We start from the raw sequence: 58423 nt of genomic DNA on the forward strand, positions 1-58423 counted from the left end.
AACCCCCAGCACTTACAAACCCCCAGCACTTACAAACCCCCAGCACTTACAAACCCCCAGCACTTACAAACCCCCAGCACTTACAAACCCCCAGCACTTACAAACCCCCAGCACTTACAAACCCCCAGCACTTACAAACCCCCAGCACTTACAAACCCCCAGCACTTACAAACCCCCAGCACTTACAAACCCCCAGCACTTACAAACCCCCAGCACTTACAAACCCCCAGCACTTACAAACCCCCAGCACTTACAAACCCCCAGCACTTACAAACCCCAGCACTTACAAAACCCCCAGCACTTACAAACCCCCAGCACTTACAAACCCCCAGCACTTACAAACCCCCAGCACTTACAAACCCCCAGCACTTACAAACCCCCAGCACTTACAACCCCCAGCACTTACAAACCCCCAGCACTTACAAACCCCCAGCACTTACAAACCCCCAGCACTTACAAACCCCCCAGCACTTACAAACCCCCAGCACTTACAAACCCCCAGCACTTTACAAACCCCCAGCACTTACAAACCCCCAGCACTTACAAACCCCAGCACTTACAAACCCCCAGCACTTACAAACCCCCAGCACTTACAAACCCCCAGCACTTACAAACCCCCAGCACTTACAAAACCCCCAGCACTTACAAACCCCCAGCACTTACAAACCCCCAGCACTTACAAACCCCAGCACTTACAAACCCCCAGCACTTACAAACCCCCAGCACTTACAAACCCCCAGCACTTACAAACCCCCAGCACTTACAAACCCCCAGCACTTACAAACCCCCAGCACTTACAAACCCCCAGCACTTACAAACCCCCAGCACTTACAAACCCCCAGCACTTACAAACCCCCCAGCACTTACAAACCCCCAGCACTTACAAACCCCCAGCACTTACAAACCCCCAGCACTTACAAACCCCCAGCACTTACAAACCCCCAGCACTTACAAACCCCCAGCACTTACAAACCCCCAGCACTTACAAACCCCCAGCACTTACAAACCCCCAGCACTTACAAACCCCCAGCACTTACAAACCCCCAGCACTTACAAACCCCAGCACTTACAAACCCCCAGCACTTACAAACCCCCAGCACTTACAAACCCCAGCACTTACAAACCCCCAGCACTTACAAACCCCCAGCACTTACAAACCCCCAGCACTTACAAACCCCCCAGCACTTACAAACCCCCAGCACTTACAAACCCCCAGCAACTTACAAACCCCCAGCACTTACAAACCCCCAGCACTTACAAACCCCCCAGCACTTACAAACCCCCAGCACTTACAAACCCCCAGCACTTACAAACCCCCAGCACTTACAAACCCCCAGCACTTACAAACCCCCAGCACTTACAAACCCCCAGCACTTACAAACCCCCAGCACTTACAAACCCCCAGCACTTACAAACCCCCAGCACTTACAAACCCCCAGCACTTACAAACCCCCAGCACTTACAAACCCCCAGCACTTACAAACCCCCAGCACTTACAAACCCCCAGCACTTACAAACCCCCAGCACTTACAAACCCCCAGCACTTACAAACCCCCAGCACTTACAAACCCCCAGCACTTACAAACCCCCAGCACTTACAAACCCCCAGCACTTACAAACCCCCAGCACTTACAAACCCCCAGCACTTACAAACCCCCAGCACTTACAAACCCCCAGCACTTACAAACCCCCAGCACTTACAAACCCCCAGCACTTACAAACCCCCAGCACTTACAAACCCCCAGCACTTACAAACCCCCAGCACTTACAAACCCCCAGCACTTACAAACCCCAGCACTTACAAACCCCCAGCACTTACAAACCCCCAGCACTTACAAACCCCCAGCACTTACAAACCCCCAGCACTTACAAACCCCCAGCACTTTACAAACCCCCAGCACTTACAAACCCCCAGCACTTACAAAACCCCCAGCACTTACAACCCCCCAGCACTTACAAACCCCCCAGCACTTACAAACCCCCAGCACTTACAAACCCCCAGCACTTACAAACCCCCAGCACTTACAAACCCCCAGCACTTACAAACCCCCAGCACTTACAAACCCCCAGCACTTACAAACCCCCAGCACTTACAAACCCCCAGCACTTACAAACCCCCAGCACTTACAAACCCCCAGCACTTACAAACCCCCAGCACTTACAAACCCCAGCACTTACAAACCCCCCAGCAACTTACAAACCCCCAGCACTTACAAACCCCCAGCACTTACAAACCCCCAGCACTTACAAACCCCCAGCACTTAACAAACCCCCAGCACTTACAAACCCCCAGCACTTACAAACCCCCAGCACTTACAAACCCCCAGCACTTACCAAACCCCCAGCAACTTACAAACCCCCAGCACTTACAAACCCCCAGCACTTACAAACCCCCAGCACTTACAAACCCCCAGCACTTACAAACCCCCAGCACTTACAAACCCCCAGCACTTACAAACCCCCAGCACTTACAAACCCCCAGCACTTACAAACCCCCAGCACTTACAAACCCCCAGCACTTACAAACCCCCAGCACTTACAAACCCCCAGCACTTACAAACCCCAGCACTTACAAACCCCCAGCACTTACAAACCCCCCAGCACTTACAAACCCCCAGCACTTACAAACCCCCAGCACTTACAAACCCCCAGCACTTACAAACCCCCAGCACTTACAAACCCCCAGCACTTACAAACCCCCAGCACTTTACAAACCCCCAGCACTTACAAACCCCCAGCACTTACAAACCCCCAGCACTTACAAACCCCCCAGCACTTACAAACCCCCCAGCACTTACAAACCCCCAGCACTTACAAACCCCCAGCACTTACAAACCCCCAGCACTTTACAAACCCCCAGCACTTACAAACCCCCAGCACTTACAAACCCCCCAGCACTTACAAACCCCCAGCACTTACAAACCCCCAGCACTTACAAACCCCCCAGCACTTACAAACCCCCAGCACTTACAAACCCCCAGCACTTACAAACCCCCAGCACTTACAAACCCCCAGCACTTACAAACCCCCAGCACTTACAAACCCCCAGCACTTACAAACCCCCAGCACTTACAAACCCCCAGCACTTACAAACCCCCAGCACTTACAAACCCCCAGCACTTACAAACCCCCAGCACTTACAAACCCCCAGCACTTACAAACCCCCAGCACTTACAAACCCCCAGCACTTACAAACCCCCAGCACTTACAAACCCCCAGCACTTACAAACCCCCAGCACTTACAAACCCCCAGCCCTTACAAACCCCCAGCACTTACAAACCCCCAGCACTTACAAACCCCCAGCACTTACAAACCCCCAGCACTTACAAACCCCCAGCACTTACAAACCCCCAGCACTTACAAACCCCCAGCACTTACAAACCCCCAGCACTTACAAACCCCCAGCACTTACAACCCCCAGCACTTACAAACCCCCAGCACTTACAAACCCCCAGCACTTACAAACCCCCAGCACTTACAAACCCCCAGCACTTACAAACCCCCAGCACTTACAAACCCCCAGCACTTACAAACCCCCAGCACTTACAAACCCCCAGCACTTACAAACCCCCAGCACTTACAAACCCCCAGCACTTACAAACCCCCAGCACTTACAAACCCCCAGCACTTACAAACCCCCAGCACTACAAACCCCCAGCACTTACAAACCCCAGCACTTACAAACCCCCAGCACTTACAAACCCCCCAGCACTTACAAACCCCCAGCACTTACAAACCCCCAGCACTTACAAACCCCCAGCACTTACAAACCCCCAGCACTTACAAACCCCCAGCACTTACAAACCCCCAGCACTTACAAACCCCCAGCACTTACAAACCCCCAGCACTTACAAACCCCCAGCACTTACAAACCCCAGCACTTACAAACCCCAGCACTTACAAACCCCCAGCACTTACAAACCCCCAGCACTTAGAAACCCCCAGCACTTAGAAACCCCCAGCACTTAGAAACCCCCAGCACTTAGAAACCCCCAGCACTTAGAAACCCCCAGCACTTAGAAACCCCCAGCACTTAGAAACCCCCAGCACTTAGAAACCCCCAGCACTTAGAAACCCCCAAGCACTTAGAAAACCCCCAGCACTTAGAAACCCCCAGCACTTAGAAACCCCAGCACTTAGAAACCCCCAGCACTTAGAAACCCCCAGCACTTAGAAACCCCCAGCACTTAGAAACCCCCAGCACTTAGAAACCCCCAGCACTTAGAAACCCCCAGCACTTAGAAACCCCCAGCACTTAGAAACCCCCAGCACTTAGAAACCCCCAGCACTTAGAAACCCCCAGCACTTAGAAACCCCCAGCACTTAGAAACCCCCAGCACTTAGAAACCCCCAGCACTTAGAAACCCCCAGCACTTAGAAACCCCCAGCACTTAGAAACCCCCAGCACTTAGAAACCCCCAGCACTTAGAAACCCCCAGCACTTAGAAACCCCCAGCACTTAGAAACCCCCAGCACTTAGAAACCCCCAGCACTTAGAAACCCCCAGCACTTAGAAACCCCCAGCACTTAGAAACCCCCAGCACTTAGAAACCCCCAGCACTTAGAAACCCCCAGCACTTAGAAACCCCCAGCACTTAGAAACCCCCAGCACTTAGAAACCCCCAGCACTTAGAAACCCCCAGCACTTAGAAACCCCCAGCACTTAGAAACCCCCAGCACTTAGAAACCCCCAGCACTTAGAAACCCCCAGCACTTAGAAACCCCCAGCACTTAGAAACCCCCAGCACTTAGAAACCCCCAGCACTTAGAAACCCCCAGCACTTAGAAACCCCCAGCACTTAGAAACCCCCAGCACTTAGAAACCCCCAGCACTTAGAAACCCCCAGCACTTAGAAACCCCCAGCACTTAGAAACCCCCAGCACTTAGAAACCCCCAGCACTTAGAAACCCCCAGCACTTAGAAACCCCCAGCACTTAGAAACCCCCAGCACTTAGAAACCCCCAGCACTTAGAAACCCCCAGCACTTAGAAACCCCCAGCACTTAGAAACCCCCAGCACTTAGAAACCCCCAGCACTTAGAAACCCCCAGCACTTAGAAACCCCCAGCACTTAGAAACCCCCAGCACTTAGAAACCCCCAGCACTTAGAAACCCCCAGCACTTAGAAACCCCCAGCACTTAGAAACCCCCAGCACTTAGAAACCCCCAGCACTTAGAAACCCCCAGCACTTAGAAACCCCCAGCACTTAGAAACCCCCAGCACTTAGAAACCCCCAGCACTTAGAAACCCCCAGCACTTAGAAACCCCCAGCACTTAGAAACCCCCAGCACTTAGAAACCCCCAGCACTTAGAAACCCCCAGCACTTAGAAACCCCCAGCACTTAGAAACCCCCAGCACTTAGAAACCCCCAGCACTTAGAAACCCCCAGCACTTAGAAACCCCCAGCACTTAGAAACCCCCAGCACTTAGAAACCCCCAGCACTTAGAAACCCCCAGCACTTAGAAACCCCCAGCACTTAGAAGCCCCCAGCACTTAGAAGCCCTCAGCACTTAGAAACCCTCAGCACTTAGAAACCCTCAGCACTTAGAAACCCTCAGCACTTAGAAACCCTCAGCACTTAGAAACCCTCAGCACTTAGAAACCCTCAGCACTTAGAAGCCCCCCCCAAGCCCAACACTTAGAAGCCCCCCCCCAAGCCCAACACTTAGAAGCCCCCCCCCAAGCCCAACACTTAGAAGCCCCCCCCAAGCCCAACACTTAGAAGCCCCCCCCCAAGCCCAACACTTAGAAGCCCCCCCCAAGCCCAACACTTAGAAGCCCCCCCCCAAGCCCAACACTTAGAAACCCCCAACCATAAACCTAACACTTAGAAACCCCCAACCATAAACCTAACACTTAGAAACCCCAAACCCCAAGCCTAACACTTACCCCAACCATAAACCTCAACACCTAACCCCCCTAAAGCACCCTAACCCCCCTAAAGCACCCTAACCCCCCTAAAGCACCCTAACCCCCTTACTTACCGTTTTTTACTTACCTTTTTGGGATCCCCCTTGGTAAATGTACCTGAAACCCCCCTCCCAAAGGCAATAATTAACAACAACCACCAGGGGGCATGATATTTTATTCAGTTGAACCATTATCACCAAGGTGACCTGCAAGAAAAAATTCTGAAACAAAAAACAGGAGATATGAACTTACCTTTAAAACCCATTGCCTGCCATATGCTTACTTCCCAGGGCTTACCACTACGGGGAACAGTCATTTATACTAGATGTATAGTTTCCTATTGTAATACTATAAAGTAATCTAATATTTTCAAACAGCACTACAGTAAAAAAAGCACTGCAGGTTTCTACCGATTAAATTAAATATTGTTATCAATCATTGTATGAGTTTAATCACTCACACACCATTACACACAAAAACCCAATATTACAATGCAGCAGAGGGCCATAAAAACATTATTCTTATGTAAAGATATAATCATTAAACCGGCAGATAACGATCCCTGAGGCTTTATCTTGGATACACAGCAGTACAAATTAGAAGCACTAAGGCAATTGGAAGAAACTAATTATTACATCCCACTGACAAAATCAAAGCCAAAACATTAAGGGACATCTATATACCAACCCAGTCTATAACAGAGCAATGTACAATAATTATATTTATCACTACCTACTCCTCGAAAGCTGTAACATTAAATAAGCTTAAAAATTACTTTCAGAGGACACAACAGTTGCAAAAATTCTGGTTCATCTCCGCCTATCGGTAAAACAAAAATCTTAAGGATATTTTAGTGCATTCCAAATTCAATACTTTTAAAGACAATACCTTAGCACAGGTATGCCCTTATTTTAAACCAATTAACAGCATAAGGCATTGGGATCTCACATTTGTTATTCAGGAAAACATCTCCCTCACTACCTGTAATGTGATCTTTCTGATCCAATGTAACCATTGTCAGGAAAAGTATGTGGGAGAGACGGGCAACAAATTAGTAAACCATTAGTCTTAAACAACACTTGTACACATTTTCCCAGAATACCAAGCTCATTATGGTAGCACAACACTTCCAATAACATGGCCTAAACAATGTAGTAATTTCAGGCTTACTAGCAAATAGTACATGGTCACGCACAAAGGGTCAGAATGGAATACAGGTGGATCCAGCGACTACAGACCTGGACACCTCAAGGGTTTAATATGAGGTACGTGGGGCACACTTGGCGGGGGGTGGCCTCAGGAACCCGCTGGCAACATCAGAAATGGATTCAGTTTGTAGGGGGGATAACTTGTGTAGCATTTATGTATGCAAAGCACGGGGACACTTACTATTATATTGAGGAACACACACTAATATGTGTGCTGATATTAACATTTCTATCATACCACTAACATCATTTGAGCACTCACCCCTTTGGACCAAGGAAGGCATCCCTGCACCAGGATACAAATTATTATTATTTTTTTTAAATGCAGATACATGAATTGGCACTGCAAGGTTTTTTAGTTTAATGGGGGGATAATACAGCAGATAATCCTGTTAACATATTAGCATCAAAACCGGAAGTGGGCGTAACAGCCTAGGAATGTCGTCGACACTAGGAACAAAGTTCCTCAGATCCGGCTTGATGAGTAGAATCAAGTGAAGAAATTAGTGTCAAAATAGGCAATGTACAAAAAACTACAATCATGCTAGCATATTAGCATCAAAACCGGAAGTCTGGGCGTAACTCAGCCTAGGATTGTCGTAGACACTAGAAACAAAACGTTCCTCAGATCAGAGTTGAGTAGAGTAAAGACCACTTCCGGTTATCTCACTGCTGATTTCCTGGAGCTGCTAGATTCCCTCAACCTACAACATGTTGATGTCCCCACACATTCCAGGGGTCACACACTTGACTTGGTGTCAAGTGAGGCCAAGCACAGAGCCCTGTGGGACACCACAGGTGACGTTGTGGATGCGAGATTTTGCGCTGCCAAGGGTGACATGTTCGGTTCTGCCAGTTAGGTATGATAGGTGAGATAACCGGAAGTGGGCGTAACACAGCCTAGGAATGTCGTCGACACTAGAAACAAAGTTCCTCAGATCAGAGCTGATGAGTAGAGTAAAGACATTAAACTAGCATCAAAACAGGCAAAGTACAGAAAAAACTACAATCATGTTAACATATTAGCATCAAAACAGGAAGTGGGCGTAACTCACCCTAGGAATGTCGTCGACACTAGAAACAAAGTTCCTCAGATCAGAGTTGATGAGTAGAGTGAAGACATAAAACTAGCATCAAAACAGGCAATGTACAAAAAACTACAATCATGTTAGCATATTAGCATCAAAACCAGAAGTCGGCATCTCACAGCCTAGGAATACCCTAGAGATTAGAAACAAAGATCCTCAGATCCATCTTAAGTAGAGGCAAGTGAAGAAATTAGCATCAAAACAGGCTATGTACAGAAAAAACTACAATCATGTTAGCATCAAAACAGGAAGTGGGCGTAACACAGCCTAGGAATGTCGTCGACACTAGAAACAAAGTTCCTCAGATCAGAGCTGATGAGTAGAGTAAAGACATTAAACTAGCATCAAAACAGGCAAAGTACAGAAAAAACTACAAATCATGTTAGCATATTAGCATCAAAACCAGAAGTCGGCATCTCACCAGCCTAGGAATGCCCTAGAGATTAGAAACAAAGATCCTCAGATCCATCATAATAAGTAGAGTAAAGAAATAAAACTAGCATCAAAACAGGCTATGTACAGAAAAAACTACAATCATGTTAGCATCAAAACAGGAAGTGGGCGTAACACAGCCTAGGAATGTCGTCGACACTAGAAACAAAGTTCCTCAGATCAGAGTTGATGAGTAAAGACATTAAACTAGCATCAAAACAGGCAATGCACAAAAAAACTACAATCATGCTAGCATATTAGCATCAAAACCAGAAGTCGGCATCTCACAGCCTAGGAATACCCTAGAGATTAGAAACAAAGTTACTCAGATCCGGCTTGATGAGTAGAATCAAGTTAAGAAATTAGCGTCAAAATAGGCAATGTACAGAAAAAAACTACAATCATGTTAGCATATTAGCATCAAAACCGGAAGTGGGCGTAACTCACCCTAGGAATGTCGTCGACACTAGAAATAAAGTTCCTCAGATGAGAGCTGATGAGTAGAGTAAAGACATTAAACTAGCATCAAAACAGGCAAAGTAAAAAAACTACAATCATGTTAGCATCAAAACAGGAAGTGGGCGTAACACAGCCTAGGAATGTCGTCGACACTAGAAACAAAGTTACTCAGATCAGAGTTGATGAGTAGAGTGAAGACCACTTCCGGTTATCTCACTGCTGATTTCCTGGAGCTGCTAGATTCCCTCAACCTACAACAACATGTTGATGTCCCCACACATTCCAGGGGTCACACACTTGACTTGGTGTCAAGTGAGGCCAAGCACAGAGCCCTGTGGGACACCACAGGTGACGTTGTGGATGCGAGATTTTGCGCTGCCAAGGGTGACATGTTCGGTTCTGCCAGTTAGGTATGACGTGAACCAGTTATGAACAGTTCCTGAGAGTCCAAGGGTGCATTGCAGGCGGTGAAAGAGGATGTTATGGTCTATTGTGTCAAAAGCAGCTGTCAGGTCAAGGAGGATGAGTATAGAAGGGGAACCAGTATCTGCCGTCATCAGAAGATCATTGGTGACCCTGACCAGGGCTGTTTCTGTGCTATGGCCAGGGCGGAAACCGGACTGAAATTTTTCAAACAGGTTACTCAGTTTGAGGTGATCATGAAGTTGTGCTGCAACTGTTTTTTTCCAGAACTTTAGAGAGGCATGGAAGATTGGAGATGGGCCCATAGTTAGAGAGAACTTCAGAGTCCATGGTGGGTTTTTTCAATAGAGGTCTGATGACAGCAGTTTTTAAAGTAGAAGGAATATGGCCAGTCAGGAGGGATTGGTTTATGATCCGGGTGATGAGTGGAGAGACGGCAGAGATGTTGACCTTTAGCAGGGCTGAAGGGAAAGGGTCCAGGGAACTGGTAGATGGTTTCATTTTCCTGATGACGTTCTCCACCTCTTCCCGTGTGGTAGCAGAGAAGGAGCAAAGTGGCTGGACCTTCTCAGGTAGTAGGTCGACAGTTGGAGGAGGCAAGATATTCGTGATGGAGAGGTATGAACGGATATTATCAACTTTTTGTCTGAAGAAAATTGATGTGCATGTTGCACCTCTGCTGTTGCACTGCTGACAGGTTCAGAGGAGAGAAATTTAAGGTCCAGGGCATCTGCATTGATGGTCTTCAGATTTCTGAAATGGATCTGACATTTTGGTTTGATATGGGGGGAGAGAAAGGGCAGCTCCATTGACACTACTTTATGGTCCGAGATACCAAGATCATATACCTGTAGATTACTGATGGGGGCGAAGTTTGAAATGACCAAGTCAAGTGTGTGACCCCTGGAATGTGTGGGGACATCAACATGTTGTTGTAGGTTGAGGGAATCTAGCAGCTCCAGGAAATCACCAGTGAGATAACCGGAAGTGGGCGTATCTCCGCCTAGGAATGTCGTCGACACTAGAAACAAAGTTCCTCAGATCAGAGTAGATGAGTAGAATCAAGTGAAGAAATTAGCATCAAAATAGGCAATGTACAAAAAAAGCTACAAGCATTTTAGACCATTCAAACCATTCAAAATACTGTACAATACAGCCAAAAAAGGCCCAAGACCAGGCCTGAAAGCTGACGTGTCATTCCAACATCCGATAAAACACGCGACACGAAAAGCAAAGCATATAATAGATAAACAAGAATGGGCATCACTTGGGTGAATGCGACGATAGACATGTATTTGCATATGTGATCTACATTTTGAGGCATCTCCCGGAAAAACGATCTCTATGGACACAGACTGACAGACCATACTGTCTGAAGCCTAAACTGTGGAGCTGGTGCAGACTGACAGATGTGCCTAATTTGGCTCAATCAGATGGGCTTATCTGTCACACTGAAGTACTGTTTAGCCCGACCGGGGACAAAGGCTAAATGAGGAGCAAATCCTACTCGCGCTTTACAATGTTTCTCCATTTACATGCCCCGTGCATTTTCAGACCTTGGCCTCAGAACCAGGAGGCTAAAAAGACGAATTGAGCAGGTGACAGAGAGCTGTCTACTCAAAATACCCTAATGTGATGCAATTCAACTCAAAGAAAATGTACCGAGTTCTTTTTCGGCAACCTTTTAATCATCTCAAAAGAACCCTGTGGAGAGTAGACAATTTTTTTATTTGTTTGATATTTGTTAAGTTTGTTTCACCCTAAAACAAGCAGAGATTTGGGATTCTGGAAAGCAATTTAATGGCACAATAGTTAAAGCAGTGCCCACACAGAGGTTTCTTGGCTGTTTGCACTTATTTGCACTTTTCCTGGTTATAAATATCATGAGTAAAGTTCTGTGAATCAGAGCCTATGTGAGTCATATACTAGAAGAAAATATTAAAAACATCCAACACTATAATAACATAATTGTTTCAAATATGTTCTACTTGAAGTACTTATAAGCAATGAAAAATATTCTGAATAATGAGTGAAAATATTCTGAAAAATTAAAAATAAAGCTAATACTGTAGTTATTATTTATTTTATAAGTGAACAAAACAAAATGCATAAGGACAAATGAGTTCAGAAAAAATAGATCTTCATTCTTTAGTTTCATTTTACAGATTAATAACATTTGGCAGATTTAATTTCTTGATGCTTATAACAAGGAATGACCTCTCCGTACTCCTTGAGTAGCAGGATGGCTTGATCAGTAAGACAGTCAAAATTCGGCATATCATACGAATGATCAGCAGGTGGTCCAGTAAACAGGACGTTAAGCATGCGTCTCGAGGAAAACCCCATACTTTCTACATTCATATCAATAAAATCCGATATCATGGGCTTCAAGATGATATCCTGAAAGAGGCCCAGAAAGTTTCACAATTATAACAATAAAGCAATACAGCCTACAATAGTAAAATACATGATCCTAAATAAAGCCTGACAAATATTAACAGATAATGTGGAGATAATATGTGCCCTTGAGAGGTAAAGTGGGCTATTCCACATGTCAGTCAAAAATGAGTTTAGTGTGCAGTATTTATTGAGGGCCTATCTTTTAAATATACCGAGATCTGTGCTACCTATGATATATATCAATTGTAGGGTATAGGCACACTGATTTTTTGAAAAAATTTCAACTTTGGAGCTCATTTTCTCAAGACTTTGTTTTTGTGGGATAGCCCACTTTACCTCACAAGGGCACATATATGAGGATATGCGTGCAAACTGTACAACAAATTATCCATCCGTCTGTGTCCATTTCTCATCCATCCTTCCATCAACCACTTATTCTGGGTCAGACGGTCACCAGGAGCCTATTCCAGGCAGCATAAAACACAAAGCAAGAGTAGAACCAGGATGGGATGCCAGTACCTCAAGTTACATAAAAGGTATGAGCGACCCAAAGTGCAACCTGTATAGAAATACTCACCCCGTTGTTCCCATTCAACCTATGAGCCACCTGACAGCCGACAGTCAATCATTAAACACAGACACATCACTGGTCAGGTCATCCATACAAACCACACACGTACAGAGCAAAGGGGTAAGAGAATGTGATAAATAGCCGCACCCGGACCATGTTCATGTGCATGCTGTTCTGAAAGAAGGCCCAGAGCTGGCCCAGAGTTATTACACAATAGCTGTACTAACACAATATTACTACAGGCTCCACCTCCAGAACTTTCTCTTGCATCTTCTACTTGATCAACTACTTGATCGCTTTTTTTTTTTTTTTGAAGAAACCACAATGGGACTAGGGTGACATTTCACCACTCTAATTCAGAAAGGTCAAGCTAAAATCCTTTTGGCAATAGTTAAAAGGGACATAGATAAAAAGACATTTCCTGATCTTTCCACTTCTATCCTGTGCAAAAATTCATAGTTCATCCATACATTTTCTGATGATTTCTCCTAATCAAAATATAGTAACTAGAAGTCAATCCTGCAAAGCACAAAGCAGAAGGCAAAGCAATGTTCAAGAGGGAAAATACAATTAATGTAAATACAATTAATGTAAATACAATTAATGTAAATACAATTAAACAGAAACAGTTAGATGTGCTTTACTTTTAACTATTATTAAACTGCAATTATGATGACTTGTTCAATTAGTAACATTTTCTATGAATGCAATGTCTAAAAGACTCTACAAACATTAGTACACTTTATATACCTCCCTTCTTGGCATAGTTGGCCCAAATAACTTAAAAATTCAGAAAAGATGTAAGACACTGTAGATTAGATGATTATCATAGACAGACTTAATAGCAGTTGGTAATAAACAATTTGAACATCTAGGTAAGGAAAGCCAGGATTATTCATTCATTCATTTTCTATACCATTTATCCTGGTATAGAAAACGTATTGGGTCATGGAGGTCCAGAACCTATCCTGAGACAATGGGCACAAGGCAAGGAATAACCGAGCATGGTCCACCAACCTATTGCAAGGCACATGATTATATATCATAAGTATTATAAGTAAATAATGGATGGGTTCAAGGACAACTGTTGGTCAGTTCCTCCTCGTCCCATATATATGTGAGAAATAAGTATGTAGGTTTTATTAGACCTGCCGTTAAGAAGGATATGCAGTGCTTCCATGCAGCACTCACGGTAGACTGTGCAGCAGTAGATGAGCCCATAAGACAGAAATGGACCACAGTATCAAAAAATACCTACGACAGGACAGCACAATAGACATTTTAGCGTCTCTCTTGATACCTTTTAAATTGTGTGAAAGCGGACTGCATTTCAAGCATTTTTAAAGGGATTAACATAATAGAATTTCAGTCAAAGATCAATTTTGGTAGAAAATTTGTGAAAAGATACCTGATAATCGCTTCTTTCAATCCGGAATGCACTCACAGTATTACAATTGGGTCAACGACAATGGGGTCACCTACTTCCCCTTTTCATCTGTAAGCTCACGACAGCTTACCCTGGACGATGTCACATTCAATACCTTCTACCTGAACTGAACAGCCACAAGCAAAAGTTCAACAATTAAACAGGGCTGATGTTGAGTGCTACTCATATGTGTAACTCAACACCCTGACGTTATCCACTATCTAGCACTCTAATATCAAGGTGTTGAAGCTTTTTTGAAGAGTAACATTACCTGGTGCAACTTCTTGGAGGTGCCCAAGAGCACTTTGCCCCACAATCGCAGATCGGGGCCAGCAGTGTGGCGGTCAAGCACCCTGGGAAGCTGAGTAGGGAAAGAGTTTATGGGTAAGTAAACACATTAACTGCAGGATAAGCCTGAATAAGCCAAATGTCTATTGTTTTAATGCAATCATACAATATGTAACACTTACAGGTAGGTGTACACTACTGGGAGAAATACTATATTGTGGCAATTCCTGTTTGCTTTAAATATTGGAGGCAGGTGTGGAGAGGTGGGGGGGGGCTCCTTAGCCTTTGATACCCATGCATAGGCAGCTCATGGCATCTTTAGACCATGACATGCTGCATTTATACTGCATAGTCTCACCACCTCACTGGGATTTACATGCTATATTTAATACATAGTATAATAACTGTCTTATTTAAAAGAGAAATGAATTAATATGTGGCCTTGGGGCGCTTGCTTAATTATGTAACAATTTCGCAAACATATAGTTTCATGACAAAAGTCTATTGACAAGCAAATTTTACATTTACAGCATTTGGCAGACGCCCTTAGCCAGAGCGACTTACATGCTTTAAGACTCTACAATGAATTTGTTCGGATACTAGCTCAATAAAGACCCAGGCTATGAATACTATCTGAATACTCTGTTGGGAAAATTTTTAACCCTAACCCTAATTTTTTTAATAAGGAAAAGAGCTCAGAGTAAGATGCCAGAAGTAATACATCTCCACACATACATTTCCTTTTTAGTATGCGTTATATTTTTTCTGACGGACTCAGTTCTGTTCTTGCCATTTTCCTTTTAATTGTAATTGTAATCACTGGCTCCCAAAGTGATACTAAACAAAAATGTCTGGTGTTTGTTACTGTATTGTAAAGGTGTTACTAATTAAAAGTCACCCAATGAGACTGCTTGTAAATTAACTTTTTAACTCAGAAAACTGTGATACCATCTCCTAAGGCTTTCTGTGCACTGTATACTTCATTAGACTTAAGATGCATTTTAGATTTTAAATAGCTGGAAATCACAGCATCTTCCTTAATAAAAAAAAACCTGCATTTATTCCAAATAATAGCTAGTCTTCCACCAGAGAAAAACAAACAAAAATATATACTATTTAAAAAAAATAAATAAATCAGGAAACATTCTGCGATAAAGAGAACTCCAAAAATCCACATCCTTCCACTTACATTCGCCCTCCCTTATCACTTCAGATCAAGAGGTAGCAGTACTGAAAACGCAAATTCCCATGCATGGGCTGTGATTGAAACTGTCCCCCACAGCTGTTTACAACAGGAAAGACCCATGCAGAAAAACATGGGCCTTGACTATGGGGGTGGAGTAAAACTGCTTATCTGTATGGGGCGGAAAAGGCAGAGCTGGCAATCTCTCCAGCCTGATTGGACGTTGACTTATTTTGCTGTTCAGCAGGTCAGCTAATCACACCACTACCCTCCCCACCGCCTCAACAGAAATGACCGTAACGACCACTCTTGTTAGCAGCGAATTTCAATTAAACCAAAATTAAACATGTGCGCTCCACACACAAGCACAACGTGGTACTGTCCATTTAGTATCAGGGAATGCAAACATATTCTCTTTCCTGTTAGCTTTGCATAGGATAAACCACCATTTGCCTATGAACTTATTCCTTGATTTTATTTTTAATATTACAATTTTTCATGACACTGACAGAACTTCAAACCTCATGACTTCACCCACAAAACAGGGAGAACAAATCCATTTTTAGATGACAATATGTCCTTACATGAAAAAAATATCCGAGTAAACCACATTTTATTATCGACCGTGCCTGCTCTACAGATCGGTAGCTTTGGTTACTGAAACCTTGCATCACTTCCCTGCCCGTCCTCAATATAAAAAACATGGGTGAAAGACCCCAAATCACCCAATGTCCCACTAAAGCATCCATGTTTATTCTGTTAAAATGTAAGCCCTGTAGCTAAGAACTGCTCTTACCGTCATGGTTGTGAGGGCTAGGATTCAAAAGCATCCCCACTGCTCACATTTAGTCAAACATCCTCTTCTATAAGCCAGAGTTAGGAAACTGGCTTCGCAGTCAGCATGAAAGTAATAGCTGCTAAGTGTTAAAGACTAAGTTCTCACTCCATCCTGCAGAACTGATGACTGTTTTAGCCCCCTTCTGATGCTAAATCAGACATGGGGCCTGATGAGAGCAAGAAGAATCATCACCCTTAAGAATTAAGCTTGAGAGGACTGACCAAGTGGAAGAGCTTGAAGAAGTCAATGTTGTCGTACATGCTGTCCTCAATGGCATGCAGCTTCTGCTGGCTCAGGGTGCACACGGCTTCACGCACTCCGCACAGACCCTCAGGACTGGGGATGTAACGTTCCAGGAGGACTTGACAGCAGGCTAAATCCTTCAACCTTAGGTCTGGCACTCCACTCGCAAACTAGGTAGCAAGGAGCACACAGGAAATGACATCAATCAGACCTACCAACTCTGCACAACAATCACATCATTTTGCCCCAATACATATGAGGTAAACAGGCATGCTTAGTTAAAAACACAGCCCTACAGACAAATTTCACCGGCAGTGACAATGGATTTCCAACCTTCAGATACCATATGTCCTGCACCCCGGCCTCCTCAAACAGAACAGGCATTTCAGGGTTTGGAATGGAAAATATTTCATAAAGGATCCAGCTTTCAGAAAATGTCAGAAAATGATTTATCAGAGCAGTTAACTTTAAAACATTTACTAAATGACACTAATCGACACCAAACACAATACATTCAAAATTATTCAAAAAGAACAACAAATATACAAGAACCCTCAGTCCCTCAGGTACCGGTGGCCCTCAAAACACGCGTCAACTCTGCACCCTGTGCTCCCTGACACAAAGAAGTGAGCCTCTGAAACAAACTGGCATTAGTCCCTAAGATTACTGGAGTCTGATCTGGGGTAATTGGGCCCGGGCAAATCAGTGCCAGAACAGACAATGTCTCAGGAGCACCTGTAAACTCTTTTGGGAACTGAACCTCCACCACCACATAGCCTTTGTATGGATAACTGGCTTCACTAAGGCCCCATATGGCTAAACCAGATACAGGGTGGATGGGGACATTAGACAAGTACTGTGCATACCACTTCTCAAAGATAATAGTTACCTGTGACCCACTATCCAACAGTGCTGTACACGGGTGACCATTGATCCTAAGCTGCACTGTAGATATGGGCCCTACTAAACCTTTCGGCACAGAATTTACTGACTTGAACTGTATGGCTTGTTTTTTTACAGAACAATGCAATGCCTCGTTCCCAGATTCTCAGTCACTATTACTATGTTTCTCCCTGGCTCTACGCAGTGAAGCTATCAGTTTAATCACTTCCTTATTTTCTGGATACGTGCACTTCCTAGCTATATGCCCGTTTCCTCCACAACGGTAACAGAAACGGTCAGCCTCTCTCATGCCATATGTCTTGTAAGAAGATGGTGAACTGCCTTCGTTTGAAATCGGTTTGACAGCACTAGCCAAAACCGATCGTCCCCTGACCTCTTCTAATGTCCTTACCTTCTGTTTAAGCCTACTAACTCTCTTCTGCAGTGCAACAACATCTGACCTGTCCTTATCCACAGATAATGGTTCCAAAGGTAAAATTTGTGTCTCCATAGCATCCCTAGTAGCATTAGGATTGCTGCTCATTGCTATTACTTTAGCCTTCAAGGCCTTTAGATCAGCCTTTAACTCCTGCATCTCAAATCCTGACAACAGAATCCTCTTGAGCTTCAACATTACGAACCCTAACACTTACTCGCTGCCGTGACTTTTCATACTCTTCCTCTTCCCGAATCTCGGTAAGTCAATAAAAGCAGGGGGGTTATTCCTCCTCTCTTTGAGGCACAATTGTAATAACAGCAAATCAGCGCCCACTGCTCCTCTGAGTAACTGCTCTACCCTTACCCTATCCATATCCCTTACCAATATTCCTCCTTTCTTTACCACTTTTGCCAGGAAAGGTTCCAGTCTCCTAAAATAATCTGATAATTTTTCACCAGATTTTTGTTGCATAAAACGGAACGCAAAATACAAATCCTCGCCAGATTCTGGTGACCCAAAAGCACTGTTTATAGCTTTCAGGTATTCTTCGGGCTTGGCTTCAGGTTTACTGAATCTCAGAACCCTGATAATCTCTAAAGCAGGGCCCCTCAAACTTTCCAGTATTCTACGCCTCTTTTCTCTATCAGGACAATCACTCTCCTCTACCATCAAAGTTGCCTGCTCCAGCCAATACTCCAAGGGTTCCTCCCCTGCAGGAGTGGGAGTGATGCCTGAAAAAACCCTGGGGCGGCGGTAACCCTGACCCTCAGACTGACCCTTATAAACCTGTTTTAACAACTCTCCCATTACTTCAAAAAGTGACTCCTCACTGTCCCCTTTAGAACTACTGGCAGCACAATAGCTCCGTAAATCAGCCACCGTTTTCCCTTCATTACACAATGACGCAGTTAACTTTAAAACATTTACTAAATGACACTAATCGACACCAAACATAATACATTCAAACATATTCAAAAAGAACAACAAATATACAATAACCCTCGGTCCGGTAGTCCATCAAACACTTAAATATGAAGAAAATTAAAGCAAAGGACCGTGGCAGGCCTGGTTGATGCTTGCGTCCGTAGTGACTACAAACGAAAAAAATGGACGCTTCACTCTGAAGAGCAAAAACAAAATAAATAAAAAATAATACGCCTACCAGTCCACCCAATTCCAGGCGTGCTCCAAATATCTTTCCTTCATCCCACGGTCTTTCCCTCCCGTAGGGCGAATTTACTCTCCCTCTCCGAAGCGCTGTGCTGGTGATTCTCCGCTGTCCGCAGCTTGTGGCGAGCCCCTCGCAAGACGAGCAGTCCTGCGACTCCCGTTCCAGCCGGCTTCTCTCTCTTGACCGGGTACGCTGGCATTTCTCACCGCTCCACGGCTTGAAACAGTCGCTCACAAGACGAGCAGTCTTGTCCGCTTCTCCTTCCCCGCCAGTCTTCCTTTTTTCCCGCCAGAGTCTCTCGTTCCCGCCAGTCTCTTGCTCCCGCCCCTTTTCCCGATTGGCGGACATAACAGAACCCAATTAAAGTAAACGGATACAGGAATGTAAAACAACCATGTTCTATTCATACTCCGCAGAATAAAATTTAAAAAAAGAATCGAACACCGGATTACACATGCGTATGCCTGTTGGGTAAGAGCCTTCCATAAAAAAATTGTCTTAACTGAGAAGGTGTGTCATTCCATCCAGACCGCCCTTTGCATGAGATTGTCTCCGGGTCTCCTGCAACCCCGGCTACTTGGACGATTAATGCATGAATGGATCTAAGGTGCCTTACATCAGTCACAAATATAGTAATAACTACCCACACATAAAAGATTACTGAGCTTTACAGGAAAGGTGTTAATACAATGATTGGTTCAGAGAGATAACCAATCCGATTATACAGAAGGTGGGTCCAAGCAGCTAGAGGAGGCGGGACCAAACAATCAGATGTTCCATAACCAAGGGAACCATAACATTAAGGACATGGCTAAACAGAGGAGCACTGCCATGGAAGATTATAAGCACAAAAATTCAAATGGCAATTCATTTTGCAATTGTCAATTCAATATTCAACCAGAGCATGCATTTGTCATTTCAATATTTAATCTGTGCATGTAATTTGAAAATATATTTTGCAATCGGCAATTCAATGTGCAAAGTGCTTATGAAATCCTTAATTAATTTCATAATGTTTTGAATAAAAAATAGAATGACAATTCACTGAATTGCATTTCGTTTTGCCATGGGCTTTTTGCCTCTTTATTCAAATGGAAATTCATTTGGCAATTGTCAATTCAATATTCAATCAGAGCATGCATTTGTCATTTCAATATTTAATCTGTGCATGTAATTTGAAAATACATTCTGCAATCAACATTTCAATGTGCAAAGTGCTTATGAAATCCTTAATTCATTTAAAAATATTTTGAATAACAAATAGAATAACAAATCACTGAATTGCATTTCGTATTACCATGGGCTTTTTGCCTCTTTATTCAAATGGCAATGGCGTCCCCGGGAATTGCATTGCATGTTCGGGAGAAAACTCAATTTGCAATTCCCAACTGTCAGACCGCTCATCAAGGTGGACCTTCATTAACGACGTCACTTCCTTGTTTAGGGCCTCGCTAGCATTCAACGGATTTGTTCGTTTAGTTAGAATGAGTAATGGCGGCAGAAGAGCTTGCAGTAAATATTTCTGCCTTTGCAGATGACATGGAAATTAATCAGGTATCAGCAGTAGATGCGTTTGATAGGTTGTTTGTGTTGTCACAGAGGGTAACCAACTGCGTGACTTGATGTAACGCCTGAGCTACATTAGTTTGCACCCTTCTCGTATCAAGTCCAGTTAAGATTGTAAGTTCCTCTACGCATCTGCCCTCACAAGAACTTCGGGAATGCCAGTCACGTCAGAGTCGCTGCCTCCTCTAGCCCCAGGAACAGAAATCAGGCCTGAGAACTGGTTGGGTCCTAAGGTCTGGCTCATGTCCAATCTCCAGCGTAGAAGTACAATAATTAAATGGAGGACAGCGCTGGGGCTGGCCAGCGGCACCTCAGGGTCCTGCTGATACCACACACATTCCTGGGCACCTGCTGGGAATTAATTGTCCCACATGTTCCTTTTCCTTGGGATCCTACATCTGACTTCAACGCCCATTTGTCCACTCTCTAGAAATTTGCATGCGTCTGGGCCTTGTGAGCGTGCTTAGCGCACGTGCTCCAGTTTGCGTGCGTGCAGAAGTCCACAAATTTCTACATTGTGTTTTTGTGTGCTTGGGCCCAGTGCCAACCTGGCCAAAACCTGAGGTGCCCTGATCACAAAGATGGCTGGAAGATTTCATCAGATTAGTTGCTAAGTGAGGACCCAGCCAGTGTGTACTCCTTTCAAACAGCTACGGGGTGAATTGACAAGTCTTGAGAAAGGCCAAGTCAGTGAAATGTTTGCATTTTTGGGATAAAATTTGCATATGAAAGCTGATTGAAATCCATTGAAGTGTCAGTCCGTAGATTTTTTTTTCGTCTTTGTCTTTTGGCCAGTGGGTTGCATATGCTTTCACATCCTGCATATTATTCTACAGCAGAGGGCCAGATGTAGCTATGGATCAAAGCTGTCCTCTGTGGGGTAGCTAACTTCCAGAACATTCTTTAAGATAAAAATTAAGAAAAAAAAACAATACCAAAATTAAATGAGTCTAAGGCTAAATGAAGCAGGACTGTTAAAGGATAATAGTAAAATCAATAAAGTTTTATGTAATGACAACACGGTAATGTAAAAGTAAGCTATTGAACCAATAGAAACCAAGGACATCAGCAAAATTATCAAAAAGTATACAGATAAATAACTTGAATTTCCACAGGGGAAAATTTATGCTCCTTCAAGCTAGAATCAAACCAGTGACCTAAGGATGTCCATCTGCATTTCCCTACAGTCCTCTGCTCTACCCGCTGAGCTATCAAAGGGAGCCAGAAGAGCACTTGGAAGATAAGTAAGTGAGCAAAAATCCTGAGAACAGCAGAAATATGTAGAGAATGCATAATATTACCAGATCACTATTTATTCAGGAGATTATCAAATCTGTACATTATTAAAGATCCAGATTTTCCCATAACCCCACCAACCATTTGGGAGATGGATGAACAGAAGTTTGGACACACCTGCTTTTAATGCATTTGACTCAATTTTAGCTGTTACTCTCCTTACAGTACAAGGCTGTGAGGCAATGAAGCAATATAGCAAATATTGCAATGGTCAAGAGAAATGTTCAACATCACAAAATATTAGACTCTTAAAATAGCCCCTTTTTGCTTTCAAATTCTTTTCAATTCTTTCAACCAGCTTCCAGATGTAGCCACCTGGAATGCTTCTACAACAGTCCTGAAGGAGTTTCCATGAGTTCTGGGCACATCTAAAAATCATCCAAAACCATCTCTAAAGGGTTTAGGTTGGGGATTGTAGGAGCCTGGTCATCTGTCATATCACTCCATCACTTTCCTTGTTCATAAGATAATACTACATAACCTCAAGGTGTGCTTAGGATCATTATATTGTTGAAGAACAAATGATTTGTAGTAGGAATGTCCAGACTTGAAGAGTTGGAAACTCACGCTTTCAGAATCTCACAGTCACACATGAAATCTTACAGCAAATGTATATTATTCCACTGTAAACCTAAAATTACCTACATCAAAAGCTTTGGGTAGTTTGCAATCCCTACAGACTATTCACAAAGTAATAAAGTATAAATATAAATGCTGTGCAGACTTGCTTCAAACTGAAAATCTCACGCCAGCCAGCCTTTGGTACTGACAACCTTTTTTACAGGTGCTGTATAATTGAAGTCTATGAAATGGTGAGATGCAGATACTTATGACAAAAAGACCATAAAGGGGGAAATAAGGGTCTGGCATGAGGAGTGAGGCCTACCTGCTTGAGTCGCACTTGGGCATTTACTAGCTGATGAATGACAAAATCTGGCAAGAACACCTCCCACAGCATGAAGGAGCTGAGTGTTTCATTATCCTTCAGGACGTCTTTAATCTTCAGTCCACAACCTGGGGGGAAAGATGAAAATCATCAGATCAGGAGAGCCCTGCAACATATAGCTGGTCTAATACTTGTAGAGTTCCCGAAACACAAGGGTAAATACCAACAAATGTCTAATGACATTCTGAAGTGAAACTTGCATTTCTATCAAAAGCAGTGCTTCTCAATCCAGTGTTCATGGGCCGCCAAATAGTTTACATTTTTGCTCCCTCCCAGAACCAAACAGCATGGTATAGGCATGTTGGGATTTGGAGGGAGCAAAAATCTGCACTGTCTGGGGTCCCCAAGGACTGGATAGAGAAACATTGACCTAAGGAGTTCAAATCAGGACAAATGACAACGACATGTGAGGCATTGAGGCTGGTGTCTCCATCCAATGGAATGATCTGTAGGGTGACTGCTGTGATGTGGAGGAGCTACATGCTGAAAGCTCCGATTCATATTTTGTTAACCGATTTCTCTCTATCTGAAGTTTGCCTTCACTGTTGTTGATCTCTCGCTTGTGTGTAATTAGGATCCCAAGGCCAACGAATTTACCAGCGACAAAAGATGCGACCTTCAGAGTTGTGACCTTCACAGAATCGTAACCTTCACAGATATCTGACTTTGTCTCAGCTACCCGTTCAATACCTTAAAAAGTGAAGCCGTAACATCTAGCAACATCTAAAGAGACACAAATCTATAAAAGTTTCCAGTACATATTGTTTGCCGGGGTCTGGGGTCTTTAAGCTATTTGTTTTATTCTGTTTTGTCCTCAATAGCTGTGACCCTGACTGTGCTGCATTACAGTTTGTCCCCCAACACACCTGCCAAATTTTAAGATTTCTTTATTTTTTCCTCGCTGAAACAAACAGTTTTACATTGACGCTTCTCTGCTGTTTTGCTCTAACCCTGCCTCTTCTCCCCGAAGCCTGTAAGGGGAAATCCCTCACTCAGTGTCCCACCCACATGGTCAAGATGTAGTCCTGGTCATGGTCAGTTCCCCATCGGGACCAGAGTGACCCTCGCAAATGCTACATATTGCGGTATTACCATGCACACTTATTCTGGAGCCTGTATTTTGGGACTAATTTAAATTTACTTAGTGTATCAGGGTGTCATAGGATCTGTTTCCCAAGCAATGCTGCATAATAAATACACGAATATAGCTGAAAATAATATGACTAGGGCTGCAGCTATCGAATATTTTGGTAATCGAGTATTCTATTGATTATTCCATCAATTAATCGAGTAATCGGATAAGAAATACTTTTGTCTTATTAAAGAGCAATCATACCTATTCTTAAAATGAATAACTCATAGGTTCCATTTTAGGAACATTTTTAATGACTGAACTCCATACAACAACTGACTAAAGAACTAAACCCTTTTAGTGCATTTATGTACATATTTGTTTTGCTTTTTAAAAGAAAACACTTTCTTAAATGCAAAAATAAAATGATGTCAAATAAAATTACTGAAAAAAAGTATACATATATCTTAAACTAAGGCATAAATTAAAATGGCTTTTACTCTCTGTGTTCTTGTACATTTATAGGAGTCATAAAAAAAAGTTTTGACAGGATTGTATCTCCTGAATGAGGTAAGAATGCTGTGCTCATGTTCGTGTGTGTAAGTGAAGGTGAGTGAGAGTCTGTGTTTAAGTGTATTAGAGAATGAGTGTGTGTGTGTGTGTGTGTGTAAGCCTTTAAAGGAGCATGTGGCGGTTGGATAATTCAGTGTCTCAGAGTTTCACTGGCCCAAGGCTTTTGGGGCTGTTATAACATTATTATAATTATGTAATATTATTCATATTAATCTAAATCTGCAGAATAATATTATTAAAGCCTTGCAATAGATCTAGTTGAGTACACCCCATGTTCCCCTTTAGACTCAGCCCTGTATGCTGCAGGTATCACTGCGACAAAGTGTGACGGCTGCTGTAAACCTGCTGCAAGTTGCCAAATTTAAATATTGTGTCAAACTAAGCTAACAGTTTATCTGCATACAAACAGCTTCTATTTGAACTTGTATAGCTTTACTGTAGCTTTGCTGCTGTGGAAGACAAACAGCGGTAGATGGGAGCAACAGAGAACATCACTTTTCTTCACCTTTCAGCTTGTTGAACAGCTGGTTTGATTACGGACTCTCGCCAGCTCTTTACCAGAAAAGGTTTAGTACCGTTTACAAGCACTGCTGCCTAACCCTAACCCTAACCTTAACCCTAAACCCTAACCCTAACCCCTAACCCTAACCCTAACCCTAACCCCTAACCCCCTCACCCTAACCCTAACCCCTCAGATCAGGCTGAAGCGTTAGATCTAGGCATATTGTGCATCCTAGATTCAGAATCTGCACTTATCTCAAAACTTAGCATATTAGCATGTTAGCATATTAGCATGTTAGCATATTAGCATGTTAGAATTTTAGCAGGTTAGCATAGCTTGTTAGCATGTTAGCATTTTAGCAGGTTAGCATGTTAGCATAGCATGTTAGCAGGTTAGCATAGCATGTTAGCATGTTAGCATATCAGCATGTTTAACATGTTTAGCATGTTAGCATATCAGCATGTTTAGCATGTTAGCATATTAACATGTTAGCATATTAGCATGTTAGGATATTAGCATGTTAACATATTAGCAAGTCAACATAGCATGTTAGCATGTTAACATATTAGCAGGTTAGCATGTAAAATGCCTTAGCATGCTTAGATCAGGCTGAATCTTTGGATCTAGGCGTACTGCGCCTCCCAGATTCAGAATCTGCAGTTATGTCAAAACTTAGCATATTAGCATGTTAGCATATTAGCATGTTTGAATTTTAGCAAGTTAGCAGGTTAGCATAGCTTGTTAGCATGTTAGCATAGCATGTTAGCAGGTTAGCATAGCATGTTAGCATATCAGCATGTTTAGCATATTAGCATATTAACATGTTAGCATATTAGCATATTAGCATGTTAGCAAATTAGCATGTTATCATCCTAGATTCAGAATCTGCACTTATCTTAAAACTTAGCATGTTAGCATGGTAGCATATTAGCATAACAGAATGTTAGCATGTTAACATAGCATACTAGCATATTAGCACATTAGCATATTAGCACATTAACACAGCATATTTACATATTAGCATGTTAGCATATTAGCATGTTAGTATATAAAATGCCTTATGGTCAGATCAGGGTTGCAACTAGCTTCAAAATAGGTAATGTACAAAAAAAGCTACAAGCGTTTTAGCTATCATAAAAGAGCATGCTAGCCTGTTAGCATGCTCAGATCAGGCTGAAACGAATCTGCAGTTATCTCAAAACTTAGCATGTTAGCATATTAGCGTGTTAGCATATTGGCATGTTAGCATACATAACGCCTTATCATGCTCAGATTCAGAATCTGCACTTCCCTCAAAACTTAACATGTTAGCATCAAAACCGGAAGTGGGCGTATCTTCGCCTAGGAATGTCGTATAGACTAGTAACAAAGTTTCTCAGATCTGACTTGATGATTAGAGTAAAGAAATTAAACTAGCTTCAAAACAGGCAATGTACAAAAAAAGCTACAAGCATGTTAGCATGTTAGCATCAAAACCGGAATTGGGCGTATCTCGGCCTAGGAATGCTGTAGAGACTAGAAACAAAGTTCCTCAGATCCATCTTGATGAGTAGAGTCAAGAGATGAAACTTGGGGAGTCAGTGTCCCTGCCTCTCATTCTCTCTGCAGTTATTTTGAAAGTTAGCACGTTAGCCTGTTAGCATAAAAAATGCCTTAGCATGCTCAGATCAGGCAGAGTAGTGTCTTTTGTTTCCGTCACGTCGCCTGGCAGATCATTATCTTGAACCCTTCAGGGTGCACAGTCGGGGGATGGAGGGGGGCGTGACACCCAGAGCGACCGTGCCTGCAGTCAGGAGGTCCCCGGTTTGAGCCTCACAGAGACAGATGCTACATGTGCGTGAATCCTTTATTTGGCAAGCTAGGGAAAAAAAACATATATACGAAAAAGAACATGCAACCCGGGGTAGCAAGTGGCACTGCAGGCTAAACCTCTGTATCTGTGATCAGAAGGTTGCTGCTTCAAGCCTAGCCTTAGCAGAACAGAAATCGTGGGTGGCGAGAGGAACTGAAAGCTAAGCCTTTGTATCAGTAATCAGAAGGTTGCTGGTTCAAGCCCAGCCGTAGCGGAAGACATGCGTGTTACATGTGTGTGAATCCTTTATTTGGCAAGATAGGAAAAAAATATATATACGAAAAAGAGCATACATGCTGGAGCGGCAAGTGGTGCTGCAGTCCAAGCCTCAGTATCTGCGATCAGAAGGTTTCTGGTTCAAATCCAGCCTTGGCAGAGTAGCCACAGAGATGGAGGAGGAGCCACAGTGAGACAGATGGGACATCAGTGTGAATCGGTCAGTGCGCTCAAGCCTGCCCTCAGCAAAATAGTTACAGGGCAGGCCCTTGAGGACACTGAATGATCCTACTCTCTCTCACTCCACACTCCACCACTGCAGGGTCAGCCAGTGCATCCAAGGACCCATCCTGTAACCATCCAGCTGAGAGCAGGCTTGAACCGCCAACCTCAACTTTCCAATCACAAGCGCAGCGAATTAGCCCACTGAGCCACTCACCAGTCCCAATCAGAGCTGATCTTTTCATAATTTTGACTCTCAAACACATACGGATCAGAGCAGATCCAGTTTACGGATCTGTGGCGATTTCTGAACAACTTTTTACCCGGATCCGGTTCACACTCAACTTGCTATGTGGCCCCGCAGAATTGGGACACCTGCCTTTACACATACATGAACACATTACACATCCCATTCTTAATACATAGGCTTTAATATGGAGTTGGCCCACCCTTTGCAGATATAACAGCTTCAACTCTTCTGGGAAGGCCGTTCACAAGGTTTAGGTGTGTGTTTATGGGAATTTTTCACCATTCTTCCAGGAGAGCAATTTCTGAGGTCAGGCACTGATGTTGGACGAGAAGGCCTGGCTCACAGTCTCTGCACTGATTCATCCCAAAGGTGTTCTGTCGGGTTGAGGTCAGGGCTCTGTGCAGGCCAGTGAAGTTACTCCACACCACACTCGCTCATCCATGTTCTTATGGACCTTGCTTTGTGCACTGGTGCGCAGTCAATGTTGGATTAGGAAGGGGCCATCCCCAAACTGCTCCCACCATGTTGGGAGCAAGAAATTGTCCAGAATGGCTTTGAATGCTGCAGCATAAAGAGTTCCTATCACTGGAACTAAGGGGCCAAGCCCAACCTCTGAGAAACAACCATGTAGCCGGGTGTTTTCCATCACTGCATCCGATGCTTTGCATTGCACTTGGTGATGTAAGGCTTGGATGCAGCTGCTTGGCCATGGACATCCGTTCCATGAAGTTTGTGAGCAGTGCTGATCTTCCTCTCCTGTCTGTGCATCTCTCTGCGTACAGAGCGCGCAAATGAAAACTGCTTGGTCTTTTTCAGTCTGATTAAAACTAAACTGAAATTCATCTAGCAGCCTAATCTACAGACTAAAGACAGGCAGATATATAGGCAAACTGACTGGCAATATAAAAACCCACAGAGGGTTAGGGTTAGGGTCAGAATTGTTTTTAACTGCTTCCAATTTCAGCCTAGATGAATTTAATTTATCACTTATTGCTTGGGAAAAAAAGGTGAGATTAAACAGTATCTGCTGTAAACTGCAATAAGTCTTTGTTCTTTTTTGGCCAATTAAAATGCAAATAAGATCATGTGACACGAGTAGTTTACTGTAATGCACCATTTAAATTAAAAGTGATTACTCAGTGCGGCACAGAGCACAGCTCATCAGCAGAGACTCTGCTCATTTAAAGCAAAAACATCCTGGGAGCTCTTCAGCAGCCCTCCGCCCACCCCTATGCTATGCTAAACTATTAGTGGATTGGCATCAAAAAGCAATGCTGCTGCTGACTGCTGGTTGGGGGGGGGTGGGCAATCAAGCAACGGCTACATGATATAGGGCCATGTACAGGCTACATAATATACGGCTACATATAGGCTATATAATGCCAGAGTTGAAGAAAGACCAGCTTGAACTCCCAAACTTACTGATTTCCAGTCCCTGACTGCAGTAATCAATAGAAACTTTGTCACTTTTCATCATTTACTCAAGAACTAATGATCTACTGCCCCCTTGTGATAAAATCATGAATTACTGGTGATCTGTTGCTAAAATGTGAACTGGATAATGCTTTGTCTGTTTTTAGAATACTTTTGTTTTAAATTACATTTGAGCTTGCCAGCCACTTGAGGAAATCCATGTTATTGCATAGGTGACATTCATAGGAACCAATCTTTAGTATCAATACAGGATGCAGTAGAGCCGTTGAGCACAGGCAGCACGTCTGGTGCTCATGGCCCATTGATAGATGTGTGACTGTGACATCAGCAGTAACTGTGGAGACCCAGTGGTGCATTATTTAAGTTACATGTGTCTTTGGCCTCAGTGTGGATGCGCAAGGCAGAGTTTAGGACAGAGGGTGACACCCTTGAAATGTCCTACAGATATATGAGCGGTGTTGGCCTTGTACAGAGATTTGTTTTGGCCATGAACTTCACTGGCAAGCTTATCTTTATGTAACTCTGATCACCAGTCAGGTCCAGCTTAATTCAGGCAAACTAAATCAACTGACCTGACCATAACTTTTGCACATATGCTCGAACAACAGTAATGATTGAAGTCATACAGAAATATTCTACAGGTTGTGCTAAAGAAGTGGAGAAGTTTTTTTAGAGTAATAGGTGAACAGGAGTGCTTAAGAGGAGAGGATGCTTGCATAGCAAATGTTACCCTTGTGGATTTTCTTGCTTTCGGAACCACTCCTAGAAAGGATGAACCAATAGCAGGTAAATTAACTCCATTATACAGAAGAACAAAATGACTAAAAGAGATCAAAAGAAATAGGAATAGGAACAAAAGTAAAGTCTTGGGGAGGTTTTTTACCATGGGTCTCCTGTCCCCGCTGCCTCTGAGTGACAGGCAAACATCCACGACTATCACACCCATGTCATTTACCAGACTGTTCGGGTCTCCTAGATACAAATTCATCCCACGTGTTCTGTAAAAGGACAATGTTCTTGCTCATTAAGGTAAGGCTTAGAGAAAGGGCTCAGAGCACATGACACACAGCAATCAGACCTGTCGACAGGACTGCAAACAGAGATGCTCTCTCTCTCTGCATGTTCATCTGTGGTCAGGTCCCGGTCGTACACCTACGCCATTTCATTTCAAAATTAGCTAAACATCACAAGTATATCCACATTTATGTAAAATTCTCCATTTCTGGTTAAAAATGTTCGAAAGCAGCAAATTATTTCTAGCCAATTATAACCTTAGCAGCCCGTTGCCGAGTATCACTGAGCAGGATACACAGGCTGGAATAGGGATGTTTTATATGACTAACTAGATTAGCATCCCAAAGAGCAAGTTAATCAGCTAAAGCCAGGTAAGCTGCAATCTCAGCATACCTTAAGTAGCAGTGCCTTCTCCAGGTCATGCACAGGATAGGAGAACGACTCATTCCATGTTGGGTTGAGGCTCTTGTAAACGACTTTGCTTTTGTAAACTGTTTTCCCATCTAATTTTAATTTCACGTGGGGGTCACTTGTGCCTAAAACAAATACACAAAAAAGAGAGAGTGAAGTGTAAATGAAAGCATGCATTCAGCAGAGACCACTTACAGATGTAGCCACTTGAATTTTCCCGTTTACATGATGAGGCCTTGGCTGGCCCATGGCTGGTCCTTGGCTGGCCCCTGCTGGGTCCTGGGTGGGACCTTGATTATGAGATCCCCCACGATGATGTAACGAACAAGGGGCCCGGCATGATCCGCCCCTTGCCTCTCTGTGTGTAAAGTACTTGCAATGATTTATCCATCCACCAGGGAGAGCAGTGATTATGAAAGCTGAAGTGACTGAAGTGACTACACAAAGGTGAATGAGACATTCAAAGAATTGTATGGGGTTTGATTACTAAAGTGTTACAACTTTGAAGTGACTTTGGAGTCACCACACCTTTGCATACTGTCAATGGCCCATCAGTCTGGAATGTCTGTCACTGCTCCTCACACCAATCAGTTTGGAAAGGCAGTGTGAATTTTACAGATTTTTCAATTGCCAAGACAGATACTGCAATACTGAAGTTGCTTTCTCAAAACTCTTCATACAGTCACCACAACATTAGCTTTTGTGGGTTAAACTGTTAAGCATTTTGCTTTGCTGTCATACAAAATGCAATCAATAACTAAATGCTTCAAAAGTCATGGATTCCTGTCTCACTCACAACATTTCATTTTCAGAGGCCATTTTGCACATAAGTACATACTGTCCCTAAAACTGCTAATAAAACAGTCAAAACTGAAATATGTCATTTTGCTAAATTACTATCAAGACCCGGGGCGGCATGGTGGTGCAGTGGTTAGCACTGTTGCCTCATACCTCTGGGACCCGGGTTCGAGTCTCCGCCTGGGTCACATGTGTGTGGAGTTTGCATGTTCTCCCCGTGTCGTCGTGGGGTTTCCTCCGGGTACTCCGGTTTCCCCCCACAGTCCAAAACCATGCTGAGGCTAATTGGAGTTACTAAATTGCCCATAGGTGTGCATGTGTGAGTGAATGGTGTGTGAGTGTGCCCTGCGATGGGCTGGCCCCCCATCCTGGGGTGTTCCCTGCCTCGTGCCCATTGCTTCCGGGATAGGCTCCGGACCCCCCGCGACCCAGTAGGATAAGCGGTTTAGAAAATGGATGGATGGATGGACTATCTAGACCCTTTCTAAAATAGATTGTAAAAACCACATAAAATAAACAAATGTCAATTGACACAAGATCAAACAATGAATGCTGTATGCCAAGATATTTCTCCAGAGCAATGCCAAGGATGGATCATGTATGTGAAGAGATAGTACAGTAGATTCTGCTCTGTTTTAGCAATCGAAAAAAACTGCAAGAAAAGACACAATACTAGCCTTTTTGCAGTTTATAACATGCAACAGATTAAACGCTGATGTATAAAATGTGGGGCAGCATAGTGGTGCAGTGGTTAGCAGTGTTGCCTCACACCTCTAGGACCCGGGTTTGAGTCTCCGCTTGGGTCACATGGGTGTGGAGTTTGCATGTTCTCCCCATGTCGTCGTGGAGTTTCCTCCAGGTACTCCGGTTTCCCCCACAGTCCAAAAACATGCTAAGGCTAATTGGAGTTGCTAAATTGCCCATAGATGTGCATGTGTGAGTGGATGATGTGTCAGTGTGCCCTGCAATGGGCTGGCCCCCCATCTTGGGTTGTCCCCTGCCTCATGCCCATTGCTTCTACGATATATATAATGGACGGCAAGGTTGCTACTAGAAGTAAAAAGAGCGTATCAACGACTGAAAATGTGGAGGAACAGACGCCACAACATGATGCTAACTAGGGCTGCAGCTATCGATTATTTTGGTAATCGAGTATTCTATCAATTATTCCTTCGATTAAGAAAAGAAACTTTTGTGTCTAATTAAAGAGCAATCGTAACTATTCTTAAAATAACTCATAGGTTTCCGTTTTAGGAACATTTCTTATGATTGAACTCCATACAACAACTGAAAAAAGAACTAAACTTTTAGTGCATTTATGTACATATTTGTTTTGCTTTTTAAAAGAAAACACTTTCTTAAATGCAAAAATAAATAAAATGATGTCAAATAAAATTCCTGAAAAGGTACACATATATCTTAAACTAAGGCATAAATTAAAATGGCCTTTACTCTCTGTGTTCTTGTACATTTATAGGAGGCATAAAAAAAGTTCTGACAGGATTATATCTCCTGAATGATGTAAGAATGCTGTGCTCATGTTCGTGTGTGTAAGTGAAGGTGAGTGAGAGTGTGTGTGTGTTTAAGTGTGTTAGAGAATGAGTGTGTGTGTTTAAGTGTGTTAGAGAATGAGTGTGTTTAAGCCTTTAAAGGAGCATGTGGCGGTTGGATAATTCAGTGTCTCAGAGTTTCACTGGCCCAAGGCTGTTGGGGGAGAGGGGGTGGGTAATTTTTGTGTTATATTTATAATATATTATTTATACTATAATTATGTAATGTTATTCATATTAATCTAAATCCGCAGAATAATATCACTAAAGCCTTGAAATAGATCTAGTTGTGTACACCCCATGCTCCCATTTAGACTCAGCCCTGCATGCTGCAGGTATCACTGTGACAAAGTGTGACGTACGGCTGCTGTCAGCCTGCTGCAAGTTGCCAAATTTAAATATGTCAAACTAAGCTAACAGTTTATCTGCATACAAACAACTTCTATTTTAACTTGTACAGCTTTACTGTAGCTTTGCTGCTGTGGAAGACAAACGGCAGTGGATGGGAGCAGCCGAAAACATCGCTTTTCTTCACCTTTCAGCTTGTTGAACAGCTGGGTTGATTACGGACTCTCGCCAGCTCTTTACCAGTAAAGGTTTACTAGTGATTACAAGCACTGCTGCTGTTTTCCTTCACTCCACCCGAGTTTACCATCTGTGTAACGGAACCGTCTCTTTGCTCTTAGTGTATAGACAGGCTCCAGCTCCATGTTAAACTACGACAGCATCATTTTCACTGCTGTTGTGTTATCAGTGTTTTTTGAGTAAAAATATGGGCTGCTTGGGCTAAATCTTGTTACACTTTTTTTATTCATACATATGCCCATAAATACGTTTCTATCGCAGGTCTATTTTAGCCGCGAATGTGAGTGAAACGCTCGCGCTTACTTTGTATACTGGTTCCGCTCTGTGGACTGGATGCATAGACTGGGTGCTTTCTGTGGAGATGTTGAATCATTAACGTTGTACAGTTGTGGTAAGCTACTTCGGTTTTACAATGGACACACTGTACAGTATTTTCGCTTTTCGTTTGCTTGAAATGGTCCCAAACTTTAGACATTTTTCGTCGCTTTCTCTGACTTTCCTCACTATTTTCCCTGTCTTCCTCCATCGCGCCATCAAATCAAACCTGCTACACGTAATGCAGCGTAAGCACACTGTGCGACAGTATTAATCCTCCGAGTGAAACACGGTGATCACTAAGCAGTATGTAGTCGTGCAGATTACACGAAGCATCGAAGCAAAGAATTTGCATCGAGGATTTTTTTTGTGATCGAGTTATTCGAGTTACTCGATGAATCGTTGCAGCCCTACTCTAGTGTCTTTTCCGTGAGCTGAGTGATCTTTTGCTTGTTGAGATATGCCTGTGAAGCCTCCTTACAAACCTTTCTTCAGCGGTGCACCAGTATAGGGGTCCCCTCGGAAACACTGACTCATCCTTAGGTTTGCCAATGAACACAGGTTAGGAGGCTTGGAGCAGTTTCCATGAGGGCTCATATTTACGTGTTGCATGAGTTTGACACAACAGTGATACATCAGGTTGTTGGAAAGTAGGGAATATGCTACCAAATCATGCTAATATGTGGTTTCCTATCCTATGGGGGACAAGTTGATGTCTGAAAATTCCATACTTTTTTTAACCCTAGCCTCAGTTTGCTAACTCTAACCCTAATTTGGGGCCTTAAGGTGACTCAACAGGCTGTTGGAAAGTAGGAAATATGCTACTAAAGCATGTACAACTCAGCTTTTGTGCAAACTTGAAGAACTGCCTGCTCAAGACTGAAGGATGCAAGGGGCACCTCAGTTATCTTCTTTATTTAGAAGTAAGGTTGGGTTGATAACCTTCAAAGATAAACAACAAAAATATTGCTTCATTTTAAATGAACATTTTTTTTAACTAAACATCTCATTTTACTCATTAATATCCCAGCTGTCTCTGTCACAAGTAAACTAAAGTACAAGTAGTTTAGTAAAGTCCAGCAAAATAAAGAAAACACATTAAGTTTACATAAATACACAAACACAATATTTTATGCCACTTCATTTAAATGAGCTATACTATTAGTGCATATGTAGTGCATACAGTAAATGCTTTTCTACAAGCATAAACCATACCATATTTCAATACAATAATACAATGCATACTGAGCCAATAGTTAATGCCAATCAGACTGTTACACTCTTTTGCTCATAATATAACACTGTCAAACTAAATAATCATATAGTTCAACATGATCAAGTAAATAAGCAACAGTTGGACAGACAGGCTCAGCGGACAAGCAACTGGTCATGAGTTAAATACTAGTGAGATAACTTCATATATGCATTTCATACTTGATTAATACTTTTTTAATGCCCATCTCCCTTCTCCCTATCCTACCAGTCGTGTCTCCAGTGTGTTGATCGTGAGCCGAGTGTCCTTTTATTTTATTTGCTTGCCAAAAAATCCCAATAAAGCCTATCTTTCCAAACTTTTCTCTCAGCAGGTGCACAAGTGTACTGTATGGGTCCCCCCAGAAACACTAGCTAGTCTTTAGGTTTCCTAGCAAACAAAGGTTGTTCTTTCTACCCTCTAAAAGGTTAGGAGATTTGGAGCAGTTCCCATGAGAGCTCATGTTTGTTTGATGTTTGTAGATGCACTGAGTTTGACACAACAATCATCAAAATACACTTTGATGCTGGAAAATGCCATATTTTTTCTAACCTTAGCCTCGGACTGCAAACCCTAACCCTAATTTTGGGCCTTCTGGTGATACAACAGACTGTTGCAAATTAGGAAATATGCTACTAAAGCATGCTAAATTGTGGTTTCCCATCCTACGCGGGTCAAGAACTATGATAAAAGCACATTTTGATGCTTGAAAATGCCGTACCTTTTTTAACCTTAACCTTACCCTCAACCACTTGATGGTTCCATGGTTTCTCACTCTACTGAGGTTAAGAGTTTGGGTGTCATCCTTGACATCACTTTGTCTTTCAAACTACAAATTCATAATATTATCCAATCTGCATGTTTTCACATCTGCAATATTAACCATCTTCTTCCATCTCTTACACCTGCCAATATCGTCATTCTTGTACACGCCCTGGTCACATCACGTATTGATTACTGTAATTCCATTCTATCTGGTTTACCTCTTAAGCTCCTTCATAAGCTCCAGTTAGTACAAAATGCAGCCACTCATATTATTACCAGGACTCCTATCACTGCTCATATTAGTCCTGTTCTTCAGCAATTTCATTGGCTTCCCGTTAAATATCGCATTGATTACAAAATTCAACTGTTCGCTTTCAAAGCCCTTCACAATCTTTCTCCTTCATATCTTGTTGATCTCTTACATATTCACACTCCTTCCCACACTCAAATCTTCTCACTCATCTCTCTGGTTGTGCAGCGTGCTCACCTGACCACTATGGGATTTAGAGCTTTTAGTTATGTTGCCACCAGTCTATGGAATTCTCTACCTACATTTACATTTACTCTACCTCCTGATATCCATAACATCGACAGGATTTCTTTATTCAAATCTCATCTTAAAATACAACTTTTGAAACTTGCACATTCATCATGATTCTGCTGCTGTGGCAGCTTTTAAATATTTGTTTTCTTTATTTTTATTCATTTTTTTTGTTTTGTTTCATTAGATGCTATTTTTTTGTACTGCAACAATGTATATTGCATTTGTAAGGTGTCCTTGAGTGCCTTGAAAGGCACCTTTAAATAAAATGTATTATTATTATTAATGCTCTCCACCAATGTCCAAATCCTGTCTTCCAACTCTACAATAAATAAACACTCCTGGCACAATATCACACTATTGGGAGTGTTGAAAGAACAGTCTACACTGTACATGCCACAGGAGCTACAGAATACAGGCGTAGGTGCATGAACGCAGATTATAGTATTGCACCATTTCAATTTGTACTATAAAACACCTGTGTGCACCAATGTTTGTGTATACTCACACCAGCTTATTTCATAATGAAAGCATGCTTGGTAAATTACTATGAGGGGGTGGGACTGACTGACAACTGGAAATATTAAAACGCCTGGACAGAGCAGACGCAGCCATCGTAGCCATCACTCTTGTCTGCAGCTGTACAGGGAGTGCATTGAACCAAGAGCAGAAGTGACCGACCTGCCTACTTGATTATTAAAAAAAAAAAAAAAGTTTGCTTCTTTGGAACTTTATTTTTTGCAATTTCTGCTTTTTTATTGCAATTCTTTATTTCTCATAATTGATTTCTATTATAAGTGGCAGAAACGGGCTTCCACAGATTACCACTATGCATTAATGTGTTACCTTTGACAGCCCTAATTATAATTTAATGTTGAAAATTTAGGATGATCTGAAACTCTCTCACAAGGTAAAATGTAAAAGACTATCAGAAAAAAACCTGATAAAAGATACAAGGAATACAAATGTAATATTTTTAAAGACACCACCAAAATGAACACTTGCTCACATAACTGCTGGTAGCTTTAAAAAAGAAAAACACCATCTAGTCTTGCATTTATATTTCCATCGCTTCTTAAATAAAAGTTCACTTAGAAGACATGAAAAAATCTATTTCTGAGAGCATTCAGAAGGATTTTCATTGGCAGAATATATGTTTGTGCAGAAAGACATGGCACAATTAAGGAAGGGAATTCAACAAATATCTTCACAAGGCTTACAGTATATTGCAAGATAGGCACTTTGATTAGGGTTTTTAAAGCTAAAAACACATTTTCCTAGCTTTCAAAATGCCCTCGCGCAACTTCCACTTATCTTCAAAACAAAGTTAAATAAAACATAAAGAAAAGAAATTACTTGCAAAAGCCCAAAACGTTTAACCAAAGTCCAAAACTTTCATAAAGTACTCGCAAATAAAATCAACAGAAATTAATTGTGATGTGCATGAAACGTGCTGACACCATGGCGCTCAGGTTCAGAGTGTAGGATCCTCTTTTAGCTGATCACATGACATCTGCAGTCCCAGAATGTACCCACTCCACTCTTCCCAAAATGGAAGGCACCCTCCACTCCCTTCATGATGCTGGGCAACCAGGCTAGGTTAGTGGCAGATGCATGAGGTACCCTACTCGATGAGCTTCTTTGCCTTGAAGAAACGGCGGAGGTAGAACACCTGCCAGGTGGCCAAGCCGATCAAGCAGCACATGGAGAAGATGCTGAAGTACAGGACTCTTGTGTTTGTGGATTCTGGAAAACAACACATATCAGGAAGCTGGATGAGACACTGACTACAGGTGACAGCACAAACACAGGATATTGTAATAGTCATGATTTTAAAGAAGAGCAGTTTACATTATTACCATCCCTAGGTGAAACGATGGAAATTACTGTGACAATCACCACAATTATATAGCACCACACTGAACCATGGCAGGACAAGTCAGTCAGAGTCTATTTGTTTCGATATATTCCCAGTTCTTCACATCTCACTTTTAGAGCAAACTGCATTGTCTCATCAAAGGACAGACTATATTTCTTCACCTTAGTATAGCAAATAATGAATTCAGTAACTCAGCTTCTCCAATAATTCATTAGAGTACAAGACTTGTCCCATTTAAAAAGGTTAAGTTACTTATAAAGCTGGGCATGCAGAGATGCGACTATGCACTATTACTTCACTTCAGCTGCATTTATACCATTAGTGTCCCGCATTTCCTCCTCTCGTTTCTTCATATATGCAAAGTCATTGACAATGGACTCGGACAGGTCCTCCAACCGTCGGAGCTCCACCTCCAAGGGCTTCAACTTCTCCACCTTGGCAATCTGGCAAATACAAAGCCATTACGGGGGGGGGGGGTTCTGAAGTGGTCTAACCGATAATTTGAAGTTAAGACACTGACTCTGTTGACCCAAGATTAGCTGTATTTGGTATTCAGTTAAAATGAAAATGTTATAACAGCAAGTCACATTCACCAACATATTTTCATCCAGCAGATGTCACTGTTGGCCAAGAATCTCAAAGCAGATGTTCAACTCTAAATCCACTTTTTTCCCCAAATATGTACACAGACTCAAACGAAATATCACAGAGTTAGCACTGGTTCATTACCCATGATTAACTCAGCGCCAACATACTTATTAGGACAACACTAATAGGAAGTGACCTACAGTCACACAGAGCAGCCTGGCTGCAGACACATGAAAAGAGATGATGCCTAAGCACTGTTCATGATTCAGGAAAAAGTTGCATCAGGTGAAATGCAAACAAAATGTTACATGAAAACTACCAGGTTTCCCCAAAAAACATTCAAATTTCTCATGAAACATGTTGTTCACAACCCAGTAAAACATTATCTTCCAGGGATGTACATTCGCATAACAGGCAGCACATAGAAGAACCAATGTCAGCCGACAGTGCCACAAGGCAAATACAACAAGTGATAAATACCTCAATCTACTTAAACCATCCAACATTGATATTATAGGATGTAATCATGCTGGAAAGGGCAATTTTTTTACAAGGGAGGCCATGGAGGACAAACAGAATGAAGTACTCTGGTATGATACTGACAAAGGGGAGGTGGGAGTTCACATCTTGTGTTGTGCTCACTTAATACTTACCTCTTCATAGTTCTTAGCCTCTACTCCATGTTTCATGTCCAGGTTGACCAGCTGATCAGGTACCCGTCCAGTTCCTGAAATCAGTATTAAAAAAAACAACAGGAAACACTCAACTGTTAATAGGACCTCAGTAAATTAATGGAACCCTCACTGCAGGAGACAAAGATACATCCAAAAATCAGCTGTTCCATACATCACAAATACAGTGAGGTAGCAGAAGCTAAACACATACCCATAGGAAATTTGCTCTCAAAGCAAACTTCAAACATGTCATAGTCCTCTGTGGTGAAAGCAAACTTCCCCTTCGATGCATCTTCTTTTGAGTACAGGATATGTCCAGAGGAGTCTGTAATCTGCAAAGAATATAGACAGGCATGAATGATACCCAAGGGGCCAGAAAGCTTATGTTGCATTGTTACACAAAATCTCAGTATAAAACAGACATTCCCCCTAAATCACCATGTGTATTATGAAACCCCAGTTATTTATATAGACAGCACAAGCCTAGTTTATGTTACTGGCCATTGTAAGTAGTGAAAGGATGGTTCCAAAAAGTGGTGGTTGATAATTCAGTAATTTATCTACAATAAGCATTTCAGAGTTTTCGTGATACAACTAGACTCATGAGGTTCTTAAAGTCAGTCATCTTTTTTTCAGTCAAAGTGCATTACAATAACTGGACAGAACACATAGAAGCTTACAAAAGGGATGACTTTACAATAAACATTTGTAAATAAGGGGAAGCCAAAAATATATTTTTATTCTCTAGCAGGGTGCTTGCTAAAAAGAATCCACAACAGTAGTTACCTGGGCACTCATCCTCAATTTAGGTTGATCTTTGGATGCAAGACTTAAATAATAATGTAGAAAAAAAACACACACTCTTAAGCATATACTCTCATTGATTTATTGGAAGCATAACAAATGATGGACACATTTTGGCATTAGGCCATCTTCAGCATCTGACAACCAAAATACATCCGTAAAAATCAAATAAATTAAGGATTAATTCTTTAGGCTAAGACAATGTTCAACTATTAGAGGAGAGAACAGGTCAGGGTGTGATGAAATATATTTAATCTATATCATCTACCTCTTATTCACCTTGCAGGATATTCACATCCATAGAATCAGGTAGGATATCACAGATATGTTAGGATATGTGGTTTTATTTAAATCTAAGGATACACTGAATAGATACAGATTACTTTCTTTTAGGCGTTACAATATGCCTCATTAATATTTTAGCCATACTAATAATCTGCTTACCAAATCGTGGGTGTTATTAGATGCCTATATAGCACCAAAAATATGGCTTTCAGACAACCAATTACGCCCATCATATACAGCCCGGGTGATTATTATGGAAGCAGCGTATAATCGCGACTATACTGTGACAGCCCTACGTAGGACCTTGCTTTTCAGAAGGTATAAGACTTGTTTATACTTTATGGGACAGGATTCCCCCAATTCTGGCAGAATAAATTTCCATGACTTTTTCAGAACGTTGATGTTCATGTAGTTTCAGATAGCAATACAACAATTTTCGTACATTTTCGTTAGCGCGTTGCGAAATGAAACGGGAAACAAAAATGAACAAGGCTAGTTTCCAAAACGTTTCCTCTCTATTCAAGAATTCCAAAACATATCCTGGGCCTGGAAAAATTTAAAAAATCCAAAACTTTTCCAGGTTTTCCATGACCGCGGGTACCCTGATGAGAATATTCTGAGATGTCTTCTGTCAAGCTTGGCTCACATAAGCAAATGCGCAAATGCCTAGAGGCACAGAACCCAGCCTGACATATTCTGCCATTGCTGCTGTCTGCGACGCCTCCACTACCTGTCACGTCCTTCCAGCCTGCCTGTCCCTCTACCTGTGACGTCTCTCCTGCATGCCTTGCTACTGTACCACTGTTCATCCTGCCGGCAGGTATGGTATTTTGATTTGCTTTTTACATTATGGGAAATAATTTAATTTCATTTTAGTACATCCTGTACGTAATACATATGTCAATAAATGTTGAACCATTTTCTATGCGCGATCGCGTAGAGTGGTATTTTCCTAAACGCTAATACCGTAATGTTACGTCAATACGTGCACCACTCATTTTAAAGGCTTACGATTTGACCACGTTTCGGCAAACCGTGGATAGCTTGGCCGTTGTACATGGTCTACGGTTAGACTACACTATAGACTGTACTGCAGCGTACAAACGTGCATCCCGGCTAGAAATGCGACTGCCATGAGCTGAAAGGCACGTTAAAGGCTCCGCTCGTTCCTGCCTCAGTGTAAAGAAATATAAAAACCATGTGTGATGGGATGGGAGCTTGCTGGGTTCGGGCAGCACCCTCTCGACCTACTTCGTAAAAGATTACCGGTAGGCTAAGTGTGCAGATCAGCTAACTGGTACAACAAGCGTCCGTGCGAAAATTAGGCCTACTTGACGGGAAGCGACTAACGACTTTAAGCGCGAATTATATACCCACAAGAGCAATGCCAATAAATTTCCTTTATTTAGTCCTACAATGTCCCACTGCTTCATGATCCCATTCAGACTCACCTTCAGGTTGGTTTTAGTGTTCGGTTGCTCACTAAGTTCATAATCTCCCGTTACAAGCACATCTTTATGTATTTCCTCCCGCAGGCACTTTCGAGAATTTACAGGTAAAAAGAATGAGATAGACGACACCAACTGGAATATAACAGGCAGAATAAGAAACGCATAAAGCCGCGACATGGTCAGCCCCCAGGGTGCAACAGAAGCGTCAGCCTTACTGTCGCGTAACACCGAGCAGCCGCACAAAGGGAGCTTGCAGTAATAACAGCGCCACCACTGGTCTGGAGGATTACAAGCATTTATTCAAGAGCAACTCAAAATGTGGCGCTTATTTGCAAACTGATATACAGTATGAAACGGAAATGAAAGCTATATGCTACACTGTCACGATCCAAGGCGCGGGTAGTGTGCACAGGCAGGCAGGCAAGGCAACAGGCAAGGCAACAGGCAAGGCAACAGGCAAGGCAACAGGCAAGGCAACAGGCAAGGCAACCGTAATCGGGTAAAACGGGGGTTTATTTGGCAGACTAGGGCAGGACGGAAGACTGGCATTGACAACATCAATGACGGACAGGGAACCAACGTAAGACACGGACTGAAATACACAAGACTGGGCAAACATAATCAGACACAGCTGGGTACGATCATGGAAGCACACGTGGATAATCAGGGGGCGTGGCACACAAGAGGATCGTACGAGCCGGGTATGACACTACACTATAACTTTTTAAATATTTAGTTTTATATGAGGGGGCGGCATGGTGGTGCAGTGGTTAGCACTGTCGCCTCACACCTCTGGGACCCGGGTTCGAGTCTCCGCCTGGGTCACATGTGTGCGGAGTTTGCATGTTCTCCCCGTGTCGTCGTGGGGTTTCCTCCGGGTACTCCGGTTTCCCCCCACAGTCCAAAACCATGCTGAGGCTAATTGGAGTTACTAAATTGCCCATAGGTGTGCATGTGTGAGTGAATGGTGTGTGAGTGTGCCCTGCGATGGGCTGGCCCCCCAGGGTTGTTCCCTGCCTCGTGCCCATTGATTCCGGGATAGGCTCCGGACCCCCCGCGACCCAATAGGATAAGCGGTTTGGAAAATGGATGGATGGATGGATGGATGATGTTATGAACAATTAATATAAAGTTGTGCATTATATTAACATGGCAGTAGATTTTCGAAGAAAATTGGTCAAGATATATGTTTACTGTTGAAGTAATTTTCATTGTAAAATATACCTTTTTTTTCAAAATTTTGGGTTATATTTCAGTTCATCTATGCAACGACATTCAGATGTAAAACAATCTGAGTGTTTTTTAAAAGCCACTTAAAATGTAAGCGCTGAGGGGCTCATTAAAACCAAATTGTTGTTGCCTAATTACTTTCTGAATTTTTTTAAGCACCAGATGGACAAGCCAAGCCAAGGTAGGAGCTCATACTAACTAAACAGCATAAAATAAATATTACGGCACATTATGATCTCTTCGCAGCATCTCCCCTGGTGAAAGTTGGGGTTAAAAATATAATGTATGTTTTAAATAACTGTATACAATTAATAATAGTCAAAGACAGGTCATGAGACAGACACAAGTGACGATGACAGTTAGGTTATTAAAGCTAATTGTCAGATTAAAATATTTAGCAAGAACAGAAATTTGCCTCTTTTGTATTTTTTGTCTATTTGTGATCTTAGTGGAGTTAACAGTGGTCCTGTTCGGGGACCTTGAGAGACTGAGCGAGGAGTCTGAGTATTTGGGATTGCGGGTGTCCTGGATAAAAACCAAGATCCAGGAATTTAATGACTTCTTAGGCACAGCCATCAGTAGTGTGTCTGTCTGCAGGGAGAATGTTGACCTTGATGAGTGATTTACCTACCTCAGCAGTGACATGTCTCTGGTGAATCTTCTTACGAAGTCAGCAGATAGACTGGAAGAGCATGGGGGGTCATGAGGTCACTGGAAAGGGGTGTGAGGCTCCCGATATCTCCCGAGAGGACAAAGGTCCAAGTCTTTAGAGTTCTGGTGCTTCCTGTCTTGGTGTATGTATCCAGTGATCTGAGATGAAGACTGGACTCCTTCGGAATTTTGTCATTTTGGAGAATCCTTTGTTACCACTGGTTTGACTATGTCGAATGAGCGGTTGCTAGAGGAATCCCGAATGAGGCACATTACCTGTATTGTAAGGGAACGTCAGTTACGGCACTATGGCCATGTGGCGCGTTTCCCTGAGGGTGATCCGGCTCGCAGGATCCTCAACGCTGGAGACACAAGTGGCTGGACCAGGCCAAGGGGACGCCCACATAACACCTGGCTGTGGCTGATGGATGGCCATTTCCAGAGGGTGGGGCTGGACCGGGTGTCTGCCTGGGGGGTTGCTGGCTGGGATCCAAAGTTTTGCTGTGTGGTGGGTGCGGCAACACACTGCATCAGTTCATGCTCCCGAACCTGACCTGACCTAACATTTGTGCATTTGACATTTCCAAGTTGGCTGGGACAATTAAACGGGAATATTTTTGGAGCTTGCTGAAAGATTGCAGAAACTCAGATGACATGCAAGCAAATAAAACAATACTGAAAATGACTTGGGTCACATAAAATCATACAATGTACAATGTACATAAAATTTGTTTTAGGGGCTACTGAAATTCTTAGCTTGGGTACACCATGCATCTTTTTCTTGTTAACCTGCCTCATTCATGTAGCTGTCTGAATGATGTCTTGTATTTCCCTCAGTAACTTTGAAACTTTTGTTGCCATTAATTGTACATTTTTAATAATGAATCCAAAACATGCTTCTAGTGCAGTCAGTAGTAACTTTGTACATAGAGGTGCATAATTTAGATGGCTTGTATATTATATTAAAATTACTTTGTCATTTTCTGTTAAGACATTTGACATGCAAAGTGCGCAGTCCTGTTTGTTTAGAATCTGGTAAGAAATAGATTTTTATGTTATCGTTCAGGCAAGCAGACTGTTATGGGCAGTGGTGCGGGACGCCTTTATAATAAAGTTCACATTTGCGGGGATCTAATGCCTCTAACCCTCAGGAACATGAAGCGGTTACTGTATCAAGTCTTGCGTCACTGTCAATCTTTCATCAATATAAAAACAAGGCTGTGCAAATTATGACAACTATTCATCACCATATAAGGTCATTGAATTAACACCTTACTGCACCAAAAAGAAGGGTGCAACCAAATTATGTGCTGGTACAACCAAAACCTGGTAGCAGCAGTCTGATTCGAAAGAATCGTAGAAGATCTCTATCATTTGGAGATCTGGGTGTTCATATGAACAATAAACTGGACTGGACCCACAATACAAATGCTATTTACAGTAAAGGTCAGAGCAGGTTGTATCTGCTATGCAGACTGAGGTCATTTGCAGTGCAAGAGGCACTCCTGAAGACCTTTAATGATTCTGTGGTGGCGTCAGTCATCTTCTATGGTGTGGTCTGCTGGGGCAGCAGGATCTCTACTGGGGAGATGAAAAAACTGAACAGGCTGATTAAAAAGGCCAGCTCTGTCTTGAGATGTTCCCCTTGACTCAGGGGAGGTGGTGAGCGCCAGGAGAACGTTGGCTAGGCTATATTCCCTGTTGGAGGACGTCTCCCCCCCATTACAGGACACACTGTCAGTACTGAGCAGCTTCATCAACGACAGACTGCTGGATCCAAGGTGTGCGACAGAGAGATAATGCAGGTCTTTTCTTCCATCTGCTATCAGACTTTACAACAAACAATAAGAACATACTTAATCCCATGCTTATATACTCCAACACATATACTGAGACTGTTCTTATGTTATAATACTTGTTTTATTCCTGCTAATAATATGTATATATACATACACACATTTATTTATCAATTAACATAACCTACATTACATTTATACTTTATTTTCGGTATATTGTGTACAAAAGTTGTTTAAACCGCATTCTTAAGTTTCCAAGGCTTGCATACGTAACACGTTTACCGTATTCTACACCATTTTACGCCCTTCGATTCGTCTAAATATGTCCTCTTTACGTATTATATCAACATTGCATCCAGATTTATGTGATTATACAGTAAAATTCATTATATATGGTTTCTTGATAAGAACTTATTGTGGCGCCAGCGAGATATAATTAAATTTAATTAGCATTTTCCTGAAAACCTTATAAATAGCCCCCGTGTTTGTTAATATTTGTGCTGTGTCCCGGTTTATGTTAGTGTGTTGACCTACGTGTGCCCCGATCCGTGCCCGTGTAAATAATCACCGTGTGTGATTTCTACTTAGGCTTACTTTCAGGGTTCAGCACTGTAGACTGTACGCACATAATTTACAAAAACATAGCAATGAAGTAATACACTAACGGCTGTAACTTATGCGGTCAGATCATGAACATTATTCGACATTAACGCAGACATTTAATTAACTCACAAATATATTAGCGCTCCATTTGACAATTAAAAAAAAAACTTTCTTCTCCTATTTTCCAGTGGACAGTCAGCGGTAAGCACGACACTGCCACTAGGTGAAGCAGTTTCCGAAACTTTCCACTGAGGCGAGCACACCTTTAATTGAGCACGGAAACAGCAACACGCCTGCGTTACAAGGTAACGTGACACAAATGGGGTGGTGGTATTCTGACGTCGCAGGATGACGTGTGACATTAACCCCAGTGCAAGTATTCTGGTGCCATTGTAGCGTGTAATCGGAATCCCCGCTTTCGAGACAAAAACGGAACAGTAAACGCAACCAGGGAAGTGCTGTGTTGGCAATTTGTGAAAGGGTTTTTGTAACTCAGTTGCTGTTAGACAGCAAAAAATTGGTGTTTGGAGCGTTGATGGGACCGTTGAGTGTCACTCAAAACAGTATTTTTGACATATTTTCAGACATTTATTGGAAGTTATGAACATGGATTTTAGTTATTGCTTAAGACCAATTTTAAATACAAAATAAAGTAAAAATAAATAAATAAATAAAATTTATAAATACTTTTACGTAAAATAATGTTTTCATGGAACTCCTCCATTCTTTGATTTTATGTTTAACATGGTTAGGCATTATTACTTTATATTACATTATAAAAACAGAATTATATCCTAGATCAACTTACAGGCCAAACCACATGCAAGAATTCTGAACCAACAGCCTAAACCTTCAGTGATGGAATTTGTATGTATGACTTGAACATACTTTGTTCCATTTCTCAAACATCACACCCTGCCAAAAACAAATAAATAAATAGATTTAAATAAATAGGTGCTTGACAAAATATTTGTTCTGTTAGAGTGGAAGGCAGATTCTGAAATTTCCCCACGGTTTTGGATCATCCACAGATGGAAGAGATCTGTTGTACGCATATGTTCATGATGCACCCTCCAGTGTCCTTACAGCGCAAGTAGCGTGGGTGAGCCCAGTTGGTCTGAGGGCGGCTCATTGCTGCCGCTTTCTCTCCTGTGGGCCATGCGGCAGTTGTCAAGAGGATCTGCCTCAGGTTAGACAAATGAAAAAGATGAGATGTAGGTAGCACATGTTGGGGTGCAGGTCACAACCGGAGTACAAAGAGGTCCGGAGTCCCCAGTGGCAGGAGTATACAGCGGCTCCCAGTCCTGCGTGTATAAGGAGGTGGACAAGTCAATATCAGGGACGGAGCGTGAGGTCTCCACTGATGACGCCCTCAGTGATTCCAGCAGATCTAGAGACTCCTCCAGAGAGGCATCAAGGTCTGACATCTGTACCATGGAAGTGGCCTCATCACCCATAGCATGACTGGTGCTAAAGAGAGAGGTTTTATGGGAAGACTTGGCTGGGGCTTCCAATTTGGAACCACGTGGGTGGGCTGTGGGATGCTGGATACTCAGATGACTGGAGACACTCTCCATGGGAGATTCAATGTCCTCATCTAATGGGATTTTGCAGATTGGTTTGTGGACCAGTAAAATGAGCTCCAGCCTCTCCTTTTGCTTCAGGAGACTAGCAATCTCATTCTGCAAAGCTGATTTCTCATCCTCCAAAGAATCAGTCTCCTGTAATGGGAGGAAGGGGAAAGGAAAACACACAAAATTACTTTATGTAATATACAAATATTACATTAAAATAATATAAAGTTTAAAATGTATAGCGATAGATAAAAAGAAGCGTACAGCTTGAAGCGTGTCTGTAATTTCTCTTCGTCTGTTTCGGCATTTTGCTGCTGCCAGCTTGTTTCGCTCCCTGCGCACTCTCCTCTTCTCTTCTTCTTCAGGGGAAAGCTATAATGCAAAAACAAATTAAGTGATCAGGTAATATTCCAACAGCACTGAATAAGACATTAATCTCTTTGCTCTTACACTTTTGTTGTGACTAATTTTGAACATCAGTAAAGCTACAAATTGAATTTAACCTCAGCAATTAAAAAACCAAATTAGAGAAAAAGTATGTAAATTGTATTGACATTTTTACCATGCATATGATATTTTTGTATATCATGTGTACATGTGTGCATGTGAGTGTGTTGAATCTGAAGACTTTTAATCTTAATTACCTGCTCATTTCTTCCCCTTCTGCCAGTATTATGATTCTTAGAGTCTGTTCTCTTGATCATCCCTGTTCTGGACTGGGGAATACTAGATCCCCTCACATTGTATGGGCTGCCTCTGCTGTTGCACGGGCTCATGGTTGAAATCACAGTAGTGGGCTGAAGCATCCACTTCATGTCAGAGCTCGCAGAAATGTCTGTGATTGTCGGAGTGAAGGAGATCCTTGAATTTATGTCCTAAATGGAAGAGGAAAACCACATACAGATTGTGTCAAAAATAAAAGCTCAAAAGATAACATATTACAAGACATAGGTAATTTGCATGCACTGTGCTTGTAAACTATATATATATATATATATATATATATATATATATATAGGGTGAGTATTGTGAAAATGGGACACCCGCCAAAATGGAACTGTTAGACTCTGCAGTTGAAATATGTGTTTAATAACACTTTATTTTCTCTTCTATATAGCGTTCTATGAGCATTAAAATATTTAGAATGGTATCAAGTTTGGATTCAAGACATTGAAATCCAGAAAGCGAATTTTCAGAAAGTGTCCCATTTTGACAACACTCACCTTATATAAAATTCTTAGTGATCCAAGCAATTAACACAACTTCGCTTTCTAATGAATTAATTTCTAATAATCGTGACTTAAAATGGTGACTAACTCGTGCATTACTTTAATAATCTACAAAATAAATTATTTCCTAGCGAAAAATTACTTGTATAAATTAGGGTGACCATATTTTACTTTGCAAATAAAAGAACACCGGTGGCAAGACGCAAAGAGACGCGTCAAAAACGCAAATATACACATAGAAAGTATTTTGATTGCAGAAAGCAAATGTCAGCATGGCACAAATCGATATCCTAGACATTACAGACATCTTTAGGTCCCGAAAAAGACGATGAGTCCGGAAAAAAGAGAGATATTGTCACAAGAGTGTAATTTAATATCCATTTTTCTTACCTGAGACTGGCTAGGTGAGCCCACGTTAGAATAGGAAACAGCGGAAGACGAGTACTGAAAAAGATTATCCCCAGATGGAGAGGCTGTGCTGGAGCGAGAAGAATCATACTCTAAGCCAAAACTTAGGTACATTTTCGATGCCTGAGTCCAAAATAAACGCTCTACTCCAATGATGATCAAAAGTTGAATGTAGCTTTAGCTGTCAAAATAGTCCTCTGATGGGTCTTCTATAGTAAAATTCACGATTTAGTTGATCACCGCTCCGTCGTGAAGCGATCTGAAGTTATGACAGCGATAGTCCTCAGCGAAGCTTATATACTACTCGAATGAACAAATAACCTAATATTATGACTACCGATCTCGCATTTGCAAACAACTACAGGGGAGTCAGTTTAAACAAACATAAATAAAAGTGCATGCTGCTTTTAAAATTAATAGCTAACTTTCTGAACATACTAAATCAGTTTAAAAATTTCATTTTATATAAATATATTTATATAATTCAGCATAAATTGTAATTTATTGTACTTTAAAAAACGTTTTCCATAATTAAAACTACCCTACATACACAAAATGGACTGTTCCAACAAGGGAATCCCATACGTAATTATCCTTATATGGTTGCATCCTGTAAATTGGGCGGGTCGCTACTGAGAATCGTATCTGGCCCTAGAGACTGGGTATAATGCTTTTTCAATTGGATAACATCGAAAGACGTCAGAACTCAGTGAAGAAAGGGGTGTGGAGGCAGACTTGTTAGCTCTTGCTTTGACATTTTAAGAAGCCAGACGACAAACACGGAATAACGCAACTGCATAAACATGACGAAACACATAAAGCTTATGAAACAGCTGCAGTGTTATCGTCATTCATTCACCTGGCTATCCTATTTATAAATTTTGTTCATGTAAGGTGTAACCTGTAGTATGTCAGGAAAAGAGGCTATATAATCACAGTTCATAAAATTCCATAATCATCGATCTTGCAGTTTTGTTTCTCTAAAAAACACTCACATATACTCACATAAAAGTTCTATATAACAACATTTCATTTCCACACGTGTATAATTTGGTCGGTATTGTACTAATAAGGTACATTTGTTTTCATTGTAAACATATTGCATCTGTTTTTTAACGTTCTTAGTTCATCTTTTGTTACTTCTTGCATTTATACTTGTTTTATAAATATGTGACGTGTAATCTTATGCATAGTTCAGGTATCAGTTCGGGAGGTTGCTAGTGTAAATTCTGAATAGGTCCCAACGTTTATACTATTGCGAATGTTACCCTAATACTATCCAGATATTTAACGAATTAAAATGTAAACTCAATAATATTAACAAAAATAAAGGTAAGAAAGTAAGTTTTTAAATAGTTCTGCAACGGAGTATTTGCGAAATAACTAATTGCGTCATATAAAGAAATTGCCCTATTTCCGAAAGTGAATGGGAGAGTAATTTATAAACATAAAGAGGGTAGATTTGTTATTGTATTTTCATGTAATTTTATATTGCAACAAGGGAAGACTTAATTCAGTGATCAGTAATTCCGCTTTGTCTAGTAGGCTACGTCCACTAAGTGCTCTCTTAACATCGAGTTATTCCATGTATTTTTTCCCCCGAATATTTCACGTCGCCATGGTAACCCTCAGCCCCACCTCTCATGTCTGAGAATGCAAATAACGTGGTATATTGGCGTGTTAAAGTAACCCAAGTGGTACCTAATTTTTGTAGTTGTAGTTGTTAGCTGGGGCGGTTCAAGTCTCCGCCTGGGTCACATGTGTGCGGAGTTTGCATGTTCTGCCCATGTCGTCGTGGGGTTTCCTCGTGCAAGAAGTAACTTACATGCTGAGGCCTGATTGGAGTTACTAAATTGCCCATAGGTGATTGGTTTGTGAGTGTGCCCTGCGATGGGCTGCCCGCCCCCCCCCCACCCCCATCCTGGGTTGTTGAGAATAAATTAGAGAAATCTTGTAACTTCACCGGGTTTTCAAGCCATGTCATGTTATAACGTAGTATGTTGAAGTTCATCTTTTAGTTAGTTACGAGGATGAGGACGAGGATGTACCATATATAGCAGGGGTGTCAAACTCCAGTTCTGGAGGGCCAGAGCCCTGCACATTTTTGGGTTTGCCTTCATTTAACACACTGACCCATGGCTCCTTGTGTTAATAATCACACAGCACTTGAGTTGAATCATTTGTGGTGGAACAGGGATAGAACTAAGCTACACAGGGCTCTGGCCCCCCAGGACTCAAGCTTGACACCCCTGATATATGGTATGAAGGCCTCTCATGTGATTGATTGGTACACCAAGATAACGTAAATAATGGTGGCTGTTCTTTTTGCACAGAAAGGCTAGTTTAATACCTGTCAAAAAAATGTTATACAGTTGAAAAAAAAGACTTTATTTTGAATTATTTTGTATCTCCGAGGTAATCAACACAGTATAATGATACTTGGTTTTGAATTATATGTTTAACGATATTGGTGTTTTTTGGTATACTCAATGGAAATATTGCATAATTATTACAATAAGTACTAAACTGAACAAAATCATAATAACATGAGTTGCATTTAATCAAAATCTGATACTGATGGAAAACGGAAAAGGAGGATAGATCATTTTCCCAAGGTCATAGCAATAGCTTAATTACACACGTTGTCTGATCTTATCCTCTCACTTGCTTCGGATTCTCCCCTGCAGAGAAATGGTACAGCCTTGGTCCACAGTTTCATTCATAAAATTTTCGCTCAGTAGAAAAGGGGGAGCTAAAAAACATACTGCACTTACTGGTTTTGTGTAAACCAGCGGAGAAGATCGCCTCGGCAGTTATAATAACATTTTTATTGGAATCCTGTAATTCTTCGGGCTGTTTATTGTGTGCTGTTTTTTGCGGCTTTATAGAGAAATGTTTCCAAACTTTAGCTCCGATTTGGAAACCTCATCATGCCGCAGTACCGCCTTTTCTGCCGGGATCACCTTATCGTACAACCAACAGTCCCCAACTGATTCGTTCTCCAGCGATTCAGTTTCTCTTGAAGAAAACACGCAGGTATGATTTGATAATAATCATAAGTCGGTTATAAGCAGTGATGATTATGCGTTTTGGATGTCCAGTGAAATACAATTTAGATTATTTAAATACCATTCTGAAATATAAAAATACAGTTTTGACAGATACGTGTATCTATCTGTCATATATACGTGTGTACTTACATTTATGTATATACGTAACCCGTTCCTCTGTGTATATTTCATTGTGTGTATGCATTTGTATGTATGTGTATTTGTATATAAACACACGTAACTTACAGCTACATATACACACTCACAGTGGATAAATACTTTGTGTTAATATTAATTTTAAAGGCAAGGTTTTATAGTAATTTTTGGCAATATGTTTTCAAAGGAAAAAAACGATTTATTTGAAGTTAATATAATAAAATATGATTTAATTGATTACTCTTATAAAGACTTTAAACAGCTATAAAGAAAAACGTACAGCTACCAAGAGACGTGAAGAATGAGACTCGTGCATGCAATGTCATCTGTAAATATGGCTGTTTGTTTATTTCAGAAAAATCGACTCCAACATTTTACGTCATGGTGCATGTCAGCACCAATTATATTGATGAGCGTATTGGAAAAACTACATATGAATAAAATATATATTGCTGTCACAGAAATTACAACTATATAGTCAGTTGTTTGCACACATTTCAGGTGGCATATTTTACAGTTTTTTCAATTGTTTGAGACATTTAAAGCTATTACCAGGAAGTGCTATATCATCTGGGGTCTAATTTTTCACTATTTCACTATTGTTTCTGCCCAGTCTAATTTATAATTCCCAATCTGTGTGTTGTAAAGTACTAATGTACCCCTTTTTGCAGGAGCTCTGTACAGAAACAGTTACTGCCTTGGTTCCAACTGTGACTGCAATCTCAGTTGCTCCAGAGTTGCAGTGGTTGCTCCAGCCCACCACACTCTCACCTTCCCCTAGTTCCCCTGTTAGACCTCAGAACTCCATCCAGGCGACTCCTAAAACAGGCAGGAGCAAGGGACAAACCACCAGAAAATGGGGGGAAACACAGGAGGTAATGTTGTGTACTATATAAGAAATAATGCAAATTAAATACACATCAGTCCTGGAAAAGACAGAATAAACAGTGACAATGAAAACTATATGCTTCAAAATGCATGAGATATTGCCAGTAGTGCAGTATTTTTGCAGTTCATTGGCTGTACGCTCTGCTCTATCACATTTGTATTCAACTCATGAAGAGGGCAACAACAGTCTATATTTAGACGCACTGCAGCCAAGGATACCTTCACTAGTCTTCCCAAAGTATGAATTTTACGGCAGAGTATTTCAAGATGGAATGGCGGGATCCTTCTGTGTAATCATTTAGACAATTTTCCTGCATGAAATAGCTTTCTCCAGAAGAGGAGGAGAAAAAGAGGATCAGGAGGGAAAGGAATAAAGTGGCTGCAGCAAAATGCCGCGACAGGAGAAGGGAGCTCACCAGCAGCCTTCAAGCTGTAAGTAGCTTGTCTTGTAGCTCTGAAAGCTAAGAAATACACCATTTATGCTTACCTGCCTGTTGTCAAAATTCATCTGTGTTCCCCTGGGATCATATCTGCAGGAAACAGAAAAGCTTGAGGATGATATGGCAGCTCTGCAGGATGAAATAGCCAGTCTTCTGAGTGAGAAGGAACAGCTGGAACTCATTCTAGCTGCCCATAAGCCAACATGTAAAATTGTAGAAAACCTGGAGTTCATGTTCCAAGAGTCCATCGGATCCCCCCACTCTTCTCCAGAGATGCCAAGGCCACCTGATGGCATTGCTTCTGAGGCTGATTGTCTCCACGACATGGACAGTCCCAGCTTCCCAACCAGTGCTATCTCTGGAAACTTGAACATCTTACTATGCTCCAGTACTAGGGACAATATCAATGAGCTGGAAAACACCTTGGGACTGAAGGAGGAACCCTTTGATGATGTGATCAGTGAGATGGACAAGGTCTCTCTGGATACAACTCGGTCAGTGCCAGATATTGACCTGAGTTCTTCTCTTGGGGTTATGGACTGGGAGACTCTCTATAAGTCTGTTTCCAGTGACAATGATCCGTTGAGTACTCCAGTTGTGACAGTCACCCCAGGCTGTTCTAGTTTCCTGTCCGCATTTACATTCACCCCTCCAGAGTTTGATTCCTTAGTTAACGGGGACGAAAATCATAAAGTTGGATTGGCCAAGGCAGGTTTAGCCATAGATGTTCTGAATTCTCCTACTGTACTTGCATTGTAACTGATTGCAACAGTTACAACCTACTGAGCTTAGAGCTCAGGGTCTGATCTCATGCCATGTGTTATGTTCAGACACATGGTTGTACTTATTAGCATGGGTATTCATTTACCAAAGATAGATGTTGCCTATGATATAGTAATAAAAGCATGCAGAAAGGTTCCATAACATTTTAAAAAACAGTATATTTTTTCAGTTCGTTATAGAGTGCTAGATATTTTAATATACAGCGAAAGCAGACAAAGTGCTATTTGTTTGTAAATAGCAATTATGTTATATGAAATGGAATATAGTATGTGAGAAGATATTTTTATTATCTGTACTTCCATGGATCGGTTTTCTGTGCGATATTATATTCTGTTAAATAGCTTCGAGTTTTCCATAAAAATAAATAATCGTGCAACAGAATTTACCAACAAGTATTTTGTTATTATTTTATAATGAAGGATTTGACTTGTCAGATGTAAAAAAAGATAAGCATTGAATGCTTAATTCTACCACTAAACAAATTTCATGTCATTGAAAATTTTTGTAAAAATATTCTTCAGTGTCTAGTGTAAAATTTTATATATATACATATATATATATATATATATATATATATATATATATATATATATATATATATATATATATATATATATATATATATATAAATATATATATATATATACATATATATATATATATCATAAGAAATTGATTTATAGACAATTTATCCGATAGTACTTACTTATAATTTCTAAATAAAAACATATTTACAAATATTCATTGAATCTCCTATACAGTTTGTATTTAAATGAAACTTTATTATGGCATCAAGACATTTTTAACCGATTTAGTCTTCTATGTGTACTGTGTACACCTAACCCTAACCCTTCTATGTGTACTGAAACCAATAATTAACAAGCCAATAATTAAACGCCAGACCATTCTTTGTAGACTGTCTGCTTGGGGGAAGCTTATTATATACACATAATTGCAAAATCCAGATACATTATAGATTTACTGACAGTTAAATGATGTGCAATTAGTGTTGTATTGTTTTGTGTTTGGGGTGTTTCAATTGGATGTACTTAAATAGTAGGAATGGGAAAATAATAAATACGAATTTCACAAAGGGTTCCATATGGTGTGCACATCTTTGTTCGGGACAATGACAAACACCATATTTACAGTATCTGCATACCTCAAAGATGAATATATGTAATCAGGGGCGCCGCTAGCAATTTTGGGCCCTATGACAAAATATGAGGTTGGGCCCCCCTACCACACCCATTCAGATCTCTGGGGGCCCCTAAAGGGCGTGGGCCCTTAGAATTGTCCCAACTTTCCCCCCCTTAGCGGCGCCCCTGTATGTAATTTTAATTTTAACCACTTGATTATAAATTTATTATAGAATCATTTACAATTACTGTGACGTGCATGATATGTATTAACATTAGTTGTAGCACATAATGGATCCATCAAGATGAAATAATATGTCACACGTAATAGGTACAAATCCAGGGTTGCTGTCATGCATCTGGAGTAACGCTCACGCAAGAACTCGTACGGCAAATCCATATTATTCTATTATAAACCTAAAATTAGCTACATTAAAAGTGCTGAGGTAGTTTGCAAATCCAAACATTTACAAGGTAATAAAACTGCTACATGTGCATGCGTGTGCAAACTTGCCTCGAATTGAAAATCTCATGCCAGCCAGCTGAACAGAAAAGGCACCCCCGTAAATCTTCGTTCATATTTACTAGTACTAGGCTAAAGGATTTCTTCTGAAAAGAATGTACTCGTTGTGTTATGTGCCTTTGCATCGAGTTTTATCCTTCATGCTGTGACACTATTAGACATTATTAGGCAGCGTTTCAATCATACTTGTTAAACAATTAAACCCACAGACAAACTTCATTTAGAGCCGGGTCATTTGAATGCCAAGCGCAGGGAACAAACACAATCGCGTCACGGTCCTTTAGCATTCCGTGTGTGGACAGAGCTTGCGTGCGCGTTCGTTTCACTTCCGTGACCATATTTGGCGGGTCGAAACCTTACGCTCTGCCGTCACAAGCGAGTTCGCGAAGGCTCGATCCGGCAGAAAGCGGAGGAGATCGTGTGTTATGTTTTGTTTCCTTGGAGATCCGCCGCATCGCGTTTCTCGCGGCATCTTAGGTTTCCCGGAAGAGTTTAGTAATGGACGTATTGTGTTTTTTTTTGTTTTTTGTTTTTTTTACGGGAATCGAGCTATTAGGGAATCTTTGTGTGTACTGGAATCTGTCAATTTGCCATTTCGTGAAAAAAACAAGTCTGTTTTTCCTGAAACCACCAAAACTTATTTGTTGCCATATTTAGATATAACTATGAAACGAAACTAGACTGTTTCATAACAAGGACATACCGAGTGGGCACCGCATTAGGTAGACCTGCACATTAACGTAAACGCCATCTCGGAACAACAAACGGCATGATTGAAACTCAATAAATAAACTTACAAGACAATGTTAGGAAACTGTTACCGTTTGACTCCAGAATGTGCATGGGTAAGACACATATAAGTGATTTTGAATGTAATGTGTGCTTTTCAGAGAAAGACACCCTCTTGAGGTTTTACACACTACAGTGTGTAGAGTTTACAGAGAAATATCTGGAAACACATTGTGAATGAGATAGAAAAGCGAATAATGACCAAGACTACTAAACAACACTTTTGATGTGCAGAAAGACATCTCACATTATTAAGGGAGGAAGTACATGAGGTACAGCAGAAGATGTCAATGCTGTTTCTCTCCTATCTGCTAAGAACATGTATGTGAGGTTACAGCAGGCACATGATCAACAAGACTGGATGGAAAAACATTGGTCTGACAGATATTCATGTCTGTTGGAACATGCTGATGGCCAAAAATTTTCATCAATTTTATAAATTGATTCATTCTGCCTAGTGTCAAAGGTACAGACTGCTGATGGTATAATGATGGTGTGGGATGTTTGTGGGATGTTTTCTTGACTAGATTAGGCACCTTAATACCAAATCATCATCATTTGAATTCTGCAGCATACAGGGGTTGGACAATGAAATTACAACACTGGCCAAAATAGTGTTTGAGGTTTCATGCCTATAAATGCGCAGCCAAATGGCCAATCTTCACTGATTGTACAGAATATCAGTAAGAGCAGATTATGAAGGTTAAATTAACAGAGCAGTAGCTGCTCATAAAATAGACACTCCTCACTTAACATGCTGTAAAAGCTCATTCCACCATCAGGCAGTAGGGAGGGACAAGGTGAACTTACCGGGTCAGAATCATGCAAAGGGGTAACAAGCAGGGATACAGTTCCATTTAAGCGCGAGGTCCGGTTAGTATCTAGCCTTAAAAGTAGGAAGAGTGTGGAACCAGGTCAGGCTAAATGAGGTCAAGAATGTGAGGAAGTCAGTAGCTGGGGGTTTATCAAGGTGAATGTTCAAGTTCCTGAGGATGACAAGTGGCCAGAGACAAGGAATCCGGGAGAAATAGGAGTTGGCAGATAGTACACTATTGCTGGCAAGGAGCTTCTGTTCACGGCCACAATCTACCCTTTTATACTTCCCATGGGATTAAAAGGATGTGCCTCAGTGGGTGAAGTCTGTGATTAGAACATTGTTGGTTCAAGCCCTGGCCTCTGCAGAATAGTCGCATACTTGGGGGGCCCTTAAGCAAGGCCCTTAATGTCCCGAAAATGCTCCAAGGGTGGTGAATAATAGCCTGATCCTGGATTTAGATACCAAGCTTCCTTCTGATCTGCTTATATACAGTAGTTCCCCCATATCTGTGGTTTACGACAGTCTGAAAAAAACCTTTGTG

General features: G+C 41.7%; 4 protein-coding genes across 6 annotated transcripts; 1 reads left to right on the forward strand and 3 right to left on the reverse strand.

The window, feature by feature from the left end:
- Window positions 1-11690: 11690 nt before the first annotated feature.
- On the reverse strand, window positions 11691-19313 carry LOC125715057 (uncharacterized). Its single transcript, XM_048986283.1, has 4 exons — window positions 18957-19313; window positions 16452-16643; window positions 14193-14282; window positions 11691-11924 (listed from the first exon to the last, which is right to left on the reverse strand). Exons 1-4 carry the CDS (start codon window positions 19311-19313, stop codon window positions 11691-11693), a joined length of 873 nt encoding a protein of 290 aa, XP_048842240.1.
- A 15153-nt stretch (window positions 19314-34466) lies between these two features.
- On the reverse strand, window positions 34467-42054 carry LOC125714525 (transmembrane emp24 domain-containing protein 10-like). Its single transcript, XM_048985221.1, has 5 exons — window positions 41807-42054; window positions 39478-39598; window positions 39246-39319; window positions 38321-38447; window positions 34467-37871 (listed from the first exon to the last, which is right to left on the reverse strand). The coding sequence occupies exons 1-5, from the start codon at window positions 41981-41983 to the stop codon at window positions 37750-37752; spliced, it is 621 nt and encodes a 206-aa protein (XP_048841178.1). The 5' UTR covers window positions 41984-42054; the 3' UTR covers window positions 34467-37749.
- LOC125714523 (protein c-Fos-like) lies at window positions 41063-54995 on the forward strand. 3 transcript variants are annotated; one of them, XM_048985219.1, is made up of 6 exons: window positions 41063-41175; window positions 46275-46391; window positions 52186-52333; window positions 53175-53378; window positions 53716-53823; window positions 53928-54995. In XM_048985219.1, exons 3-6 carry the CDS (start codon window positions 52190-52192, stop codon window positions 54588-54590), a joined length of 1119 nt encoding a protein of 372 aa, XP_048841176.1. In that variant the 5' UTR covers window positions 41063-41175; window positions 46275-46391; window positions 52186-52189; the 3' UTR covers window positions 54591-54995. The 3 variants fall into 3 exon arrangements, with proteins under 3 accessions (XP_048841176.1, XP_048841175.1, XP_048841174.1); XM_048985218.1 differs by lacking the exon at window positions 41063-41175 and adding an exon at window positions 45127-45492; XM_048985217.1 differs by lacking the exon at window positions 41063-41175 and having other exon boundaries at window positions 45520-46391.
- LOC125714524 (protein c-Fos-like) lies at window positions 46653-49578 on the reverse strand. Its single transcript, XM_048985220.1, has 4 exons — window positions 49280-49578; window positions 48305-48535; window positions 47925-48032; window positions 46653-47807 (listed from the first exon to the last, which is right to left on the reverse strand). Exons 1-4 carry the CDS (start codon window positions 49409-49411, stop codon window positions 47277-47279), a joined length of 1002 nt encoding a protein of 333 aa, XP_048841177.1. The 5' UTR covers window positions 49412-49578; the 3' UTR covers window positions 46653-47276.
- Window positions 54996-58423: the final 3428 nt, after the last annotated feature.

The sequence above is a fragment of the Brienomyrus brachyistius genome, chromosome 19 (genome assembly GCF_023856365.1).
Source record: "Brienomyrus brachyistius isolate T26 chromosome 19, BBRACH_0.4, whole genome shotgun sequence".
In the NCBI taxonomy this organism is placed as follows: domain Eukaryota; kingdom Metazoa; phylum Chordata; class Actinopteri; order Osteoglossiformes; family Mormyridae; genus Brienomyrus; species Brienomyrus brachyistius.

Coding starts and splice junctions, on each gene's coding strand:
- LOC125715057 (XM_048986283.1), bottom strand. CDS start 19,313: ATGTCCGCCAATCGGGAAAAGGGGCGGGAGCAAGAGACTGGCGGGAAC. Junction 16,644..18,956: donor GCCTGGAATTGGGTGGACTG/GTAGGCGTATTA, acceptor CTTGCTACCTAG/TTTGCGAGTGGAGTGCCAGA. Junction 14,283..16,451: donor TCTTCAAGCTCTTCCACTTG/GTCAGTCCTCTC, acceptor TTCCCTACTCAG/CTTCCCAGGGTGCTTGACCG.
- LOC125714525 (XM_048985221.1), bottom strand. CDS start 41,983: ATGTCGCGGCTTTATGCGTTTCTTATTCTGCCTGTTATATTCCAGTTG. Junction 39,599..41,806: donor ACACTAAAACCAACCTGAAG/GTGAGTCTGAAT, acceptor TATTCTTTGCAG/ATTACAGACTCCTCTGGACA. Junction 38,448..39,245: donor AGGCTAAGAACTATGAAGAG/GTAAGTATTAAG, acceptor TGTATTTGCCAG/ATTGCCAAGGTGGAGAAGTT.
- LOC125714524 (XM_048985220.1), bottom strand. CDS start 49,411: ATGTACCTAAGTTTTGGCTTAGAGTATGATTCTTCTCGCTCCAGCACA. Junction 48,536..49,279: donor GCTCACCTAGCCAGTCTCAG/GTAAGAAAAATG, acceptor TCTTCCATTTAG/GACATAAATTCAAGGATCTC. Junction 48,033..48,304: donor GAAGGGGAAGAAATGAGCAG/GTAATTAAGATT, acceptor TTTGCATTATAG/CTTTCCCCTGAAGAAGAAGA.
- LOC125714523 (XM_048985219.1), top strand. CDS start 52,190: ATGTTTCCAAACTTTAGCTCCGATTTGGAAACCTCATCATGCCGCAGT. Junction 52,334..53,174: donor CTCTTGAAGAAAACACGCAG/GTATGATTTGAT, acceptor CCCTTTTTGCAG/GAGCTCTGTACAGAAACAGT. Junction 53,824..53,927: donor TCACCAGCAGCCTTCAAGCT/GTAAGTAGCTTG, acceptor TCATATCTGCAG/GAAACAGAAAAGCTTGAGGA.